General features: G+C 41.5%; 1 protein-coding gene across 4 annotated transcripts; it reads left to right on the top strand.

Moving 5' to 3' along the window:
* The first annotated feature begins 17,858 nt into the window (after nucleotides 1-17,858).
* OTUD4 (OTU deubiquitinase 4) lies at nucleotides 17,859-60,383 on the top strand. Of its 4 annotated transcripts, none has more exons than XM_061384085.1 (21): nucleotides 17,859-18,111; nucleotides 22,547-22,630; nucleotides 25,110-25,160; nucleotides 29,975-30,021; nucleotides 30,567-30,639; nucleotides 31,703-31,784; nucleotides 33,583-33,715; nucleotides 37,093-37,150; nucleotides 37,395-37,512; nucleotides 37,607-37,671; nucleotides 41,117-41,211; nucleotides 42,243-42,343; nucleotides 42,447-42,633; nucleotides 47,793-47,955; nucleotides 49,890-50,013; nucleotides 50,313-50,368; nucleotides 51,058-51,138; nucleotides 52,012-52,150; nucleotides 52,707-52,967; nucleotides 53,996-54,036; nucleotides 55,390-60,383. In XM_061384085.1, the coding sequence occupies exons 1-21, from the start codon at nucleotides 17,953-17,955 to the stop codon at nucleotides 56,599-56,601; spliced, it is 3,330 nt and encodes a 1,109-aa protein (XP_061240069.1). In that variant the 5' UTR covers nucleotides 17,859-17,952; the 3' UTR covers nucleotides 56,602-60,383. The 4 variants fall into 4 exon arrangements, with proteins under 4 accessions (XP_061240069.1, XP_061240070.1, XP_061240071.1 ...); XM_061384086.1 differs by lacking the exon at nucleotides 17,859-18,111 and adding an exon at nucleotides 18,146-18,333; XM_061384087.1 differs by lacking the exon at nucleotides 17,859-18,111 and adding an exon at nucleotides 19,541-19,637.
* The last annotated feature ends 2,209 nt before the right edge of the window (nucleotides 60,384-62,592 follow it).

The raw sequence follows: 62,592 nt of genomic DNA on the forward strand, positions 1-62,592 counted from the left end.
GGAATCGCATGGAAATATATTACTAAGTGACCTTTAGCTCTACAGATGCAATGGAAATGACGTACTGCTAAAATAAATTTTAGTTTTATAAAAATGTGTGACATACTCTAAGGAAAAGAAGCTCAAATGTTTATATGGGAATTCATTCACTAGCAGTGGAAGCTGTTTAGGTGGTATACATGTTGAAAAAACATATAGGGCATGTTCAAACTGAGATGAATTCAAAATTGAAGGAGGAAAATGATGTAGGTTGAGCTACTGAAGGAACGAAACTTGCCAGTTTTCCTTTTCTTTTTCAGTTCAGTCTTTCCATATCTCTGTAAAGGAAGAGTTGGGTGGCTCTTCATGTTACAGCTAGCAGCGCTTGGTATTGTATCAGTCGGAGTCCAGTTAGGGAAAGAAAGATAAAAGAAAAACACTAGGAAATTTCACAGATGGAGATACCCAGAGCTGACAGTAGAGGCAGCAATTGCCTATGGGTCAGAAGAGACAGAAGGGAGGCTATTGGGATTACCATTCACCTCCCAGGAGAAAGGGTCCCTCTAGAACTGGGGATCCAGCATCTGAGAAGTGCATGCTGCCTGGCTAGCTCTGTATATGTGTGTGTGTGTGCACGCACTCAGTCTCTCATGTGTCCAGCTCTCTGGGACCCCATGGACTGCAGCCCGCCAAGCTCCTCTGTCCATGGGATTCTCCAGGCAAGAACACTGGAGTAGGTTGCCATTTCCTTCTCTTCCCAACTCAGGGACTGAACCCACATCTCTTGTGTCTCCTGTGTTGGCAGGCAGCTTCTTTACCACTGAGCCATCTGGGAAGCCCGGCTACCTCTGAGGGGACCGGAAAGCTGAGGGTGCTGAAAGAAGCTAGGTTAGCACAGCCAAGAACAGGAAAAAAAGAAGTCAGGAAAGCAGTCTCCTTTTCTTTCTCCCACCTTCTAGTCTCATTCTAGCGCCTCCTACTGGCAGAATTTAGCAGCCGGCTGGCAAAGGAGTCTGGGAATTCACAAAGTTCTAGTTCTGGCATCATTACAGAAGCTATGAAAGGGTCACTTTGGGATTGAGAGACTATGGGTAAATAATCAATCCAGTAAGGTAGCTAAAATGCATCATTTAAGAATTTTTTTTTCTTCTTTTTTATTTTGTCTTTTCAGGTGTTGGGAAAGGAAAGGGTAGCCATCACTACATGTCAGAGTAGAGCACGGAATGTGGCTTTTTCTTAAGCTAGCACCCTCATTACTCTGGGTGGTGGCCAAAGGCCCTACTGGGACCTTGACAAAGCTTATGCCATGGAGTGAAACCTCTGCATTCAGTTCGTAGTCAGCTGTCAAGCTGGGGCACTGCCAGCATGCCCGCCAAGGGAATCTGTGTGTGTAGGGGCCTGAAGTTTACCTCTTTGAAGGCTTGGGGAGCTGGCTGGCCATAGGGCCTCCCAGTAATCCTTAGTCCATTTATCTGGCATTTTGTGGGCACGAGAATCCTACTTTCTATGACATTTTTTTCTATGTTTGTATCCCAAGAATCAGCCCCTATCTCACCTCTCCCCACATGTTTTCAGCTTTTATTTACATGTGCTTAGACACTCAGTCGTGTCTGATTCTTTTCAACCCTATAGACTGTAGCCCACCAGGCTCCTCTGTCCATGGGATTCTCCAGGTGAGTATACTAGAAAGGATTGTCATTTCCTACTCCAGGGGATCTTCCTGACCCAGGGATTGAACCCACATCTCCTGTGTCTCCTGCATTGGCAGGTGGGGTCTTTACCCGCTGAGCCATCCGGGAAGCCCACATATATTTATTTATATAGTCACACAAATCAAATGTCCTATTCTTAAATTTCTTTCAACATAGACCTTGATGCCCTGTTAAAACCCAAGCTTAAGGACTTCTCTGGTGGTCCAGCAGCTAGGATTCCTCACTGCCAAGGCAGGGTGCCAGGGTTCAACCCCTGGTCAAGGAACTAGATTAGATCCCATGTGCCACAACTAAGACTCTGCCTGCCACAGGATGGACCCGGCACAGCCATATAAATAAATAAAATATTTAACAACAACAACAAAAAGCCCCATGCTTAGATCAATAGCCCATGGGTCTCTAGTGAGTTTTTTCACAGATTAGGGAAATACCGTGTTCATTTGTTCTCAGCAGTGGCAGTGAAAGTACCTTCTTCCTGGAATGTGTTTGTTGCAAAGAAAGAAAAGATATTAAAACAAGTAGGAAGTTCATACACTGTTACATTTTTCTCATTCTATTAGCATTACGTTTTTAATTTTTCTTGGCACTCTATTTTCCTGTTCTGCGTCTTAGATTAACTGTGGATAAGATTTTCTTTAAAATGGCTAATTAGAAGACTGAACGTGTTATTAGTAAAGTTACAAATATTTTTCTGAGAGGAATAATATCCAATAAGCTTATTATATGACCCAACTTTTCAGTCTAAGTATTTCAACTGCTTTTGCTAATTGAGGAAAAGGAAACCGACACTAATTGAATTGACTGAACGCATAGTAGATTTTGGCCCAAGAAAATGTTCCTCCGTTTGTAGAATTGAACCTTGTAGCTGATGTGAAGGCAAAGAGTAAAATGCATTTGTTTTTATTTAAATAAAATGGAGTGCAATAGCTGAAATAAACTTAAAAACCCCCAAACAAATGCATTTTACTCTTTGCCTTCACATCAGCTACAAGGTTGAGTTGCATTGAAGTATAATTCACACGCCATAAAATTCACCCTTTTAAAGCGCACAATTTCATGATTTTTAGTATAGTCAGAGATCTCTGAAACCATTACCATGATCTAATTTTAGACACCTCCATCTCTCCTCAAGAACTGTACTATTTTTACTCCCATTTTTTCCCCACCACTGCAGCCTGTGGCACCAATAAATCTGCTCTCTGTCTCTATGGATTTGCTTATTCTGAACATTTCATATGAATGGAATTACACATGTGCATTTTGTGACAGACTCTTTTCATTTAGCGCGTTTTCAAGGTTCATTTATTTTGTAGTGTGTATCAGTATTTTTTTCATTTTTATTGCTGAATGATATTCCATTAAAGGACTCTACCATATTACTTACCCATTCATCATTTGAGTTATTTCCACCTTTTGTCTTGTTTTTGAACATTAGTTATACAAGATTTTGTGTGGGCATGTGTTTTTAATTTTCTTGAACATATACCTTTAGAGTAGAATTGAATTGCTAGATAATGTGGTAACTCTAAGCTTAACATTTTGAGAAACTGGCAAACTGTTTTTCTAAAGTGGCTGCACTATTTTACAGCCCCTTCAGCAGTGTGTGAGGGTCTCACTTTATTTATATCCTCACCAAAATTTGTTGTCTGTCTCTTTAATTGTAACCATCCCGTCCGGTTTGTATGGAACATCTCACTGTTCTTCTGATTTATATTGTGGTTCAGTCACCAAGTTGTGTCCAACTCTTTGTGACCCAAAGGACTGCAGCACGCCAGGCTTCCCTGTTCTCCACTATCTTTAGGAGTTTGCTCAAGTTCATGTCCATTGAGTCAGGACATGATTGCATGGGTATGATTTACATACCCATGATTAATAAAGAACATTTTTTTCATGTGCCTATTGGCCATTTGTATATCTTTTTGGAAAAACAAATAAGGTACGTTGAATGTGTAGATCAATTTGAGGAGAATTGCCATCTTAACAATATTAAGTTTTCTGATCCATAAATATGTGATGTTTTCCTGTGAATTTATGTATTTAATTTCTTTCAACAAACAATATAGTTTTGCACAAGTTCTTGAGCTTCTTTTGTTAATTTATTACTAAGATTTTACTTTTTGATGTAGTTTAAATAGAGTTGTTTACTTAATGTCATTTTTAGATTGTCCATTGCTAATGTGTAGAAATACAATTGATTTTTTTTTTATTGATCTTGTATCCTGCAAACTTGCTGAATTGTTTCTTAATTCTTAAAGTTTTCTGGTGGATCCTGTTGTATTTTTTCAGAGTGAAAATGTATCTCTGGTATGTGTCACATATATATATTTCCTTTACTTTTAGAAAAACTTTCTCTTCACTTACAATTATATTGTCAGCTTTTGTTTAAACTCTTGCTCCTCTGATAGTACTGCTGCATTTGTGTAGCCTGTAAATTCAGCCACTGCACAGATTTGCTGAACAAATCTTCAAATAAAAGTATATCCACACAAGCAGATTAACAAACATAGATCAGTATGTAAAAGTGATGAGATAAACAATTTCTTAAAGTTATGCTGTTTATGAAGAATGATCTTGGTGTATATCGGTTTGTGGTTGTCCTTTGCCGCATGGTGGGAAGAAGGCACAGGGCATCTTCTAAAAGATAGATCACAATTAGAACCAGACACGGAACAACAGACTTGTTCAAAATTGGGAAAGGAGTATGTCAAGGCTATATATTGTCACGCTGCTTATTTAATTTACATGCACGATACATCATGTGAAATGTTGGACTAGATGAATCACAAGCTGGAATCAAGATTGCCAGAAGAAACATCAACAACCTCAGATATGCAGATGATACCACTCTAATGACAGACAGCAAAGAGGAACTGAAGAGCCTCTTGATGAGAGTGAAAGAGGAGAGTGAAAAAGCTGGCTTAAAACTCAACATTCAAAAAAACCAATACTGTGGCATTCAGTCCTATCACTTCATGGCAAATAGAAGGGGAAAAAGTGGAAACAGTGAGAGACTATTTTCTTGGGCTCCAAAATCAGGCTGGATGGTGACTGCAGCCATGAAATTAAAAGATCTTGCTCCTTGGAAGAAAAGCTATGAAAAACGTAGAGTAGTGAAAAGCAGAGACATTACTACTTTGTTGACAAAGATCCATCTAGTCAAAGACAAAGATCCATCTAGTCAAAGCTATGGTTTTTCCAGTAGTCATGTATGGATGTGAGATTGGTCCATAAAGAAGGGTTAGCACTGTATAATTGATAATTTTGAATCGTGGTGCTGGAGAAGACTCTTGAGAGTCCCTTGGACAGCAAGGAGATCAAACCAGTCAATCCTAAAGGAAATTACCTTGAATATTCATTGGAAGGACTGATGCTGAAGCTGAAGCTCCAATACTTTGGCCATCTGATGGGAAGAGCCAAGTGATTGGAAAAGCCCCTGATGCTGGGAAAGATGGAGGGCAGGAGGAGAAGGGGGCAGCAGAGGATGAGATGAATGGATGACCTCACCGACCCAATGGACATGAGTTTGAGCAAACTCTGGGAGGTAGTGAAGGACAGGGAAGCCTGGTGTGCTGCAGCCCATGGGGTTGTAAAGAGTCGGACATGACTTAGCGACTGAGCAACAACATCTCAGTAAGACAGGAGAGATAAAGATACAGAGTTGACTGGATCAAAGAATCTTCAGTAGGAGTCAAGATAGTACAGCAGCCCTGGAGGCAAAATCAGAGAAATTCAGACTTATTTTGTGATCCCTAATTGAAAAAAACCTGTGAAAACAATCATTATGTTGTTCTGAATTTATTTTTAAAGCATTACTTCAGACTTCTGTTATTCCACTCAAGAGGGAATAACAGGGAGTTTATTTACCTTCTTTCCTGAAATAACCAAAAGTCCAGGCGAAATATATGAAACAATGGTTTTCAAGACAATGGATGTTAGCAAACAAAGGACAGTGATGACTGAAGGTGAGAAACAGATGTTGTGAGTTCTACGCTCATCCCAGCTTAATGTCTGGAGAGAGGCTTTAGGCCGTGATTGCTTCCCAGGTAACTCAGTGGTAAAGAATTCGCTTGCCAACATAGGAGACTCAGGTTTGATCCCTGGGTCAGGAAGATCCCCTGGAGGAAGAAATGGCAATCTGCTCCAGTATTCTTGCCTGGGGAATGCCATGGACAGAGGAGCCAGGTGGGATACAGTCCATGGGGTCACCAGGAGTCAGACGTGACTGAGTACGCTTGCATGCACAGAGAGAACCCAGGCAAAGTCTTGCAAAAGCCAAGATATGGGGAGTGGAGCATGGAGTTCCGACCTCCTCTGAGTGCTCCACTCTCCCTGAATCTCCCAGTGTTAATCAACCCAGAAGCTCTCCAGATCTTGTCCTTGTGGAATTTTATGGAGGCTTCAGGACATAGGCACAGTTGATTAAATCCCTGGCCATCTGTGATTGAACTCAACCTTTATCTCTTCTCTCCTCCCAGGAAGTTGGGGTAGGACTAAAAGTCCCAACCCTTTATTCATTATTGGTTCCCCAGGCAACCAGCCCATCCTTAGGTTACTTAGGGATTTTCCAAAAGCTGCCTATTAACAAAGACGCCTCTATCAATCTCTTCATTTAGGAAATTCCAAGAGTTTAGGAGCTCTGTTCAGCAACTGAGAGGAAGAAAGACCATATATATATTTCTTATTATAAGTCTCAATTTCACTGGCAGTTTCTTATGAGGTTATATGCATGCCTAACAAATGACCTAGCCATTACATTCCTAGGTAATTTGCCCAAGAGAAATAAAGAGTTCACAGCAGCTTTATTTTTAATAGCTTCAAATTGGAAATAACCCAAATGCCCATCAACAGGTGAATGGATAAACAATGTGTAGTGTGTCCAGAGAATGGAATATTACTCAATAATGAAAAGAAATGAACTACTGATACATGAATGGATCAATCTCATGATGAATTTGCCCCACAAATGAAGTCAGGCAAAAAGAGGGTTCATTTTGAAAGAGTTTAATTTGTGTAAAATTGTAGAAACTCCCCAAAACTTACGTGTTGAAGTTCTAACACTCAGTACCTCAGGATATAACTATTTAAGGAGATAGTATTTTGATTTTCCCTGGTGGCTCAGATAGTCTGCCTGCAATGCAGGAGACCCAGGTTTGATCCTTGGGTTGGGAAGATCCCCTGGAGAAGGAAATGGCAACTCACTCCAGTATTCTTGCCTGGAGAACCCCACAGACAGGGGAGCCTGCTGGGCTGCAGTCTGTGGGGTCACCATAGTCTGTGCAGTTGCAAAAAGTCAGACATGACTGAGAGACTAACACTTTCAGTACTTTAAAGGGGTTGTTGTTGTTCAGTCTCTCAGTCGAGTCAACTCTTTGCGACCCCAGTTAAAATGAGACCATTTGAATTAGTTCTAATCCAATCTACCTGGCATCCTTTTAAGAGGACATTTTTAGTCAGATGGATGCAAAGAAAAAAATCATGTGAAGTCTCGTGGAAAAAATTTCCATCTACAAGCTGAGGAAACAGTACTCAAATCAACTCTGAGAACACTTTGATCTCAAACTTCTACCCTTCAGAATTGTGCTAAAATAAATTTCTGTTAAGTCAGCTCTGTGTGTGCTAAGTTGCTTCAGTCATGTCTGACTCTGTGAGACCCTGTGGAGTGCAGCCTGCCAGGCTCCTCTGTGCATGGGATTCTCCAAGCAGGAATACTGGAATGGGTTGCCATGCCCCACCCAGGGATTGAACCTGCATCTCTTGTGTCTAACTTGTATTGGTAGGTGGATTCTTTACCACTAGCACCACCTGGGAAACCCTGTATTAAGTCACCCAGTCTGTGGTATTTTATTATACAGTCCTAGAAAATCTGCTTGCAAAGCAGGAAACTGGGGTCCAATCCCTGGGTTGGGAAGATCCCTTGGAGAAGGGAATGGCTACTCCAGCATTCTTGCCTGGAGAATTCCATGGACAGAGAAGCTTGGTGGGCTAATGGGATCGCCAAGAGTCTGAAAGGCCTGAGTGACTAACACTTTACTTTTCACTTTCAGCAAACTAAGGCAGTGACAGAAAACGGAGTATGGAGAGCTGAGGACGGGGAAGGCTGGGTCAAACCGATTCCATAGATGGACAGGAAACTCAGTGGGGTCATGGGTATGTTCATTATCTGGATTTTGGTGATGATTTCATAGACAGAGACATATATCAAGGCTTCTTAAATTGTATACTTTAAATATATATATATTTTATTGTGTGATCTGAATTCTCAAGAAAGCTATTAAAATGATTTGAGTTAACTTTTACACTGCTTTTTGCAGTAGTATGTTCCATATCTTTGTTAGTTTTAATTATGATGGTACACTTTTGTATTTTTATTAATAATTCCTTATTATAACTTTAATTTTAAAATATTGGTATTTTTATGTTGTAATAATCTTAAGCAATACAATTTTATTTTTCTGTGTCTTTGTCTCATGGTGTGATAGGCATACCTCATTTTATTGTATTTTCCTTTATTGCATTTTACAGATACTGTGTTTCTTACAAATCAAAAATTCATGGCAATCCTATGTTGAACAAGTTTTTTGGCATCATTTTTCCAAGAATGATTGCTTACTTCATGTCTCCAGGTCACATTTTCACAATTCTCACAATATTGCAAACATTTTTGAGACATGGCCCTCCAGCAAAAAAGATTACAACTGACCGAAGGCTCAGATGATGGTTAACAGTTTTTAGCAATAAAGTATTTTTAAACTAAGGTACATACATTGAATTTTTTTAGACATAATGCTATTGCACATGTGATAAACTACTGTATCGTATAAGCATAACTTTTATATGCCCTGCTGCTGCTGCTGCTAAGTCGCTTCAGTCGTGTCCGACTCTGTGTGACCCCATAGACGGCAGCCCACCAGGCTCCCCTGTCCCTGGGATTCTCCAGGCAAGAATACTGGAGTGGGTTGCCATTTCCTTCTCTAATGCATGAAAGTGGAAAATGAAAGTGAAGTCGCTCAGTCGCGATCCCATGGACTGCAGCCTACCAGCCTTCTCCATCCATGGGATTTTCCAGGCCAAAAAATTCATGTGACTTACTTTATGGTAAAGGTCTGGAAGCAAACCAGCAATATCTCTGAGGTGTACTTATCTACATAAATAGGCAGTACAACCTAAAGATTGGAATCTTTAAGAATTTTTTTGTGGTGATTTAGAACAGGGATTATGGGCTTGAATACAGGTCAGTTGTCTGTTTCCTCCTCTCTTGTTAATTTAAAGATCCATAATTTCCTTTTTCATGTGTAGTAGGCACTGCCATCCGAATTTTCAGATGTTCCCAGATATGCTGGATGATCTTCAGAATCACCTGGGGAAATTCATAAAACATAGATTCCTCTGTCCTATCTGTTGCTATTCTGATTCAAGAAACCTGGAGTAGGATTCACAAAATTAACCTTTTAAAAAATGTACTTATTTGGCTGGGCTAGTTCTAGTTGTGGCGTGCAGGATCTTCAATCTTCATTGTAGCACGTGGGATCTTGTTTCCCGACCAGGGATTGAACCCAGGCCCCCTGCACTGCGAGAGGGAGTCTTAGCTACTGGACCACTAGGAAAGTCCCTAACCATTTTTTATTATAGAACATTTCAAACACGTACAGAGTGGAAGGAATAGTATAATGAACACCCATACACACGTCTTAATTTCAACAATAATTATCTCCACAACCCAGTCTTTATCCCCATCTTCTCCCTTTAATAAAGTCTGACACTGTTTCCACTGTTTCCCCATCTATTTCCCATGAAGTGATGGAACCAGATGCCATGATCTTCATTTTCTGAATGTTGACTGCAGTCATGAAATTAAAAGACGCTTACTCCTTGGAAGGAAAGTTATGACCAACCTAGATAGCATATTCAAAGCAGAGACATTACTTTGCCAACAAAGGTCCGTCTAGTCAAGGCTATGGTTTTTCCAGTGGTCATGTATGGATGTGAGAGTTGGACTATAAAGAAAGCTGAGCGCCGAGGAATTGATGCTTTTGAACCGTGATGTTGGAGAAGACTCCTGAGAGTCCTTTGGACTGCAAGGAGATCCAACCAGTCCATTCTGAAGGAGATCAACCCTGGGATTTCTTTGGAAGGAATGATGTTGAAGCTGAAACTCCAGTACTTTGGGCACCTCATGCAAAGAGTTGACTCATTGGAAAAGACTCTGATGCTGGGAGGGATTGGGGGCAGGAGGAGAAGGGGACGACAGAGGATGAGATGGCTGGATGGCATCACTGACTCGATGGATGTGAGTCTGGGTGAACTCTGGGAGTTGGTGATGGATAGGGAGGCCTAGCGTGCTGCGATTCATGGGGTCGCAAAGAGTCGGACACGACTGAGCGACTGAACTAACTAACTCTCCCTTTAATACCATTGATCTGTTGTTTTTCAGAATTTCTCTGGGTGATTGTGATCAACACATAGACCCACACACATAGTTAAGAGGCTCGATAGTATTCTAATTGTGCATATTAAAATGTAGTCAGTTTTCTATTAACATTTAGATTATCTTCAATTCTTTGTTTATAAAGAAAAATATGTACAACTAGACACACAGTCTTGGCAAAATACTTAGGTCGACCAACCTAGATAGCATATTCAAAGCAGAGACATTACTTTGCCAACAAAGGTCCGTCTAGTCAAGGCTATGGTTTTTCCTGTGGTCATGTATGGATGTGAGAGTTGGACTGTGAAGAAGGCTGAGCGCTGAAGAATTGATGCTTTTGAACCATGATGTTGGAGAAGATTCTTGAGAGTCCCTTGGACTGCAAGGAGATCCAACCAGTCCATTCTGAAGGAGATCAGCCCTGGGATTTCTTTGGAAGGAATGATGCTAAAGCTGAAACTCCAGTACTTTGGCCACCTCTTGCGAAGAGTTGACTCATTGGAAAAGACTCTGATGCTGGGAGGGATTGGGGGCAGGAGGAGAAGGGGACGACAGAGGATGAGATGGCTGGATGGCATCACTGACTCGATGGACGTGAGTCTGGGTGAACTCCGGGAGTTGGTGATGGACAGGGAGGCCTGGCGTACTGCGATTCATGGGGTTGCAAAGAGTTGGACACAACTGAGCGACTGAACTAACTAACTAACTCTCCCTTTAATACCATTGATCTGTTGTTTTTCAGAATTTCTCTGGGTGATTGTGATCAACACATAGACCCACACACATAGTTAAGAGGCTCGATAGTATTCTAATTGTGCATATTAAAATGTAGTCAATTTTCTATTAACATTTAGATTATCTTCAATTCTTTGTTTATAAAGAAAAATATGTACAACTAGACACACAGTCTTGGCAAAATACTTAGGTCTCAACTACAGGTTCAAGAATTACACATTTTCTTTTCTTTAAAAAAATTTATTTATTTGGCTGTACCCACCTTAATTGAGGCACTCGGGATCTTTGATCTTTATTGCAGTATGTGTGATTTTTAGTTGTGGCATGTGAGATCTAGTTCCCTGACCAGGGATTGAACCCAAGCCCTCTGCATTGGGAGCATGGAACCACTGGACCACCAGAGAAATCCCTACACTTTCATTTGAAATGTTTTTCTCATTGAGAGATTTATTGGAAACACAGGAAAATATTTAATGACTATTCCTTAAACTGCTGATCTGAATATATAAAAGTGAATACACTCTTAGACACGTGGGAAATACAAAATAATCATAAATTCTGCAAGCCTACAAAGACTTTACAATCCCACACTGGGGAGATATCGTAAATTCCTTGTAAGCTGACTTTGTAAATTTGCTTGGGTCAGAGTGAGAATTGAGAAGTGGTAGTGAAAGGAGGGCCTTCCCAGGTGGTACAGTGGTGAAGAATCCACCTGCCAATTCAGGAGACACAAGAGACTCAAGTACGATCCCTGGGTGGGGAAGATCCCCTGGAGGAGGGCATGGCAACCCATTCCAGTATCCTTGCCTAGAGAATCCCATGGACAGAGGAGCCTGGCAGCTACTGTCCGTGGAGTCACAGAGAGTCAGACACGACTAATCGCGCACGCTATGAGATGAGTTAGAGGTAAAAGCCTGAAAATAGGTGGGGTTTATTTACAGAGATGATGGATTCTGACTAGCTGTTTATACAAGAGCCTCAGTCTATTGTGAGGTGTTTTTGTCTTTCCAACTTGAGCATAGCAATGTGCTGACCTCATAAGGAAGTGACAGCTGCTGAGAGAAACTAAACCATAGTTTGACTCCTCCAATCACACTGGGAATAGGGTGTCAGGACTACAGTCTGAGCTCTGGGGTTTAGAACTGACTCAGTTCATTCTGTTTCACAATGAGGAGGTAGCCAACAGTGGCAACGCGGCAGCTGAAGGCGAATGTGGGTTGGTGATGAAGAAATAACATCAGAAAACCTTTTTGGAAGTCCTTTAACATTTGGGATTCCCAAATTTTCAGAAAAAGAAAAAATTTTGAGCTTTCTAGGAAAAAAAAAATGTTCTGTGCAACTAAGGAAGTAACTCTTGTAAATTAAATTCTATTTGGCCCCAAATAGCTCAGCTGGTAAAGAATCTGCCTGCAATGCAGGAGACCTTGGGTTCAATTCCTGGGTCAGGAAGATTCACTGGAGAAGGGATAGGCTACCCACTCCAGTATTCTTGGGCTTCCCTGGTGGTTCAGCTGGTAAAGAATCGCCTGCAATATGGGAAACCTGGGTTTGATCCCTGGGTTGGGAAGATCCCCTGGAGAAGAAAAGGCTACCCACTCCCGTATTCTGGCCTGGAGAATTCCATGAACTGTATAGTCCATGGGGTCACAAAAAGTTGGACACGACTAAGCAACTTTCACTCACCATTATTTAATATTGAAAGAAAAATATGCCAGGATACATAGACTAAGTAGTTGTAACAAGAACAACAACAAAAAATGCTTGGTTAAGTAAGTTTATTTTTCTCTCATAAAACAGTCCACGCCTTCTGGCCTTGAAGCATTGAGGGACTCTGTTTTCTTTCAACTTCTTCATCTGTTCTCTTAAGAGTATTGTCTTTGTAGTTAGTATTGGCTTTGTTTCAACCATGTTTTCAAATGAGCAGAAGGAAAGCAGGAAAGACTGTCGAGGGCAGGAGGCTTCATCTTTAAGGAAATGAACTAGAAGTTAAGGGCTTCGCTGGTGGCTCAGATGATAAAGAATCTGCCTGCAATGCAGAAGACCAGAGTTCGGTCCCTGGGTCAGGAAGATAACCCCGGAGAAGCGAATGGCTACCCACTCTGGTATTCTTGTCTAGAAAATCCCATGGACAGAGGAGCCTGGCAGGCTACAAATACATGGGGTCACAAACATGCTCAGACATGACTGAGCAACTAACACAAATAGACTGAAAGTTAAACTCATCTATTCTGTTCGCATCTCACTGGCCTACATTAGTGACATGGTCACATTTAATTCCAAGATAGGAAATATGTGCATGACCATGCAGGTAATATTCAGGAGCAATAAAGTATAAACTGGAAGACAGTTAGTAGTCTAGCATATAGAGTCTGAGAGAAATAGTTCTTTCTTTGAAAACAGGTTTTTTGTAGGATTTAATTACTTGATTTTTTATAGAAAACAAACCAAAATGTTATGTGGCAATAAAGCTCAGATGTTCTTAGGATTTTGTAATTTTGTAAAGGATTTTATGAATTAGGAAAAAAAAATCTGTTTACTGGCAACTTTGCTTAGCACAAAAGATATTAAATTAGTGATTATTTTCATGAATTATTGACATATATTCTATGTCTACCTAGTAAAGGGGCTTCCCAAGGTGGCTCAGTGGGTAAAGAATCTACCTGCAATGTGTTTGACCCCTGGGTTGGGAAGATCTCCTGGAGAAGGGAATGGCAACCCATTCCAGGATTCTTGCTGGGAAGTCCAATGAACAGAGGAGCCCGGCGAGCTACAGTCCATGGGGTCACAACTGAAGTGACATACACACCTAGGAAAGAGAAACAGTGGAGTGTTATGTTTGTCTTATTTACTTTTGGAACCTTATTCCAACCTTTAGGAGCTTAACACAAGAAAAAAGCATCAACTCACATAGCTTGTGAGATCAAGAATCTTAGAATTAAGCAGCTTAGCCCTGGGGAATTCCCCGGTTGCCCAGTGGTTAGGGCTCTGTGCCTTTCACTGGCAGGGCTTGGGTTGCATCCTTGGTAGGGGTTGGGGGGGTGGGGCGCGGGGGTTGAATTCAAAGAAAAAAATAATCTCAGACCTTGGCTGGATGAGGGGTTTCTCATGGAGTTGCAGTCATCTGAAAGCTTGATTTGGTTGGAGGACTCACTTCAAAGCTGACTTATGTGGCTGTTGGCTGAGGCTCCATTTCCCCACCAGGAGACGTCTAAGTTTTCCCCATAGCAACCAGCTTTCGCTAGAGTGAGTCACCCACAAAAGAGGAAATATAAGAGAACAACCAAAAACATCTCTTATAACCTGATCTCAGCAGCAATATATTAAATTTGTACAATTTGCTCTATTCTATTGATCACAGAGACCAATCCTGCTATAAAGTGGAGGCAACTACACAGGAGAGTGAATACAGGAGGCAGGGATCACTGGGGGCCATCTTTGAGAATGCCTACGGTAAATGAATACTGGAGAATGCCTACTTGGAGAAGGAGACGTCAACCCACTGAAGCATTCTTACCTGGGAAATACCATGGACAAAGGAGCCTGGTGGGCTATAGTCTATGGGGTCACAGAATTGGACACAACTGAGTGACCAAACACCACCACCATAACACCTAACTTTTTATTGGAAAAAAAGCTGCAGAAAATCTATCATTTTTAAAACAAAAATGATTATTAGCTCCAAAGTTTGTCAGAGCAAGCAGACTTGAGGTATTTAACTGTGTACAAGAAAAACAGTTGACACATTTGCCTGGGATGACTAATTTCGTTAACTTCTCAGGAGCGTTGAATCCTTCAGATTATATTTGATTAAAATGTCTGCTCTTCACTTTTGCTGATCAGAAACGGCTTCCTCAGAGCGAACATGGTCAGTCAGATGTAGTTTTTGGAAAACTTTCAGAGGTTAAGGTTAGCAAGTGAATTTCTATAAGCATTGGTTCAGTTTAAAGTCACAGGATCCTTTAATGTTGTCTAAACAGGGAGCTATATTTGGGGATTTGGCATACAGAGGGTCTGTCTTGGATCAGGTCTCAAAATACCTAAAGGATTTCCTTAAACAGGCCCCTGGTCAGATACAACAGGTGTTTTACTTCTAATTTTGGAAGCAGAAGCAGGCAGTTTAGAGTGAGGCTGATCTGCACTCATTTAGCAGGAATGAGGATAATAAGTAATTTTGTCAGGACATCAAGTGTAGAGATGACTGGAAATGTGTTATTCTTCTAGTACTCTGATAACAAACCACATTTTTATAAGATTACATAGAATGGTGATGAATTCTGATTAGAGCCTCTGTTTTCTTAGTATTTAATGATTCGTTTAAAAAATACTCTAAGTCAACTGTAGTGTCAACTAGAGTACTTATTTAAATGATTGTATTCATTTATTTGTATAATTGTGAGTGAATTACATTTTTGTAAATGGAAAATAAAGACATGGTAGTGTTTTAATGATGTATTTGGTTTCCTTTTCAAAGTGTTTCAAAGGAATCTGGAGGCTTTAAAAAATAGTGATATTCCATTAAAAAAATGTATGTATGTAAGCACATTCAAATAAGATTAAAATATAGATAAAGCTTAAGATAGAAAATATGCTTGAAACAGTATTAGCCACTCAAAATGGAATTATTGCACATATAAAAGGTGAGCAAAGCTTTTTAATGACTTCTAAAAATTAATGTAATCACGAACAATGTAGTCATAAACATTTCAATTACAAAATAAGGCTTGATAAATTTTCAAACGTGAGGCCCCTGGAAATATGTTTCTAATATGTTCTCAAGATAATTAGCAATGCAGTTGTCTAGCATGCTAGACACAGTAGATTTTCCAAATACCTATTGATTTGGAGATTAGCTTCAGAACTCTTAATTCTAAATTACATAAATGTTAGGAAAGGCATGGTTTTCTTTTGGCATATATGAAAGTCTGTTGCTTATTAATACTACAGAATCTACTCATTTTAAGAATTCGATATTTAAGCTATTGTTTAGATATTACTTTACTTTCCATTCCTCTGTGGGTTTAAAAGGCAAGTCATATTTATAAAAAGAAAATGCCATATTGTAAGTAGTGGCAAAACTGGGCAGTTCTTTTTGAGTGGAATGAGTGCAATCATATATTTTAAATTATATATTTTTGAAGAAGGAAAAGCAACAGGTTTGATTTGAAACTAGATTTTTCTAAAAGGGATTCTGAAGTGTATTTCTCTACAAAATGTACAAAATTCAATAGTGGGACAAGAAAATTCATTTAGGTCAGAATCCTTTTTTTGCTTTCTCTAAAAACAGCACCATTGGATATTTGAATCTTTAAACCTTAAGAAATCAAATCTAAACGTTCCAAGGAGAGTGAACACACGAGTCATTGTTTGCACCAAGTACTGAAAACAGATTTCTCAAATAGAATTTTCAGTACTTTGCACTGGACTCTCACCATCTGGCCTGCCTTGCCCCTCTATTCCAAAGAGTCTGTTTGACCACATGTCTAAATCTACAGTAACTAACTCGTCAGTCTCCCCAGCCCCACCCTGCTGCACCATGGCTTCAAGAGTAGATTTTATGATTAACCGTGTATTTAAAAGACTGGGATACCAGATGCTGTTGTACTTGAATAAAAATAAAATTCTGGTGTCACAAAAACAAGCTGGATAAATTCTAGGTTGTAAAGGCATACAATGTCATTCAACTTCGCAGGGTGGGAAGTTGAACAGGAATCCTCCAGCAAACACCGCTGGAACCCAGGGCACGTCCAGCACGCTATCAAACAATCACAAGATGGTTTTTTAAAAAGGGAAAAAAAAAATCTTAAGTTTTTCCGACTAGTGACACCCCTTTGTGCTGGGGTGGGCAGCTATAGTGGCAGGGTGAACCAAAATGTCTGTGGCAAAGACATCATCTTGCTATATACCGCCAGAGCTGTACTTCTAGTCTTGAATAGGAATCAGCAGTCCACGGCTGATTTATGGACAGCCTGTATCGCCCCGCACGATGCGAGTTCCAGGAGCCTTCGCCAATTAGGTCTATTTTCTGCTTAAGCCGTTAAAGCCACCTCCATGGAAACGTCAGGGGAAGAGGCCGGGGAGGGGGTGGGGGTGTGGGGGTGTGGGGGAGGGGAGCAGACAGGTGCGCCCTCTGTTTGGAAATACACAAAGGGCCGACCCAGCGGCCTCCGTGTCCCTGGCAACTCCACGCATGCAGGGCGCGCGCACATCCCGCAGGCCCGCGGCGCAGAGGGCGGGCGGGCGGCCGGCCGGGCGGGGCGGCGCGCGCAGGTCTCCGCGCGTCTGCAGGCGGAGACCCTCGGCCTGCTGGAGGACGCGCGGTGCCCGGGAAGCCTGAAGCCGGCTCCGGGTGGCGGCGGCGGCGGCCGCGCTGTAGGGACTTGTAGTCCGCGCGCCTCCCGGGCGCCTCCCCCTACCGCGTAGGCCGGCCGCGCGTCCCCGCCCGCCGCAGGCCGACTTCCTGCCGCTGCCCAAACTACACCTCCCGCCGTCCTCTCCGCGGTCGGGGCCGAAAGCGAAAACACATTCTGGGCAGCGAGGGTGCTGCCCTCCCGCCGGGCGCCCCCGCCCACTCCCCGCCCCTCCGGCGCCCTCCTGCGAGGTGGGGAGACGATCAGGCCGCGCCTTTCTCTCTCGGCTTCTTCGGCTCCCGGTGTGGGGCCCGCAGGCCTCGCTTTCACCAAGAGTCTCGGCCGGCGCGTTCGGGTTGCGGGGGTTTCCTCGCTTCCGCCGGGTCTGGCGAGGAAACTTGTGTGTGTGTGGGGGGCGGGACCCCGGGGCCCCAGTGGCTGAGCCGGGTGGCGAGGCCCGCGTCAAGTGACTGCTCGCTTGCGGGTTTTGGTGAATTCCCCGCCTCGTTTCCCCCGGGCGCGTGGCCCCGCGGGAGGCGGCCGCGTGCGCCCGGCCATGCACTAGGCAGGGCTCCCTATGCTCGCGGACCGCCGCCTCGGGCCGCCGCCGCCTGCCGCCGCCCGCCCAGCGCGAGCCCGAGCCCGAGCCCGAGCCCCAGCCGCTGCCCGCCCCCGGCCGGGGCGTCCAGGAGCCGGCGGCGCGGCCATGTGGGGCTAGCCCGCTCCGCGCCGGGCCTGCTGCGCGACCGGCAACATGGAGGCGGCCGTCGGCGTCCCCGACGGCGGTGACCGGGGCGGCACGGCGCCCCGCGAGGACGCGACGCCCATGGACGCCTATCTGCGGACCTTGGGCTTGTATCGGAAACTGGTCGCCAAGGACGGGTCGTGCTTGTTCCGAGCCGTGGCGGAGCAGGTAACGGGGCGGGGGCCGGAGGGGACGATCGGCGGGGGCCCGGGTGGGAAGCGGCGGGCAGGCTGTCCCTCTTCCCCCCCCAACCCGGGCTGCGCGTGGCCCCGCAGGCGTCACAGCGGCCCATTGTCGCCCCGGAACCGGACGCTGCCCTGGGACTGGGAGCTCCGAATCGAAACTTAAAAACCTGTAAATGATCTGGGTGTCGTCCTTCCTGGCGAAGAGGTAATGAGTTGAAGCTAGCCCGTGAGGCCTGCCGGAGAGTCTGCACCCTTGCTGGAGGGGTGGGAACTTGGCGAAATGCTGTTTTTCGCCTCCCCTTTTGGCTTTACAAGCACAGCGTTCACACCAGTACGCAGAATGTTGACTAGAGGAGGTGGTGCACCAGACTCGACTCGTGGGATCATGATTTTTTTTTTTCCCCCCTGTTACTGGACTTTGGAGCGTGGGGAAGCCAAGCCCGCGGATGTCCGTCTGAGTCAGGAGTGGGGGAAATGTGCAGTTTGGGAAAACCAGACTTTAGAAAATGTAGAATGTTTGCACAGAATTGTCTTTGAGTAGATTTCACCTTATTTTAATGCCCTGCAAGGCACTGTAGGTGAGCTAAAAAAATATAATTGACTTAGAGAAAGTGTTTTAAAGTTGGTAGTGGGAAGGAAGACTGTATCTGGGGTCCTTTAGGTCCTTGGCCGAATTCTTCCCCCTTACTGATTAAAAGCACTTTGTAATACAGTTCTTGGGAGGATGTTTCTGATTTATTTTTTTGGTAAGAGAGCTTATTCCCTATTATGTAACACTGTAGTCGGTAGGTGTGCAGCCACCCAGATCCATCCTGTATTGAAAAATAGCCGTTGAATTAGTTGGACATACGTTTCACATTACCGTCCTGGTGGGTATTTCCTACCGTTCCCAGTCTGCTTCCCTTTGGCCTAAGATCTACCCCTTCACTCTCCTGCCCGCCTTTGGAGTTTTTCTGTTTGTCTTTCTCTCACCTTTTTTAATGCTAAGTAGCTTTTGAAATTTCTTATTGTGAGTAAATGTTTTCCTAAACACCTATAGACCAGTCTACTCTTGTTTTTTTTCAAAGTCCAAAGACCAGCCACTTATTTTCCAAAGGCCCTAGTTTTCACATCAGCAGCATAAGATCTTTTTTTTTTTTTTTGGAAACAAGAAATTGGTGTAGCTGATCCAAACCTTTGCATTATGTGGCTGGCATTGTCATTCAAACATTCTTCGCAAAGCTCTCAAAACTGAGCTGTGTCTTTTCCAGTTCAATCGATTTCTCTTATTTTTAGAATTTTTAAAGATGTTCTAATGTTGCTTTGGGAGATGTTCATACAAACAGATCCCAGTCTTTACTATTAGTAGGTAAACAGTCTATCCCATTCGTGAGTTTTCCGGATCACCATCTGTCCTGCTTCGTCCGCCTCAGCCTCCTGAGTCTCCTCATCACCTCCAGAAACAGAGGGAAGATGTGGAAGTGAATTCAATCCCTATTGAAACATACTATTGGCTCTAGCAAGAGTTTGGTAAGGAAAGAGGTGGAAGCAAATAGAAATACGAGAAGTGTAGTGCTTGTTTGGAATTGGATTATCCACATCATAGTTTATATTGAAGCAGAAAGGTGTGGCTGGTTTCAGAACTACATACCATAGATAATTGGCAAACTTGATTGTATAGACTCTCTTTTTAAGTAGAAATGAACAATAATAGCTAGCTGGTTACACTAAGAGCTCATTGCTAACAGTAGTTCATGCATTTTATTATATCTCACTTTGATGGGATTTAAATTAGGCATGAGGGAATGTCCTTTCGGGAGGCTGACTTTTAGTATACTGAGCTTAGAGAAAGTTTGCCACGGTGACTCTTGGGGCGAACTCTGTTCTTCGGTAGGCATGGACCACAGGTGTAGTCTTCATGGCCAAAGGTGGCGTGTGTGTTGGTGGTGCGGAGGGAAGTAACGGCATCCTCAGGCTACTCTTTAACGGTGTGCACAAAGGATTTACTTTTTGCCAACAATTTCTCCAGTAATATTAGAATAACTACTATTTCTACCAGGGAGTCGCAGTAAGTGATCTAAATGGCAGCCTTTGGCGGGAGAAATGTAGGGAGAAAGACTTGATTTAGCCAGAGTCTTCCCCTCCAAATTACCTGATTTAAATAACCCCTTCCCTTTTTACGCTTCTGGCCTAGGGCCTGCAGGAGGCCTGACCTGAATCAGCTCAGTGGCCCTGGAGCTAAAAATAGGGCCCTCTTAGAAGGCTTGGTGAAGCAGAGTGTCTCAGCCTTTCTCTGTGTTTATTATCTCTGTCTGCCCTAAGATTGGAAAGCCTCCTATTTCTAGGTTATTTTCATGTATATAATAATTTCCAAAGATATTTGTCATACCATTTGAATTCTTCCTGAGTGCCCTTGAACTTGCTTTTCAACAGTTGTGATTTAGCCTCCTTTCTCTTGACATTGCTTTGCTCTATAAAGCCCCAGCACCCTGGGCACCTCGCACTGAGAATTTTGCTTCTGAGTAACGGGTTCAGATTTCATGTGCTAATGAAATGTTTGTTAAAAGAGAAAAAACATGCCTGTCATTGTGTTTGATGGAAAGTCATAAGCTTTATTCACTAATGTCTGCCACCTGTTGCTAGGTAAATGGCTATAAGACTAGCTTCACTCTGCAAATGGCAGAAATGCCCTATCGGATGACACTGGTTTACTCAGACTAATATGTTGATTAATAATAGCATCTAGCGTAGCTTCTGTGAAGGAAATGTTACTAAATGTCATTTGTTGAATGGGCAAAAAAATTGTGTGGTGGTGATTTTTGCATTTGGGTGGATAGTCCTTCCAGTACTGGAGGCTTAGAGTATATAAGGATGGATGCTTTTTTGTAGTTCCTAAAGACATCAGTGTTCGCATACTTGTTAAGCTGAAAGCCAGCTAGTATGCTGAAAACCAATGCACTGCTAACCTAAGTTAGTGCATTGTCAGAGTATCTGAATTGAATGTAAAGGGACCTGCTAGCTCTCCAGGCAGTTGCGCCTCTTGGTTCCGTGGATATAAATGAGCCTTGGCTGTTATCCAGAGAGACCTGTAACAGGTGCAACCGGAGCTTCCCTTTTCCTGAATTCTGTGCTCACCGTGAACATAAGGGACACTCACTCAGTTGAAACTGTAACTCTTAAAGCTACTTTATAATAATAGAAATTCTCAAGAGCCCTGGATAGTAGTTTTGAAATGTTATTTTAAATGTCAGTTTTTTTCCCTCCTACTTTGACCTTGTAGGGTAGCAGGAACACCTTCGTTTGGGACACCTAGTAGTAGAAAACAATCTTAATCTCCTTTTTTTAGCATGGAAAAGTATTAGAGACTGGCCAAAGACTTCCCTGGGGGCTCAGATGGTAAAGTGTCTGTCTACAATGCAGTAGACCCGGGTTCGATCCCTGGGTTGGGAAGATCCCCTGGAGAAAGAAATGGCAATCCACTCCAGGACTATTGCCTGGAAAATCCCATGGACAGAGGAGCCTGGTAGGCTACAGTCTGTGGGGTCGCAGAGTCGGACACGACTGAGAGACTTCACTCACTCACTCACTCACTTAAAGGGTTTCAAACCAAAGCTTTAGACTTTTATTAAGAGGCAAAATGCCAGTAAGTTATTCTTTGGTTGAACTAGTTGTTTAACAGAAGACAACAGAGGCTGCAAAGTGAGAGGGTGTGGTTCATCTTCGTAGTATGGCTTATTTCCGTTGGTGCTTTAAGATTTGGGGCAGAAGAGTACGTTTAAAAGCCATTGAGATGATAACACACAGAAACACGATTGCATCCTCTGTGCTGCTCCCTGGATGTTCTTTCCAGAATTGTGTAAGCCTGACAGCTGAGGATTTAAGAATGAGTGCCTTAATTTTTCTCAAACCACGGTGGACTTACATTTATACATAAGGCAAGTAATTTAAAGTTACTGGGAAAAAGTAATTTCCCTATTACGGGCAGAAAGCCTCAAAGACTTATTTTTTTTGTTGAAGTCACCTCTTCATTCTCTTTTCCAACAAGCCGAGGATGAAGCGGAGCACTGTGTAGCGGGGATTCTGTCAGCTCTGCTTTGTGACGAGCAAAGTAATAGTAGAGGGGTGGCCAGGAGAGGAAAGTGTAAGTTTACAAAAATTTCCCCAAAGGCATGGTCTCAGTGACCTAAAGGAGAAATGGTAACAAGCTCTCCATTGAGTGACCTCTGGCTTAAGAAGTACTGTAGTTGGTATGTGGTATGTCAGCTCTCAGGTTAGTGGAAGAGGTGAGAGTGAATGCAGAGTTAGAAATGACAGAAAGGGAAATGGAGACTGACGTGTTGGTGGTGAGGTCACGTTGGGTGTGAAGGAAGGTGCTGGGTCATAGCTTCATAGCGTCTTCTAACGGAGGGCTTGAGAACGTGCTGCTCTTTGCTCCACAGGTGCTGCACTCCCAGTCTCGCCACGTTGAAGTCAGGATGGCCTGCATTCATTACCTTCGGGAGAACCGGGAGAAATTTGAAGAGGTGATTTATAATTTTAAACGTGTAATGGTGCCTTGACTTATAGGTACATGATAGCCGTTCTAGTGGTCTAGTGGGAATTTCACAGGTTGGATCTGATTGTAGGTTATGAAGATAAACCTTATAAAAACGAATTGCTTTTTTGAATTCAAATTCAAATCCATAGTCAGCTGTGATTCTTTTTTTTTTAAAGGCCATCTTGTGGTGTTCATTTATTCAGACATTTAGAAAGCTTCTGTGACAGATGGATCACAGAGCTGTGGAGGCTGGAAGGGTGACTTGGGCGGGACCTGAGCGTATTACTAGTGAGCCTTGTCTGACATGATCAGGGAGGCTAACAGGTTTCCATGATTGGTGACCCCCTGTGAACTGTAAAAAATTGCAGACCTTGGAGTATAAGAAATATACTGAGCATAGCTAATGTTGAGGCTCTGATTTTATCAGGAGGTATTTATAGATTTTTAATTTACAGGGTTCATCATTATGAACCACATATCAGAACATTGTAATTATATAAATAATGATTAGTAGTTAATAGAATGTAGTATAGTTAATTAGTACTTAACAGAATATCTTATCAACTGACTGTGATTTTCTTAGTAGTATGTAGTAGGCTGTGTTTTAAATAGATGCCACGGTGACCTATTTTCACTTTACATTGAAAGCCTTGTAAGATTTACTGGTTATTGATTTTATGACGTAGAATTATCATCTGACAATCTTTAGTGGTATTTTCTCCCCGTTGACTGCCAAAAGAACATTGACACTTGGCACGTAACTCAATTCTAAGACTTAATAGATAAATAGTGTTTAAAGGTGCTCTTGGGTTGGAATTCCTATTTGTAAGCAAAATTTTATTACTGGTGACATTTTTCTGGATGCCGTGTTGTAAGATGAACGGTAATATATTCCAGGAAGGAGAGTTACCTGCTTGATCAGAAGATTTGAAAACTTGTCTTATTTTAAAAGGCTGGTGATGTGGAGGCTAGATAAGACAGTATTGATAGATACGGTGGAGAGGAATAGGGTAGAGAGGTGGTCTTCAACTATTTGAAGAAACTACAAGTGAATTAGTTAACATTGGCTCCAGAGGGGAAAGCTCTGTTGACAGTAGTGGAAATGGCCAGCATTTGTGTCAGCAGGCATTGAGTGCTTTGCATATATTTATTGAGCTCTTACAGTCTTAGGCGGTATGATCAGAGGGGGAAAGTTCTGAGGGGGAAAGTTTCACTTTCTTTACAGTGAATGCCTCTACCAGTTTCTATTGACCAGAAGTGGAAAAGACTGTCTAGGGTCGAGGGGTGTGCCTTTTTGTTGAAAATGTTTAGTCAGGGCCTAGGTAAGTACTTTCTGATTATTAAGAAGAATCAGTTGGATGCAGGCTTGTGTCAGACCACAGCTTACTTCAGTCTCTTGCAGCTTTAAATGGTTCTGTGGGGTTGTTTTATTTTTTTAAAATTCTATAAATAATAAACTAATAGAGAACAGTAGCCTCTGATTGGTGGAAAATTTCAAATATGTGGCTGTTTTAGTGCAAGTATGTATTTAAACTTAGGATACTTTTGGAAATTAGAGTATATCATCTATAAAAGAATTAATCTCTGTCTTAAAAAAAGGGCATTTAAAAGATTTTTATAGACCAAGCAGTATATTTTAATGTTTTTAAGTATATCACTTTGCTAAATTAACCAAGACTTTAATTGAAATAAAACTGAAATTGGTGTTTCAGATGAATGTCTTTTAGAGCTTTCTCAATTAAATTAGTGCAACTGCTATGAGAAAAGCAAAAAATGTAATCATATAGCTTGAATCAAATCAGATTTTTTTTGTGTGTTTTTGTTAAAATAACAATGAGACAAGCTGGATTAGAAAAATATTGTTGATTCCTCAAAGTATCTTTAGCATTATTAGTTCTTATCTTTGTTTTTAGTATAATTGATCTAAGAGACAATGATTATTCACATCTGTTAGGAAACTAATATTTCTTAGCTCCTGCATCTGTCTTTAGCTCTCTTCTAAGCATTGGCCATTGCCCAGTTAGTCTTTGAGTGCTGCTGTGATCATGTAAGTTCTCTGTTGATGTCACGGGCGTGACCTTGCACCCCCCTCCCTCCGTCTGAGGGGCCTGCCTCTGCTCTGGCACAGGCAGGAGTGCTCCCCCCACGGCGCGGCCCGCTCTTGCTGTGCAGGCGATTCCTCCCCACTGCCGCCGCCTCCCAGGGTGCCGCCCACCCTCCAGACCCTGTCCAGGAAGTGGTTCCCGGCAGTGTTTCCTCCTTTAAATTCTGCTGTATCTTTATGATGTTTTCTTAATATTTTGTACATATTTTCATATTTAGATTTTTTTCTGTGTGTTTGTGTGTGTGTGTATATATATATTATTATTCCTGTTGTAGCCAAGGTTTTTGTAAAAATTCAGTAATTCACAGTGAAGAAATTAACTTTTGGTGGATTTCTAATAGGCCTTTTTCCCTTTTTGCAGTTTATAGAAGGGTCATTTGAAGAATATTTAAAACGTTTGGAAAATCCACAGGTATGTAGTAATCTTGTAATATATTTCTGTTTTTTTTTAATATATTAAATAATGTATTCCAAATTCATTACAGTGTGAGATTAGCATTACAGTGTATGGAGGAGTTCCTGCTTTAGGTGCCTGTGTAATTGGAAGACAGCGGGTGCTGTGCACCTTGTCGGGAGCGTTGCCTCAGTCGGCACAGTCATGCTTTCTTGATCTTGATCTTTCTTTCGTGATGGCCCGCGAATGTAGTATAAAAGACCTGAAATGACACTGCCGAGGATTTCCAGAGTGTGGTGCTGGTGTGTGTGTCGGGCTTGGTGGACAGGGCGGTGTTCGATTGTTTCCTTATTAGGCAGCTGACGAGACAGGTTGCATCCATTCCCCTTAACGTGGTCACATGAGACGTAGGAAGAGGCTGTTGAGGGTTGAAGGACAGCGCCCCCCACCGACTCCCCCGGCCAGCACTTTCTCAGTCACTTGGAAATTAAGAGAATTTTTCTGTTTGCTATTTTCTCCTCATGCTCTTTGTGTAAAAATCCAAATGTTAACAGAAGGCCATGTAGAATGTTCCCTCATCCCCAGCGATAATCACTGTTAGATTTAAAATGACAACAAAGAAGAGGCCAAGAGGAGTCAAATAGGGAGGAAAGGGTATACTAACAGGGGTAGGTGTTTGATCATTGTGTGGGGTCTCTCCCATTCCCCGACTCTAATTTGAGTGCTTGTTGTGGGCTAGGAAGGGCCAGGCCCCGGGGATGCAGAAGTCACTGGGCTTTGGGTGCTGTTCTCAGGCGTGTCCCTGCAGTAGGGAAGGGTGTCTAGTACCAGTGAGAAGGCGCGTGTGTCCTGAGAAGTATAGGCATGATGCTGCAGTTGATGCTGTTCCGTCACTTCAGTCATCATCTGGCTTTGTGTGACCCTGTGGACTGTAAGCCCGCTAGTCTCCTCTGTCCGTGGGATTTCCCAGTCGGGAACACTGGAGTGGGGTGCCATTCTCCTCTCCACGGGATCTTCTTGACCCAGGGATTGAACCTGAGTCTCCTGCATTGGCAGGTGGATTCTTTACCACTCTGCCACCTGGGAAGCCTGTGTCACAGATAGAAAAGATTAAACACTGGAATGTTAACAGTTCTCGCCGGCTGTACCTGGTGATTTTTATTTCCTTTGTAGAAGATGAAGGGAAGGACAAAGACCATTTATTAATTTTTAGTCAGAAAAAAGCCCACAGTATCATTTTACGGTGATCTTTGTGAGCAGTTCTGGCTCTTGGGCTGAGAAAGGGTAGAAGAGACATCCCAGAGAGAAGGGGACAGGGAGGGGAGTGAGGCGGTGGAAGGGGACTGGAGACTGATTCGGGGCCCTGCAGGGGAGGGGGTGGCAGGTGCTGCGTGTTGAGGAGCGCCTGGGAACAGCTGTCTCCTTCCCAGGGTGCTGGCCGGCCAGGTGTGTCACTCCCAGGACACTCCCCTCCCCACGCTGGGCAGGCCTTCTCCAGATGTTGCAGGTATCTTCCAAACAGAACAAGTGTTTGTTCTTATTAGTGATAAATATTTCTGTCCGTTTCTCTTTCTCCCCGATACATGGAATGTATGAAAGGAAAAGAGAAACGTAGTCAACTGATAAGCTCCATTGCCTCACCCAGTTCTCAGAGAAAGAGAACGTCCTCCTTTTTTCTTAAAAGTATCAATGGAGCATTTTGAAAAATGCCTCAAAAAGAATATATTTTTGTCAGCTTTACAGAGGTAAAATGGACATGTAATAGGTGTTTTAAGTTTATGATTTGATGAACTCTGACAGATGCATACAGCTATGTGATCTCCACCACAGACACCGCACAGGGCGGTTCCGTCACTCCAGAAGTCTCTCATACCTTTTGGAGTAGAGACCCCTTACACTCACCCATGTGCGAAGTTTTGCCTTTTCGAGCCTCGAACAAATAGAATGGTATAGTTTGTAGTCTTAGGTGTCTGGCTTCTTTGACTGACGTAATGGACGCATTTTGAGATTCATCTGTGTTGTACTTTGTGTGATAGTTCATTTTTATTGCTGAGTGGCCATTCATTGGATGGATGTACTGCAACTTGTTTTAGCAATTTACAAGTTGATGGATACATGATTTCTTCCCAGTTTGCTGCTGTTATTAAAGCTGCTAAGACTATTTGGTTGCAAGTCTTTCTATGGGCATATGTTTTCTTTTCTCTTAATTAATATTGTTAATATCATTGAGAGTGGAATCTCTGGGTCATATGGTAAATGCATGTTTAACTTAATGAGAAATTGCTAATCTGTTTTCCAAAGTGGCTGTGCCGCTTTGCTTTGTCATTAGCAATAAGTGAGAATTCCAGCTGCTCTGCATCTTCATCAACACTCAGTATCGTCAGCCTTTTAAAATTGAGCTGTGGCTACGCAGTTAGTGGCTGTGTGGTGGTATCTCGTGATCTTAACTTGCACTTCTCTAGTAATGTTGAGAAACTTTTCATGTGCTTATTTGCCATCCGTATGTCTTTGTTGGTGAAATGTCTTGCTCATAGATTCTGTCCTTTATTATTTTGTTTTTGTTGAATTATAAGAGTATTTTATACCGAGTATAATAAATTCTGTACTGGATATATATTTTCCAGTACTTTCTTCCTATTTGTATCTTGTCTTTAGTGTTCTTAATAGTGTCTTTTGAGGAACAAAAGTTTGCTTTTGATGACTATCTAAGAACATTTAATTAGTGTTTTTGATACAGTATGGTTCTTTACAACATTAAAAATAGATTTTGTAGAAATGCTGTGCTCTTACCCACAATGACAAAGTAGACTAACCATAGAGTGTTGTGTAAGTAAAATTATAGCGTTCAGGTAGAAGACAGAACATAAATTTTAAAAAAAAATCAAAATTGTTAGAGAAGGCAAGCTATAATGGCCATTGTCTACTTAACCAGACTACAACAGAATTTATTCTGAAGATTAAGTAGTTACAAAATTGTGCCTTATTTGAGATGTAGTGTCTTGTTGACACCAGAAGTGATGCAATGCATTCCGCACAGAATGGAACAGCTTGGGTTTATGATCTCAGCAGATGGTTTCAGGGAAGGATCTCCTCTGTACCAGAAGGTATTGCTTGTGGAGTTTATGAGAGGCTGTGATTGTTAGGCAGAGGCTATTTTAATAAATCTGTTGTAATGTATGGCACCTATTTCATTTTGAAAAACAAAGCCAACTTTAAAGATTTATTGAAGTGCAAAGTCTGTGGGGAAAGATGATCCTCTTCTGAGAGGATTTCAAACCATCATCCCAAATCCTTTTCTTATCTCAAATCTCTCTTCTTTGAAGGTGAAAGTGCCAGTGTTCACTTACTATAGTTCTTATTTTTAGTAACTCTTGATATTAAGTCTTTACTAATTTCACAGGTGGTTTAGGAATACGTTCTCATGGTCAAAGATTTACTACAGAATGAAGAGTGAAAATCCTTACTTTTCCTGTCATCTTTAAATTCCTGTCTCCACTGTCTCTAGTTCTCTTTCTGTGTGTATGTGTCTATATATATTTATTTTGTTGTACACAATAGGATTATTTTACTGACTTACTTTTTCCACTTAATAGCCTGGAGTGATCTTTTGAGGTCATTTCATAGGAATATAGCTCATTCTTTTTGGTGATTGCATGGTATTTCCATACATAGTTTGGGTGAATGATAAATTATTTAATTCTTCCTTATCAGTGGAATCTTGGGGCTATCTTAAAAAAATTTTTTTTTAAATTATTACAGATAACTGTAGTGGCCACCTTTGTTTATATACATTTTTGTGGACATATGAAATATTTCTTTAGGATAGTTTTATAGAAGTTGAATTGCTAGGTTAAATCTGAAAAGCTTAAGGACTTAAAGTGACTCCTTTAGTACTAAAGCTCCTGCCACACGTTAAAATGATTCCTGGCACACTGCTTTCTTTGTGCCTTCGATTATTCTGGAGAGAGCAGACCTGCCCTTTTTCACCCTTTCTGACCCTTGAGCTCTGCTTCTGGGCAGTGTCCTGTCTCCTGGGCACACACTCTGTGCTGGGCTCTGTCCTGAGTGCTCAGCTGCAGTCTTTGCCTTCTGCAGGTTCTCAACTTAGAGACACTACTCTGTCGTCCTGCCACATCAATAGGAATTCTCACTCCAGCCCTGTTACTAAGGATATTTGTTACCAAGACTTGGGCTGCTTTTTAGTGTATATTATAGCCCGTTTTATGAAAATATTTTTATAGTATTCTCAGTACTACTACTAATGAGCTCTTCGGGCCATTAAAGAGAATGCATTTGAGTCAGTTCCAGGATGAACCTAGAGCCAAGTAAGTTAGAGAGAAACAAACAGCATATATGAACACATATATGTGCAGTCCAGAAAAATGGTACAGGTGAACCTGTTTGCAGGGCAGCAGTGGAGATGCAGACAGACGCAAGATTTGTGGACACAGTGGGGAAAGGAGGGGTGGGGAGAGTTGAGAGTAGACTGGAAGGATATATTTATTACTGTATGTAAAATAGATAGCCAGTGGGAATTTGCTGTGTGATGCAGGGAGCTCACACTGGTGCTCTGTGACAACTTAGAAGGGTGGGCTGAGGTGTGAGGTGGGAGGGAGTTTCAAGAGGGAGGGGACATAAATACACCTGTGATTGAGTCATGTTGACACACGGCAGAAAGCAACACAATATTGTAAAGCAATTATCCTGAAATTAAATAAATTAAAAAAATATGAATGAGCTCCTCTAGCTAATTAGGTGTATCATATAAAGATGTGTATTAAGGTGCTATAAAAAGTAGACACTTATGGGCCAATGTTTTTTCTTCAATACAGGAATGGGTTGGACAAGTGGAAATAAGTGCCCTTTCTCTTATGTACAGGTAAGCCCTGTAATCACATAGGTAAACAAAAATAAAGCCAGTGGGAAATTAACATGTTCCATTGTAATGGAGTTGTTAAATAGCAGAATCACTTAACAGACCTTCTAGAGAAATGATTTCCTGCTTTCTCAAGGCTGGTAGCACTGAATGGCAAAGCAAATTGAATGGCAAAGGCAGAGCACCGTATTGTCAGTTTTACAGCTTTTTGTCTGTTAGCAGATCAGGTGAATGCTGTATTTTTTCTTTTCAAAATGTCTTTATAAATTTCATCTCCACGCTTTCTGTGGTTTTGAGGTCTACTTTTAGAATTATATCTGAAGTTATATATAAAATTATATTTAAAATTTTACTTGTTTAAAAGGATACTTTTTGCTTAAGTATGTTGCAGCTTGGTTACCCATTACTGCCTTTTGTTTACTGCTGTTTCTAGGTGCCTAGAATGTTGCTTGGTGCACTTGACTCTTGAGTGAGTGAATGAATGAATGACTGAATCTCAATTTATGAAGTGTATTTCATCAGAAATAATTTCTAAATGTTTTTTTCAGGAAAGATTTTATAATTTACCAGAAACCAAATGTTTCTCCTTCACAAGTAACTGAAAATAATTTTCCTGAAAAGGTAAGAATTGTTCCAAGTTTTTCTAAAGGATTTAAGTAAAGGAACCACTCACTTGCCATCTTGACTGCCTGAGCTATAATTTTTAAGTGACTTTTTTTTTTTAAGTTCTTATTAATCATTCACAAGTTTTGTTATTTTGTATTTGTTTTTCTGTACAAATGTTGAACTCTATTGTGACATTTTATTAGAGAAAAATAATTGAGATGCCAATGTATGTGATTAACTAGACTGTACTGTTTTACATCAGTATATACATTAGATAGAAAAATAACTTGTGAAAATAGGTTCTACTGCATCCAGAAACACTTAACTGTGATATATTTCCCATTACAGAGATAGTTCACTGGCTACAGTGTTGTTATCTAGTCACAAAGCAGAAACAACTGAAAAATGATGTGAAGCCTAGAAAGGGGTGGCGGGGGGAACACCATGATTCATTACTAGAGAATTTTGTTTTCATGATCTGCATTGGGTTATCCAGCCCAAGTTGAAGTGTCTCGTCACCATGTTTATGGTGGCAGGGGGCAGGGAGCCGAGGTAAATACGCCTTTGTAAGGACTCGTGGGTGTCCAAGGTGCCTGGCTCTGGATTTGGCCTTTACAGTGTAATTTTTGGAACATGACGTAGTCTAAGCAAAGTCAATGTGTGTTGCTCTTTGCGTAAGTGATCGATTATTTAGAAGGTACATAAAGCTGTAAAGCAGGAAAAAAATGTACTTTTGATTCTGCTTCTTAGAGGTAAGCATCATTAAAGTTTTAGAATATTTTCTTACAGTCTTCTAACCCTTCTCTTGCAATAGTTGAAATCATTTGTTCTTACAGATTGTGTGTGATTTTTGTGATGCAGTAAGCGTTTCCCCAAGTCATTAGGAATTTCTGATTCCTTGGCTTTGTAACATTTCAACATACGGATGTACCATGACCACATTACAGCTTTAGGTTACTTCTAAAACATTCTACCTGGAAATTTGTTTACTAGTAACTCAGAGATATTAGAGATGGAAGTAGCTGTGTAAGTGTTGTATGTGAAGGGCTGAAAGGTGTATTCTGTTTTTCCCTTTCAGGTATTACTGTGTTTTTCAAATGGAAATCATTATGATATTGTCTATCCCATAAAGTATAAAGAGAGCTCGGCTATGTGTCAGTGTAAGTATCACCCTTGCGTTGGTATAGAAATTTTCTTCCTAAGCTTTATTGTCTTACGCAAACAACTCAGGGTAGATACACTGTTTTGTTGTGTAAAAATATATTTCTGAGAACTTTAGGTTACCAAAAATTTTAATACTCTAGTAAAAACTTGTTTCAATAGGAAAAAGGTGCTAACAGATTAGAGTTTGGTTGTAAATGTGAAGTTATATTTTCCTGTGGTAATTAATATCATTAATAAAGATTTGAATGTTTTTAAAGCTTTTAGTGCATAGCTTGAAAATCTCAATGATTCAGGAAATCAGTATTTGATTGTATTTGTCACTTGACCAGGGTTTCTTGACCTTTTACTATTAAAATACAGGGCACATAATTTTTTGTTTTGGGGGTTGTTGTGTGCCTTGTAGAATGTTTAGCATCTATTATGCCAATAGTGGGGCTTCCCTGGTGGCTCAGATGGTAAAGAATCTGCCTGCGATGCCAGAGACCCGAGTTTGGTCCCTGGGTCAGGAAGATCCCCTAGAGAAGGGAATGGCAACGCACTCCGTAGTCTTCCTGGAGAATTCTGTGGAAGGGGAGTCTGCGAAGTCGCAGAGTTGGACACAGCTAAGTGACTGACCTTCTGACATGCCAGTAGAGCGCTCTCTCCTGTGTGACAACCACAGATGTCTCCAGACTTTGCCAGGTGTTTCCTGGGAGGATAAAAGCCTCTCCACCTCTCGCAGTTGAGAATTACTGCTGTGGCAGTGCCTTCCTCCCCTCTTTATTTCCTTTATCATCTGTTCTGACAAGGTGCACATGACCCATACGAAGCACTGTGCCGGGCATATGACAGCCTCTTCTCCCCTGTTCTTTAGCTAAGGAGGACCAGTAAAGACAGCACATGACGCCTGCCTTTTCAAAGCTGGAATGTCCAGCTTTTGATTGACTGGGAGAGGCAGAGAACATAGCCCAGGATCTCAAAACAGATCAATTTACAATTTTATATTACTTGTATTTAATGTATTGATGTATTTAAAGCTAACAGTAATACAAAAAGGTATCACAGCTGTGAGCCAGGGGTGATGAAATTCAACACGCCCAGTGAGCAGTGACTTAAGTGTGGTTGTACACACTGTGCTAAGCCTCTGCATCTGCTTTCATAGTTAATCCTAGCACGGTGAAGTGCTCTCATTCCAGCTGTTCACATCAAGAAACTGAGAACCAGAGAGACCGCACAGCCTACCCAACCTGAAGAAGCTCAGATGGAAAACTTAAGGAACACCAAGTTTGCTAGAAAGAAGATACCTTTTCATAATGGACTAAAAAGAAACCATTGTAAAATGTATTCTCAGCAACCACTGAAGCATATTGAGACAATGTTTCTGCTTTACAGAAAGAGGAAAACAAAAACAAACCCACACTCCAGAAAACAGAAATATCTTACCAAATGCTCAAAACCTCTGCATGGAGTTCAGGACTCTCATTTGCTTTAATTACAGCAAACCTTACCAAAACAAGTACACCAAGAATCCATCACAGTGGTGTCTACCCCTCAAACGAGTCCCCAAGAGACCCCCTTTCTCACCATCTTGTATCTGCCTCAGTATCATCCAGACAACAGGCAGTGATAATTTTGAACTAACTAACTGCAAAGACGGGAGTCTAGTTGGTCTCTAGGTAATTTTCTGATTGAATTGTGTTACTGGTCATAAGGTGTTAGAAGGTATTCAGTTAAGGTTTTAGGAGCCTGGGCGCCTCCGTTTTATGTTAGACGTAAAATTCATGCTGTGTAACATCTCTTTCTTGTTAACTTCAGCTCTGCTTTATGAATTGCTGTATGAGAAGGTATTTAAAACTGACGTCAGTAAAATCTTGATGGGCCTAGATAGCTCTGAAGTAGCGGATGAAGACAACAGTGAAATATCAGATTCAGAGGATGACAGTTGCAAGTAAGAGTGGCTTTGTCCTAAAGTACCTTTGTAGTGCCATACGAGGAAACAGTTCCGTAAACGTTTTTGTACGGCGTTGCCTCACTTAGTGAGGTATTATGGTATTTCTAAAGTACAGCAACGTGCAGCAGAAGTTTCTTTTTTCCTGCCACTGCTATTACTTCATTTCTATTATGGGACTGTTTCTTTCGGAATTTGGTTTTTTGTTTGTTTTTGTTAAGCATCTATTTTTATTTCTATGTAATCATGCATATATCTCTGAAATAGATTTGGTTCTACCTGTGTGTGTGTGTGGAGGGCGGGGGGCTTCTCTCATAGCTCAGTTGATAAAGAATCCACCTGCAATGTGGGAGACCTGGGTTCGATCCCTGGAGAAGGGAAAGGCTACCCACTCCAGTATTCTGGCCTGGAGATTTCCATGGTCGCAAAGAGTTGGAAACGACTGAGCGACTTTCACTTCATATGTGTGTATATCCTAAAGTTTTCAGGTTAGGCTGTCAATTGCTTACATAACCAGTGATGAAAAATGGCCATTTTGATTTCCTTGACTTTCTTTTATTGTTCTCTTTCTTAGATAATGCCTCCCCTTTTTATATAATACAAATCCAAAGTTGGAATATAAGTATATGTAAACAGCTCTGGATAATAATGTTATTTATTTATGTTTGTTTATGGTGTGATTACGGAGAAGGCAATGGCAACCCACTCCAGTACTCTTGCCTGGAAAATCCCATGGACGGAGGAGCCTGGTAGGCTGTAGTCCATGGGGTCGAGAAGAGTGAGACACTTGCTGAGAGACTTCACTTTCACTTTCATGCATTGGAGAAGAAAATGGCAACCCACTCCAGTGTTCTTGCCTGGAGAATCCCAGGGACGTCGGAGCCTGGTGGGCTGCCGTCTGTGGGGTCGCACAGAGTCGGACACGACTGAAGCGACTTAGCAGTAGCAGCAGCATGATGTGAATAAACACCTTTTAACTTAGAGTCTGAAACTTATTTTTCTTTTCCACTTAAGACATTCAGGGTAGTGGCTAAGAGCTTGGGCTGTGGACATTCTGACCTGGTTTCATTCCTGGGTTCCTGCCAACTAACTGAACTTAGGGCAAGTTGCTTAAAGCCTCAGTCCTATAGATATAAATGAGGATATGTCAGTATTTCTTTAAAGTAGATAATTTATAAGAATGAAATGAGATGTACATGTGCAATGCACAGCCCAGTTCTAGGTATAGTGTCCAATGTGTATGAATTTTTATCAATGATACTAAGAAATGTACTTTGTATGTTCTAAGAACCAATCGGTTTCATCCTCAGTGAAGCTAAAAGTATATTATTCCTTTTGTATGAGAGTATGAAAGTATCCTATGATACGTACTGTGAAACTAGAGGAAGATGAAATTAAAGCCTCAGGATATCTAATTCTTTATTAAAGACTTATAAAATATATCCCCTTGTATCTGTAATTCCAGGCATTTCTTGAATTAAATGGTTGATCCTGATTGAAAGTTTGATTGACCACTGTTTCTACATAAGAAAGAAATGAGTCAGATTAAAATCTGGGTCTCCCATTGTAAATTAATTCTAGAATTGATTAAGGGGCTTTGCACAGATGGGAATTGTGCTACATGGTTTTCTCCAGGTGCCCAGTGTGATTAAGGCATGTTATGGAGCATACAAGAAGTTGGGATGGAGAATGATGATTCGCTTGTTTAACTTATCACCATGAGTTGATGTGGGGGGACTTGAGCACATACCCTGTGGTTGGTGCTGCTGATGGCTTTAGCAAAACTGGATCTGGGATGGCAGCTGGCAGGTGAAGTAGGTGAAGTATGGCGTAGAGGCTAGTAAGCTTGTAGAAGTTTGCCAGGGATGGTGTGTACATTGTCGTGATCAGTTTTCATTTTTATACTGCATTACTATAGCCCTGGGAGCATGGAAGCCTTTCTGATGAATTTTTTTGTTGCATTATTAGGGTTTCCTTTACTAGTGTCATGTCTGGCTTAGGGAAGACAAAGCTTCATTTAGGGGAGACTGCTCCATAATCATGGCAAGACAGATAGGCACGGTATGGTAATGAGGAGAAAGCAAGGATGCCGCTGTACTTCTGTGCCTGGATTCTTTTCACATTCGTATTGATGAATCTGGAAGCATCAGCAATTAGGGTGCTTTTTTAATCCAGACTCTAGATAGTTGGAGTCTCTTAAATATTGCTGCATTTAGGGGTGTGACACCTAAAGACTAGAGATTGGTTTATGAAGGAGGAGGAATTATATGCCAGAAGAATACAGGTACCTTCTCACCCAGTCACCTGCCATCACTGTCCAGCCTCACCAACCTCTTGGCTGCCCCAGGGTCTTTGCACTTGCTTCCCATCTGCTTGCAGTACTAAACAGCCATATGGTTTGCTCTCTTGTCACCTTTAATTCTTTATTCAAAAACATATCATTCTTTATCCCATTTTTTATTATTTGAGCTAGGCCTCAACACTGTAGTTTTTCTACTTTTTTCCCCCCAAAGCACTTAGCAGCATTAATGATGACTGATAACTTATTTAGCTTGTATCTACTTTCACCGGATTGTATATCTTGTAGTGGAGTATTTTGTTTGATGGAGCCTCATCTATTGATGGACTTTGCTGGTGGCTCATTAGGTAAAGAACCCACCTGCCAATGCAGGGGACACAAGAGATGCAGGTTTGATCCCCGGGTCTGAAAGATCCTCTGGAGAAGGAAATGGCAACCCACCCCTGTATTCTTACCTGGAAAATCCCATGGACAGAGAGTAGTCTGGCGGGCTACAGTCCCTGGGATCACAAAGAGTCGGACACGGCTGAGTGCACACACATACATACACACATATCTACCGATGTATTTCTGAAAGGAAGTTTTTACATTAAGTGTTTTTATAAACTCAGTTACTGTATCATCCCACATTTCATAGTTTATTTCTGTTCCTCTCTTCTTGTTGATTAAGTCAGTACAAATTAACGATAAAAATGTTTGACTGGAGAAGGAAATGGCAACCCACTCCAGTCTTTCTGCCTGGAAAAGTCCATGGGCAGAGGAGTCTGGTGGGCTGCAGTCCTTGGGGTTATATGACTGAGCACGCATGCATGAGGAGGGTGGAGGAGATGGGTTGGTAGCAATAAACTGGTAAACTTAAAGGAAAAAACTTCGCCTTATATGCATATACACATACTCACATGTATACTCTGTATGTGCTTACATATACATATCCACACTTCCGTTTGTTTGAGCTCCTTGGGATACAGTTTTGACTTTGGACTGTAACTCTGAGATTTTTCTCTGAAGTTAGAGTAAGTGAAAAATGTGTGTGAACATTTTTGTACTCCTAATGATACCTGTATTTCTTCCTTTGTAGGAGTAAACCTACCACTATTAATGATGTGAATGGATTTAAAACTTTGTCAAGTGACCAGGTATTTTTATTTAATGGTTTTTAACTATCTCTTCAATATAAGAAAGCATACAAGTTTATAGCCTTAATTTTTCTTCTCTTTTCTGGCACATTTTCAATAGAGTCAGGATCATCTCGTAAGACATTTTTTCGGTGACTTCCTATTTTTTAAAGCTTTATTCTTTTGATTTTTCTCTTATACGTATCTCAAACACATTTTAAAAGCGTTTCTTTGTTGATTGGGCTTCTTGACTTTGTTTACTTAGCATCCGAAAAGCAATGGAAACTCTCCTAGCCTTCCTTTGTCTAGAAAGGTTCTTAAGTCACTCAGTCCAGCAGTCTATAGAAATGTGGAATATGAAATTTGGCTAAAGTCTAAACAAGGTGAGTTAAAAAAAATCTGTATTTTCCAGAAATTTGCTTTGAGGTCCTTGAAAATGATTACATCAACTTGATATTATGCTGATATTCTTTACAGCTCAACAAAAACATGATTATTCCATTGCTGCTGGCTTACAGTATGAAGTTGGAGATAAATGCCAGGTAAGTGATTATGTAGAGGAAGAAAAGATTTTACTTGAAATCTTATTTATTCTAATAGGAACTAAAAAACAGCTTAAGTTTGGATGTGTTGTTAATTTGTGATTTCAGAATATATTTTATCATGTATACATTTTAACAGTTAAAAATATTTAGCTTTTGAATACATTACCAAAATCATGTATATCTAAAACTGTGTGACCCTTCACATGATCTTTAAAGCAGTTCAGTTTTTGATAGTACTTGCTTCAAAGATGTAGCAGTAACCTTTTAGATTTTTAGATATTTTCATTATAGCTGGCAGGTAATGTACTGACATTGATTCAGACTTGACACTACAGGTCAGTTTGGTTTATGAAAGTCATCCTGGAAAATTTTGATATAACACGTAGTTCTTTTGTTGGATTGAGTAAAAGAAAGGGAACAGTTGGAGAAGTTTTGCCTTTTACCTTGAATAAGCTGCTGCTCTGGGCTTACTCAGCTGACCGGTAAAGGGGAAAATTGAGTTATGTCAGCGTTTCTTACATGGAGTGATCTGCACCCCTGCCTCCCCTCTAGCAATGTCTGCAGACATTTTTGGTCATTACACCTGGGAAGGTACTACTGATACCTAGTGGGTAGAGGCCAGGCATGGTGCCAGACATACTATAATGCACAGGACACCTCCCACCCCCACCCCCCCACCCCACCCCCCCCAACACACACACAGCAAGGAGTCGTCTGGTCCAAAGTATTACTAATGCCAAGACTGGAGAAACTTCTATGAAAAAATATGACTCTTTCTAAAACAAAAGCAACCCCCATACACCAAAAATATTGTTATTTGGAAGATAATTGTCATCAAGAATGGTTCTCATCAAAAAGTGTTACCTTTTAAAAACTATTTTGAAATAGCCATTGACAGACATTTCTTCTTGACTTGTGGAGGAAATAGTCATTCCTTCATGATAAAGTGGTTTGTGAAAAGTGTCTGGGGGACCAGGATTGTTTCTGGGTATCAGTGACAGACTTTACCTTAAGAACTTTGAGTAGTGTTGTGATTCGAGGGTATTTTGAAAGTAGAGGAAGAAGAGGATGTGATTCTTTGAGTGTTGTCAGAAATGTGCTCTAAGCATAGAACCGAATCTGGGAATCTTTTACTGTAGTGATTTGGGGAACTTGGCAGAGAACAAAACAGAAGAGGGCCCTCCTTCCCCACCCTTCTTAGTAGAGAAAAGAAAGTACTTTTTATACTGTATCGCTAAAATTGTTTTATTCATTGTTGTAAACTGAGCATATTTCATTTGAGCTTTCAGTTCTTGATAAAGCAGAAGGTAAAGCAGGTACTTGTTTTAATTTTTTCTTTTTTAGAGTATTTTCCTTTTCTTCTACTTTATTTCACTTGGATAAAATTTTTTTTTTTTTTTCACTTGGATAAAATTTAATTGAAATTTTATTATGGAAAGTGTGAAGGTGAAAGTGTTAGTCATTCAGTTATGTCTGACTCTTTGCAACCCCATGGACTGACTGTAGCCTGCCAGGCTCCTCTATCCATGGGATTCCCCAGGCAATAGTACTGGAGTGGGTTGCCATTTCCTCCTCCAGGGGATCTTTCCGACCCAGGGATCAAACCCAGGTCTCCTGCATTGGCAGGTAGACTCTCTACCGTCTTTATTCTATCCTGTCTACAGAGTCTCTGACTCAAAGATGACTTTTATTTACTCAGTTCAGTTCAGTCTCTCAGTTGTGTCCAGCTCTTTGCGACCCCATGAATCACAGCACGCCAGGCCTCCATGTCCATCACCAACTCCTGGAGTTCACCCAAACCCATGTCCACTGAGTCGATGATACCATCCAGCCATCTCATCCTCTGTTGTCCCCTTCTGCTCTTGCCCTCAATCTTTCCCAGCATCAGGGTCTTTTCAGATGAGTCAGCTCTTCTCATCAGGTGGCCAAAGTATTGGAGTTTCAGCTTCAACATTAGTCCTTCCAATGAACACCCAGGACTGACTTCCTTTAGGATGGACTGGTTGGATCTCCTTGCAGTCCATGGGACTCTAAAGTCTTTTCCAACACCACAGTACAAAAACATCAATTCTAAAGCACTCAGCTTGCTTCACAGTCCAACTCTCACATCCATACATGACCACTGGAAAAACCAGAGCCTTGAGTAGAAAAACCTTTCTTGACAAAGTAATGTCTCTGCTTTTGAATATACTATCTAGGTTGATCATAACTTTCCTTCCAAGGAGTAAGCATCTGTAATTTCATGGCTACAGTCACCATTGCAGTGATTTTGGAGCCCCCAAAATAGTCTGTCACTGTTTCCCCATCTATTTCCCATGAAGTGATGGGACCAGATGCCATGACCGTAGTTTTCTGAATGTTGAGCTTTAAGCCAACTTTTTCACTCTCGTTGTTCATTTTCATCAAGAGGCTCTTTAGTTCTTCTTCACTTTCTGCCATAAGGGTGGTGTCTTGTGTGTATCTGAGTAAGCATGTAAATGCAGTTTCAATTTTAAATAAACATTAGCTTCAGAAAATCTTTTTTATTGTTCAGCTCTTGAGGAGAGGGAAGCAGTATCCTGCTGTGACCAAAGAATGGAATCTCAGCTTGAGGGCTTGGAATGGGCGGTGCATCCCTCCGCCTCTGGCTGGTGAGGGTGACTGCTGGTGCCATATTAGTAGCCGTCCCGGAGTTCTGGTGTTCTCAAGTTCTGGACCCAGTCCCCCTGTGGATGCTGAGGGCTGGCGGTACTGATAACGGGAGATGGCTTTGAGCAAGGCTGTGTCCATCTGGCTGCTAGAGCAGGGTTAGGGGTGCCCTTTGCCAGAAGGAAAGCAAAAGGCTGACTCTCCTGTCCTGATGTGCCGTTGTGTAATAACCAGCTGTGTGTTAGAGAGGAGACGATGCATCTATTTTTAGGGAGCAGAAAGGTCACATTTACATATTACGATGTTTGAAATATTGGAAAAGTGAGAAGATAATATAATCTTCATAGCAGGTGCTCGCCTTTGTTGAGCGGCTGCTGTGTGCAGGCTGGTGTCCTCTGTATGCCTCATGTGTGCCTTATCGTGCCTCTGGTGCCCGTGATGTAGAGACTCTAATCAGCCCCGTCTTGCGTATGAGCTCAGTGAAGCACCGGATAAGTTACTGGCCCGAGGTCATATTGCTGCTTGAGTAGAAAAGCGGGACCTGGAAGCCTGGTGTGTGGTGCCACAGCCCTGCCTTCAGAACCCAGACAGTTTAGAAAAAACATGGAAAAGTAAGCAAAGGAAAGTATTTTGGAAAGAGATACACAGGTCTGGAAGATCAGAGGCATTATGGTGTACTCTTTTGAACTTAGTTTTGTTTTTAACTACATATGTTCCTCTACACTTTAGTTGAAAATGAAATGGCAGTTTAAAAACGAATCATTGATGCTAAAGCATCGGGTGACTGATTTTTCTTTGCGAATTTGTTCAACAGGTTAGGTTGGATCACGATGGAAAATTTTCTAATGCAGACTTTCAAGGGGTTCACGCTGAGAATGGGCCAGTTTTGGTCACAGAACTTGGAAAGAAGTACGTACTGTTTGCAGCTAAGGTGTTAATTCACCTTCTCTTCCACTTAGCCTGATGTAATCACGAGCATTTTTAAATGTCCCTGTGTATTTGTGAATTCAGTTAAATGTGTTGTGGGTGTATACAGAAATATACTTTTTTAGATCTCTGAAAAATAGTTTGAGTTCAAATTTAGTGTTTATGTGTTAAGGTATTTTAAATAAAAGGTACTTACTTCATTGCTTACTGTTTAAAATGTGCCATTCTTCACTAAGGCAGTTTAGAAAATTAACCTATTGTAACTGATGCTTTGGAGGACAGGGGCAGTATTCATTTCTGATTCCATTCATTGCTGCCTTGCATGTAGTTTTCAGTAAATGATTATCTGGTGGAGTGAAATACTTGCCATGATACAGTGTTACTTTAGAGCAGCTTTTGTTTCAGCTGCTGCAGCCTTTATTTGAGGGAAAGGTAGTAAGATCCACCTAGACTTTACCATGGAGAATTTCAAACATGCGCAACTGAGGGGGGTAGTCAAGATAACGTCACCCTAGTTTCATAGCTGACAGCAGGTTTGCCATCTTTTATAATCTCTTCTCCCTAACCCCTTAAAGCAGAAGAAAGGAGCAGAATTGGAATATTTGAAAGTAAATCCCAGATGTCACACCATTTCTCATAGATGTTGTGCGTCTGTGTGTGTCTCTAACACAGTAAGGGCTTCTCCATTCCCCATCCTTAGCTACAGTACTGTCATCACACCTCACAGAATAGTTTTCTTTCCTTCCTTATCTAACCTTTTGCTTAGATTGTGATTAAGACCTCTCAATCTTCTGTTCTTTTAGGTTAGAAAATAGGTTTTTGACCTTTGTCATTTGATTATAATTACATGTGGATTGCTGAATGCTTTGTATTTGATAGTGTGTTTTTACTATAAGAACTAAGACTGGAAATTCTTAGGTAAATTGAACATAAAAGATTTATGTAGAATACTTAAGTGCACAGTCTCAGTAGAGTACTTTAGGTTACTTCAAGTCTTTTTCTTCTTTTTAAAGATACTCACCGAAGAACCTCAAACCGCCTGCCTCAGAAAGCTGGAACACAGTGTCAGGAAAGAAGATGAAAAAACCCCCTTCGGGACAGAACTTCCATTCTGGTAGGAGCTCATCAACTTAGTCTTCCTTTGGGGGAGGGGATGGTACTTGGAGTTGTTGACAATAGGAGGAGAGTTATGAAGTATTTTTGGCTTCGTGTCATAGACGTGGATTACAGAGGGCCAAAGAACTCAAGCAAGCCAATAAAAGCCCCGTCAGCTCTACCTCCTCGCCTGCAGCACCCTTCAGGAGCGAGACAGCATGCATCCTCCGGTCATTCTGCTGCGCCACAGTCTCAGAAAACCTCCAGCGAGCACAAAAATCTTAGCAGAACACCCTCACAGATCATAAGGTAACCTTACTGAATGCAAGAGAGCTGGAAGTTAAGTGAGCCAGCATTTCTTATTTGCTGTGTTACATGCATTTAGAAAGTTACAATTTTTTGTTCATATACTTGTCTAAAGCCTTAATAGTAAGAGTATTGTTGATAAAATAATGTGAGGATTTCAGTTCTTCATAGTATACTCTCATCACACAAATCAAAGTAATTTTATAGTTTAAGACATTTTGATTTTTTTATTTTTCACACAACAGCAGGATACAAATTGTATTTGAGTTACCATAGATTCTAAACCAGGAGACACTGGAACATACCTAGGGACATACAGTGAGGTACAGAAATTTCATGGCCTAAAGGTATTGAAATCAATCATACAGAGTCTGTTCGCTTATCATGGTGGAATTCTACTGAAAATCAATATCAAAAGATGTTTGAAAATAACCCACATATTTTTAGAGAATGAGATGGTTGGATAGCATCATTGACACAGTGGACGTGAATTTGAGCAAGCTCTGGGAGACCATGAAGAACAGGGAAGCCTGGTGTGCTGCAGTCCATGGGGTTGCAAAGTCGGACACGACTTAGTGACTGAACAACAGCACATACTTTCAAGTGCAGTGTGACATTTACTAAGATCTTTGACTTAGCCATTGGAAGCCTCAGTAAAAGCTAAAAGACTGAAAAACAGAGGGTGATTGCAGAGAAGAAAGCATTTTAAATGAAAAATTAATATCAAAATGAGAAATTAATTTCAATGATACTTTTATTTATTTATTTATTTTTTCAATGATACTTTTAAAACCCCATGTATTCGGAAACTAAATGTCCACTTTGAAGTGATGGGTGTGTCTAAGAAGCCAAAAGAAGGAAAATTAGAAAATATTTGTAGCAGAAAAAAAATGAAAAGAATTTATCAGAATTTTTTGCATGCAGCTGAAGCTGCTCAGTGCAGCTAAACACAGTGTGGAATCAAGTATGAAAACAAAATAATGGACACTAGCATAAAACTTTGTGAAATTTGAACAAAATCTGTAGTATAGTTAATAATACTGTATCACGTTAACTTTTTTTTTTAACAACATAGTATTTCTTTATATTCTCAGGATTGGATTACTAATTAGACATCTTTATTTTTGAATGGCTTTTTTCAGTGATTTAGATCTTACCCGAGACAGATCTTTTTCCGGCACCGTGTGGTTTTCGGGTAGTCTGTAATGTGTTAAATATTGAATTCCAGCTTGCACTGCTAGTTCCCTGCAGGGTAAGGTTAGTTTTCTTTCATATGTGAACTTAAATCAGCCAAAACGGCCAGCTTGCTTTGTTCTTGTAGGTTACGACTGTTTGCGGTCACGTGTCTAATACTGAACAGGTTGTTGTGATCATGATCCGCATTCTGACTGAATGTGCAGAGGCTTGTGCTCCTGAATGTGCTTCCGGGTCATGGTTTCCTGTGTTGTTGATTTTGAGTTTTCCCTAATCTGCTTTTCTTCCAAGTGGCTTATGGAGCTGTAGAGTGATTCATGTCCTTCAGAGGGACTTTGCTTGAGAAAGTGTGTCTGAAGCAGAGGCCGTCCTCTTCCTGCAGCCTTGTCCGTGTCTCCTGTGGGTGCTTGTGGCCGATACCTTCCCCATCCAAAGTCGACTTCCCCGGTTACCTGAACCGCTGTAGCACTGGCTTATGTTCTTGCCAAGCTCTGGTCTTCAGCTTCTTTATTTTTTGGCTTTTGGGCATTCCCCTTTCTTGGGAAAGTCTTTACACTTTGTCATTGAAGATGGTTCATGTACCATCTCCAGGACAGAGTTGTGGGTTTTAGGCTGGCATGATGCCCAGTACTGTGTAGTTTTCTGGGGCTGTGGCAGCCTGCTACCCCAGACAGGCTTAAAACAACAGAAGTGAGTTACAGTTCTGGGGGCTGGAAGTCTGAAGTCACGGTGTGGTAGAGCCCTGCCTGCCCTCTCTGAAGGTTCTAGGGGAGAATCTGTCCCAGGGGTCTCCTGCTTTTGGTGTTGTCCACAGTCCTTGGCAATCCTTGGCTTGTGGGTGTAAGTCTCTGCCGCCATCATCACATGTTCTCCCTGGGTGTCTCTTCTAGTGAGGAACCACTTACAGTGGGTTTAGGGCCTACCCTACTCCATAGTGACTTCATTTTGATGTGATTACTCTTGCTTGCAGAGACCCTGTTTATAAAGTCACATGCACAGACCCCAAGGGGCAGGACTTGAACATACCTTTTTGGGAGACACAGTTCCAATTCATAACTCAAACCAATACCTCACATCCATTACATTTTTCTTTTTACTTGAACAAACTATTTAGGATAGAAAATTGATATCGTTCAAAATCCAAAACACTCAGAAATTTGTTCTGAGTATTCTCCTTGCCATCCCTGTTAATCCAAACTGTCTACCTTCCTTCTGCAGTTGTTGTTCAGTCACTAAGTTGTGTCCAACTCTTTGTGACCTCATGGACTGAGACACAAGGCTTGCCTGTCCTTCACCAGCTCCCAGAGTTTGCTCAAACTCATGTCAGTTGAGTCGGTGATGCCATCCAACCATCTCATCCTCTGTCGTCCCCTGCTCCTCCTGTCCTCACTCTTGCCCAGCATCAGGGTCTTTGTCAGTGAGTCAGTTCTTCGAATCAGCTGGCGATAGTATTGGAGTTTCAGCTTCAACATCAGTCCTTCCAATAAATATTCAGGGTTGATTTCCTTTAGGATTGACTGGTTTGATCTTCTTGCTGTCCTAGGGACTCTCATGGAGAAGGCAATGGCAACCCACTCTAGTACTCTTGCCTGGAAAATCCCATGGATGGAGGAGCCTGGTAGGCTGCACTCCATGGGGTCGCAAAGAGTCGGACACGACTGAGCGACTTCACTTTGTCTTTTCACTTTCATGCATTGGAGAAGGGAATGGCAACCCACTCCAGGGTTCTTGCCTGGAGAATCCCAGGGATGGCGGAGCCTGGTGGGCTGCCATCTATGGGGTCGCAGAGTCGGACACGATGAAGTGACTTAGCAGCAGCAGCAGGGACTCTGAAGAGTCTTCTCCTTCTCTTTCTGCAGAGGCAGTGTTAACAGATTCTTGTGCATCCCAAGGGCAGGGATATTTTAACATGTGTAAAAAGTATGTATGTATTCATAAGCTAATTGTCCAGAAATTCTAATGAGAACAAATGATTAAAAATCAATCATAAAGAATTACCTCATGTCTCAAGGGTGGTCAGTACATACACAGCCCTGAGAAATGACCTGATTACAGAGTAATCAGGGCCTTGCATTCTTGGCATATCCAGTGATGCTGGGAAGGAGCAATGGGGGCCCGTGGTGGGTTACCCCCCCCCAAAAGATGAAACTGATGCCCTTAATTGCCTAGTTGTGGCTTAGGTCTGACATGTGGACACTGACCAGACTCCACTAGCATCTGAAGTCTTCCTCACTACAGGCAGAATACCTAAGAGGAGTAAATACAGAGACTACCGAATGGCTGGCTTAAATGCACTTTTGTTTACCACAAACTGGATTTTTATCCAGTGTGTTTTCTAGTGGTTTATCCAGTCTGGTAGGACTTTGAGTGATCCTACAGGTGTTGTCCTTTTCTTGTTTATGTCAGGCATACATTACTTGGTGTATAAAAACACTTGATGGCAGCAGGCAGTGGATAGTGCGTAGATATGAAACGGGAGAATTTTTGACATTGTGATTGATGGTGTAGGAACCCACTTGTATTTGCAGTGAGTAAGCCTTCACGGATGTAGGTGTGAGAATGAATTTTGCTAATGTATTAAATTTAGAGACTGCAGACGATTGAATAAAGTAAGATTTTAAAAATTACAGTCAAAATTTAGAATTTTATAGCTAAATACTCGATTTAATGTTCATTAGAATTCATCTTGACGTTATTTCTAATATTTAACAGTAATTTGGAATTCTCATTATAGAATAAAAGACGAGTGACGTTGGACATGAGACCTTGTGACCTCTCACTCTTTTAAAATTTCTTTCTCATTGATATTCTCTCTTTCTTTTGAGAAGAAAACAGAGTCTAACAGAAACCAGTGGGATTGCTCTGTGGGCTTTCAGTACGCAGGTGCTGAGCGTGATCGACACGCGGGCTGGGCGTTCCCCTCCAGCTCGGCCCTGGGGCGGGCTGGTGCTGTGGGCTGGTGGGCGGGGCGGCTGGCGCCTCGCTGAGGAGGCGCGCACAGCGGTTAGCACGTGTTGATTGTGCGGAAGCTCCCGGCCGTCGCTGAGCCGTCTGCGGAGTCTTTCACCACGGGGGTTTGAGAAGGACCGGTCTAAGATGCTCCTGTTTTTTCCCCTAGGACCCTGGGGTTAACATCCGCTCCGTTGGAGTTAGGATGTGGTTTTAAGTGGGACTGAGGACATGAAATGGCCTTTCTTTCTTTCAGAGGAAAAGAATCAGATGCTATCAGCTGTATCCTTCCCACTCTTTTTAGGGAGATGGTATCTCTTCACAGATTTTTCTTGTAGGCTTTGGATTTTCATTTCCCACTGTTGTGAAACCGTTAGACGTAGAAGAAATAGTACTCATATTGCCTGTAATAGTGAAATGTTAGAGTCATGTTATGGGCTACTCGACTCTATTCATGAACTTTTGTCATCTCCTCCTTTGACCAAAGTTATGTTGAAATGACAGCAGTACAATTAGTATCTCGCCTCGTGCGTTTTTCCCCCAGCTTTCATCTTCTCTGGATAGTGTCATTAAGAAGCAGGAAGGTGGTCCTGGTGTTTCTTTTAATATTGTCCTTTACTTAGAATAGAAAATGAGAATGCTTTTGAGGTCTAAACTAGTAACTTTCCCTTTCCTTTGAAAGAGAAGTCTTATGAAAATATTGGAATATGGCATAAAGAAAAGATACAATGCTTATATTTATGTTCCATTGAGAAGAAAAATCTGTGATAATGTGTATCATTTGGAAGTGAGTTATATTTTTCTTTTCCTGCATTGTAAGTTTGTCATCTTGACTCTGAAATCCGAATAATTCAGGTGCTTCCTCTTGCTAAACATTTTAAATCAGGCAGCTAAGAGTTCTGTAATGTCACAGTGTAGCTAAGATAGCAAATATTTGTATTGCTAAAAATGTTATTTTAGATTATTTTAGGTACACAATACATTGTCTTTTTTTCATCCAAGAATGTCTTATTTGACAGAAAACCTGATCGTGAGAGAGCTGAGGATTTTGATGCCACGACTCGAGAACCTAACTATTTCGGCCTCTCTCCAGAAGAGCGCAGAGAGAAGCAAGCTATAGAAGAGTCTCGCTTACTCTATGAGATTCAGAACAGAGATGAACAGGCTTTCCCAGCCCTTTCTGTATGTATATAAAAAGGAATTGGAAAAGTTACCCTTCAGAAGTCTCTCCTCAGTCCAGTTTTTGTACTCAGCCATAGTTTCTAATGGTAGATGAATCATTTTTACACTGACGGTTACCTTGGAGATGACGTAGCCTCCCTTCCTCATGAGGCAAATGAGGTCTAAAGATATTTCTAGTTGGTGGCAGAGTTGAGATGAGTTGATTGTTTATCTGACTTCAAGTTGAGTATTTTGTTTTGAACTGAAGCTTGTTTGTTTTTGCTAGCCAAAGCCAGTGACTTACCCTAAGCCGTGGAGGTGTATGATTTAGTCAACAGGATACTTCTGTAAATTTGGGACATTCTTTTCAGTGTTCCTTATTAAACATACCCAGGACCTATTAAGAAAAACCTGGTACATACAGATGAGAGCTGTGGTTCAGAGCAGTCAGTGCTAGAGATGGTGGTGGGTGCAACCCTGTGGCTTCGCCGTTGCTTCCTGTGTCAGATGCTGAGCTGTGACGGGTGCTTCTTGATGAGACAAGAGGCAAACGTTCTCTGCCTTTAAGTGTCTTAATTCTTTTGAGGGAGTCAGAAGGGGAAACAGTAAATGCTGTGTGAGGAAGGTCATTGGCACACGGGGGCAGGGTAGCTGCTTGAGTGTGGGGGCACCGGGCTCCCTGAGCCTGTGGTCTGACATAGTGATGAGTGGCACTAAGTGACTTGTGACGCAGCTGTGAGCACCTGGGAGGCACATGAGCTGTGGTTGGAACACTTCTTAACAGTGGAATAAACAAGCAAAATGGAATGTTATAGAAGCTACCTTATAGGATATATATGTATGTGTATATGTGTATGTATATTATCTCTTGGTATGTATATTTATAGCAATATAAAACAGTAAAGCGCCACACATTGTTTTCTGGCCTCTGGAATTCTTAAAGAGGTGGAGAGGCTGAGCTGAGACCAGCTCACCTGGAGTAGAATAGTTCAGGCTGGCACAGGGATTGGAGTTTAGGAATCGTTGGAAGACGTGCCCAAATTCACATTTGAATTAGGCATCATCTCTATTCTGTGTAGTTTATCTCTGTGATATGTTATTTTCCATAATATTTAGATAATACAAAACTACCGATCTTTTAAGCTTCTACTCACAGCTTTTTGTCTTTCAGTTAGTGAATGGTGAGAACTACTATAATGTGGGAATAGATGGTGAAATGTTTTGATTGTTAAAATGAGGTCTTTATACTTACTGTGTTTAAACAGTCTTTTGATCCTGTCTTGGACTTGATAGTGACTCAGGTTTTCTTCTAGAAAATGCCTGCCACTGAAGGCTGAGATCTCTTCTTAGCTGTGTGTGGTATTTCCTCAGAGATCCTAGGGGAGCAGAGGCCTTCAGTGGTAACTGAGCTGAAAAGCCAGACTTACTCCAGTCCCTGTGCTTCACCAGTTAGAAGCTGGAGCTCATGCAGGGCTTGGAGGGGTTTGCTGACAGTCAGTGGCATTTTAGTGAGAAGAGTCCTAGTGACTGTATCTGCCCCTTGCCCTTGGGGTGCCCCCCTCCAACTTCCCCAAAGGACTGTGGCTCTGCAGTGCTGCTTTTGAAGGTTGGTGTGAAGGGTGCTATTCTTTGTGCAGAGAATGGAAATGTAAGTTGCATAGTAAAGGTTCGGTCCCAGTGGCTTCTTGAAATGTGGGCATGTGAAGAAGTCTTAACTACTAGGCCAAGCGTCTGACTGCCTCAGCCTTTGGCTTATTAATAAGCCAGTTACTGTAGAGTATTTAATATGAACCCTAGGTTGTATTTTTTTTTTGTGGGCTGGGAAGTTTACAGATATAAGGTGATGAATTTTGAGATTTTTAGTCAGATGTGTGAACAGTAAGATTAATTACAAGACTTCTGTTTGTATACTTGTGAGTAAATCTTTTAACACAAAGTGTTGGGTTTTGTTTAAGAGTTCATCAGTCAGCCAGTCAGCTTCTCAGAGTAGCAACCCAGGCGTCCAGAGAAAATCGTCCCATGGAAGCGATCGAAAAGGAAGCAGGCGGAGAATGGACACCGAAGAACGGAAAGATAAAGGCATGTTATTTCATCATTGGAAAGCAGATGCTGGAGATCTGTTTCTGGCCTAAAGTCAGGCATGGGGAAAAGAACTCTTAGTTTTTAATGATTGAGCAATGTACTGTCGCATCTCACTGTTGCAGAGAAGCCTTGACTCAAGCTAGGTAAAGCATGGTGTATAATTGTGGAGACTATTACTCGCTGACTGATCATGGTTAACCTGGCACTTCCAGCTTTCTCTGTCTCCATGTTTTGTTGTTCTGTCTTCACACCTGACTAGTGGCTGATGCTGTCTCTTTTATCTTGATCTGTTATAGACTCTGTCCATGGACATATTTCCTTGGATAAAAAACCTGAGCCAGGCACATTGGAGGTAAATGTTTTAAATACTGATTGCATCTTTTTCTTCTTCCTTAACACTGTGGTAGTGCAGAAAAAGATGGAGATGTTTTCATCATTTTATAACAAGTGGTGTTTAGTCACTAAGTCGTGTCCAGCTCTTTTGCGACCCCAAGGACTGTAGCCCATCAGGCTCCTCCGTCCATGGGATTTCCCAGGCAAGAATACTGGAGTGGGTTGCCATTTCCTTCTCTGGGGGATCTTCCAAATCCAGGGGGTTCGACATCAACAAGCAGATTGTCTACTACTGAGCCATCAGGGAAGCTGTAACAAAGTATTACGGAAGTAGAAAAAAAATTGGGAGAAAGTTACAATGCTTGAGGAAAATTGATACACTCACAAATTATAACCATTTCTTCTATGGTACATTATGATGACCTTTACTTTCCATTACTCCATAGTATTACAGATTTTTGAGGGGAAAATGCTGTTTTGGAACCATGCCCAAGGTAAAAACTGCCATATAGTTTGATGTAATAAAGACATTCAGGCAAAATTAGCTACCTGTTGAAGACCAGATACAATTGAAAAAAATACTCAGTTGTTAGAGGATTCAGTCAGGTGCACGTAGGTGAGCTATAAAGGTAGCACAGTTATCCCAGAATGTGGGTGTTTGAAATAGATAATGATCCCCCTCACCCCCTTTTTTTTTTGCTTCCAAAGAATATTAGCAATGATAAGTGTGCAAGAATTTCATCACCATCAAAATCAAAGAAATTAGAGTGCCCACCTCCTACAGAGCAAGTAAGTACATTGTTGCATTTGACATTGAATGCTATTTAAAAATAGAAAATAATAGGAAATGGGAGAATTTATTAATAGATCATAATTGGAATCCAATTACAATTTTTCTCTAATTCTGTTCTTGGTTAGTCTGGAGTGGTCTCAATGGAAAGTTTTCTGGACATAGAAACCATTCTTCTGAATTGAATTTGAATAAGTTTTTATCTGGTACTTTATGTTGTGATGAGCCTTTGTGATGAGTTGGCTTGAAAATAAGATTTTTGAAGGGAAATTTGTTTTCTTTCAGAACTTAAAGAGACATTTCTGCATGCTTACCAATTATGTCATAGAAGGGAAGGAATGTAATGATTGAAGAGATTAGAAAGGACATGTCTAAAGGGCAGTACTGCCAGCTTACAGATTTAATGGTGAAAGAACCTGAGTTCTAACAGATTGTTTTGGTTCTTGGTCTAATACAGGAGTAGAGAAAGTTCTTATTCTGTGTCTTTCAGTTAACATCCTTCATGTTGTGTAGAAAGCGTATGATTTTATGTTAGCTCTTTGTGTGAGGAGCTGTTCTAGACTCATGAATTGCAGGGTGATTTCAATGACTTTGCGTCTTTGCCTTAAAGCATTTGGTTCAAGTTGCTTTATAGTTTGTTTCTAACCCCACTGGTGACTTCTGTGACTTTTGGTGGGCAGTCACTGGATCAAATTTGTTAGTATGGGATTTTTAGCACCTGTGTTTTTCCTTTCATTTCGAAGACCAGAAGAAAGACCATTTATGTAGAAACTGCAGCTGTGTAAGAGGCAGGCAACTCATGATGCATTCGGTGGATGAATTAGTGTTAAGCACAATGAACTCTTGTCTTTTTGCACCCCTTCTTCTTGAAGAAGCCAGCAGAACATGTGTCTCTGTCAAATCCAGCTCCCCTTCTAGTTTCTCCAGAGGTACATCTAACTCCTGCGGTGCCTTCCTTACCAGCCACTGTGCCCGCCTGGCCGAGCGAACCTACAACGTTTGGACCAACAGGTTAGATAACATTTTTAAAAGTTGATGGAACCAACCAGCAAAAGTCCTCCAAGTCTTGACATTCTTGTGTGTGAGCTTGACCTCAGAGCAGGGTCAGGTGCACGGAGCCTCAGAACTTTCTGTGGTCCTCCGTGCTGCTCTGCTTCCCGTGGTGGAGGGCGGGGTTCATGTGGTGCTCATTGAAGACCCGCCCTCACGGTCTCGGGAGCAAGGCCTGTGAGCTGTGGTTGCTGGTGCTGGCAGTGCAGTTCTCAGTCCCCTCCAACCCCCTCAGCTCCTTATGGCCCCACGAGACACAGGCTGTGTGTCTTACGTGTGTGTGTAAGAGCTGTTACTGGCCCAGAGCCGGTTTTTTGTCCTCATTTCCTCCTGCATGGCCAGGAGGGTGCTTGGTTGACATAAGTACTTCTTTAGATTGCTTAAGCGCATGCTGTTTTCCCAGCTGTGTAATGAGACGGCATTCCTTACCTTTTAGCCTAACGTTACCTTTTATTTGCAGAGGAGAATTATCTTTTACCTCTTCATAGCTTTTGATTCCTTTCCCTTTCTTTCGTAGGTGTCCCTGCCCAAATTCCTGTCTTGTCAGTGACACAGACTCTGACTACCGGACCTGATTCTGCTGTGTCCCAAGCTCATTTGACACCGTCTCCAGTTCCTGTGTCAATACAGGCCGTGAACCAGCCCTTGATGCCTTTGCCTCAGACATTGAGCCTTTACCAGGACCCACTGTATCCTGGGTTTCCTTGTAACGAAAAGGGAGATCGAGCCATCGCACCACCTTATTCACTGTGTCACACAGGGGAGGACCTGCCTAAAGGTGAGCACCTCCTCCCAGGTTCAGGTTAATTTTATTTATCAAGTACTACTGTGAGTTCAGTGAGAATTCTGAGGACAGAGGTCAGGTTGCCGAGTAAGCTGGAGGATTTGGCTTGGGGAGGACAGCAGAGGTGCGGCTGTCTGTCCGTCACTCATTCTTGTTTCAGCTTCTCTATGATGGGATATGTTTTTATACATTTAGTAACTGCAGCATCCCCCATCATGTTTGCAAAAAGCCTGAATCCGTTTTGAATTAAGCCTTAATAGTGTTACTAACTAGACAACTAAACATTACTGAGTTTTTCATATCAGTGGTTTGGTGTTTGGAACTATTCTTTTTATGTCCATGAAACAATTATAAGAAATGAGTATAACACATAATAGCTGTCATTATAGTACTGCATGCAATCATGTATATATATATATGTGTATATATTTTACAGGAATTCTTTTTAAATTTGTTCTGTTTTCTACAGAGATTAGTTTGTGAACTTTCCTAACTGCAAAACTGAGAGAGTAATGCAGTGACTGCTCTTTGCCTGGATAGTTGTAGATAATTTTATTAGTCAACGGTTTGATGTTTGACTCTGTGGGTAACTGGCTAATGTTAAATGAATACCCGAGCTAGTGTTATCCTACTAATCTTGTTAATGAGTTTTATGTTGATTTTTACTCTTATCCCCCAACATTTTTATTTCATGATGTTTTAAATCCCACAGAGAAGTTGAAAAAAAATGCAGTGAACATGTGGGTTTTCTTTGTACAGATTTGTTTTTAGTCATAAAAATCTCAGTTTAAGCCATTTTGGGACTTGCATGTTAGAGTAGAAAAAGTGTGTTGAACCTGGAATCACCCTACAGTAATGGAGCCTGGTTTTGGTTATAATTTTTAATTCATGTTTTGTATTACAGGTGAGAGAAAACAGTTCAAGTAGGCACCATTGTCCTTAGAACTGTGTATCATTTGAGGATAATGAGAAAAAGCTTTTTGTGAATGTATAATTTTAGTGTTGATGTTGCTTATTTTCAGATAAGAACATTCTTCGATTCTTCTTCAATCTTGGTGTAAAGGTATTTACATTTTATCATTTTAAAGTTATTTTAAGTTAATACTGTCTTTTTTTTTTTTAATACTGTTTTAAATTACTAATTCTAACCTGTTGGTCAATAACCTAAGGCTTCCTTAATCTTATTATTTTAAGAACTGGCATTTTCAGTGCCTTACAGTTTGTTTTTGGTGGTGATTGAGGCTCCGCCATTTGCCCGCTTTTCCTTTTGATTGACAGTGATTTAACCCTGAGAGTGTGTTTGGGAACCAGCCTAGCGGAAGCGCTTCTTGAGTTAGGTGAGAGATCTGCACTTCGGCCCTGGGCGAGTTCTGGAGTGCGTCGGAGCCTGCCTGTTTGCATTTGTGGAATGGGGTGGTGCTCTTTTTCCCTGCCTCAGTCGTTGAAAGGCTGAGAGGAAGCCAGCCGTGGAAGGCAGGGCTCCCTGGCAGAGCAGAGGTTCCTGCAGGAGGTGGTCAGCCTGGAGATGGCTCGTCTTAGAAAGAGCTGGAGGGCTCTGTTCTTGTCAGTGTAGTGTTATCTCCTGTCCGGATTCGTTTCTGTGGGTTCTGGATGGTTAAAACATGAAGTGCTATCATGGCCTACAGACCAGTTCATAAAAACAGGCTTGATTAATTTCTCCATCTACTACATTCATTGCCTAGTTTATATTTCTCTAGTTAATGTTGGCTGTACAGCTAATTGATTAATTAGCCAGTAATCTGGTAAGTTTTTCTTTGTTTTGTTGTTTAGGCTGAACCTTTTGCCGGGCAACAATTTGGAGTATTTCATTTCATTATTTAGCCTTACCTGACTAGAGGTCTAAATTTAGTCCTTGCAGTTGGATTGCTCTGGGGGCTTCTATAACCATGGAGTCCAAATGTTGGGGATCACCTACTTCTGTACCAGCATTTTTAATGATAGAACCTGTCCAGTCTAGGTAGCTAGTTGGCTAATGGGGTCACATACTGAGTTAGTGGTAGGGCCAGAACATGAGTGGAGGTCGTTCCAAAGATGTTGGAAATTGGAGGCTTGATTGCTGCTGGTGGTTTTTGAGATCTCTGTCACCCCAGATTCCTTCTGTGCAGTTAGGTCTACAGGGTGGAATTATTGATCACAGTAGTCTGTGGGTAGGCTCATTACTGTCTCCGGTCAAACCTCTGTATCAGGGCTGTGAGTTGATTTCAGGCCAGGAACAAGGAATGCAGTCTTTTGGCAGTGACTTATTTTGGTGATTCCTCTGCATGCTGTGTGTCAGAGGGCTCTCGTCTTTGGTCTTTGCAGACGTGAGAAACTTATCTTGAGCCCACTCAAACTTCTCCCCCTGCAAACCCCCTGCCATGTAGTTTATCTTACTGTTTTTTTTTGTCTCTTTCAGGCATATAGTTGTCCTATGTGGGCCCCACATTCTTACCTGTACCCTCTGCACCAGGCTTACCTGGCGGCCTGCAGGATGTACCCAAAGGTCCCTGTCCCTATGTATCCTCAAAACCCCTGGTTCCAAGAAGCTCCTTCTGCTCAGAACGAGAGTGACTGTACGTGTCCAGATGCACACTTCCCCATGGAGCCCGAAGGCAGCGTGAACGGCCAGATGCCACAGGCAGAGATGGGGCCGCCCGCGTTTTCCTCTCCCCTGGTCATGCCTCCGTCTCAGGTGTCTGACAGTCACGGACAGCTGTCCTACCCGGCGGACCTAGAATCGGAGAATGCGGGGCAGCTCCTTCACGCCGACTATGAGGAGTCGCTGAGCGGCAAGAACATGTTCCCGCAGCCGTCCTTTGGCCCGAACCCATTCTTAGGCCCGGTCCCCATCGCACCGCCTTTCTTTCCTCATGTTTGGTATGGGTACCCTTTTCAGGGATTCATCGAGAATCCAGTCATGAGGCAGAATATCGTTCTGCCCTCCGATGAGAAAGGAGAATTGGATCTGCCCCTGGAAAACCTGGATCTCTCTAAAGAGTGTGCTTCCGTGTCAGCAGCAGAGGAGTTTCCCGAGGCCGGGGGCGAGGACCCCCATGCTCCCCCTGAAGCCGGCGCGAGCAAGTCAGACGGCCGGGCTGAGCGCTCCTCGCAGACGCCGAAGGCGGAGCCGGCCGCGGCTCCCGGCCCTCCTGCCGCCGAGGGCGAGGCGCACGCTCCTGCTCAGCTTCTAAACAGAGAGAGGGAAGCTGGGCCCGCGGGACTTGAGCCCAAAAGGACCATTCCAAGCCTGAAAGAAAAACCAGAAAAAGGGAAAGAGCCCAAGACTGCTGCTGATGTGGTCAGCGGGGCCAACTCTGTGGACAGCAGGGTGCAGAGACCAAAAGAAGAGAGCTCAGAGGATGAAAACGAGGTGTCTCACATTCTGAGGAGCGGTCGCTCCAAGCAGTTCTATAACCAGACTTTCGGGGGTAGGAAGTACAAGAGCGACTGGGGCTTTTCGGGCCGCGGCGGGTACCCGCACGCTCGAGGCGAGGAGTCCTGGAAGGGGCAGCCGAGCAGGAGCCGCGACGAGGGTTACCAGTACCACCGGAACGCCCGCGGCCGGCCCTACCGCGGGGACAGGAGGAGGTCGGGGATGGGGGACGGCCATCGGGGGCAGCACACCTGACGCCGCTGCTGCCGTTTTAGAGCGGAAGCCCTTGCTTGGGCGGGATGTCTCTGAAGGCTTTAAAACAAAACCAATAAAAACCCAAATTGGAACTCTCTCCACCCCTCCCCCTTTACCTTCACTCTCATTCTGGACAGGAGATTTTGGATATGTGTTCACGGGGGCAGGTGAATTCCTGGTGTTGCCATTTTTCTGCGTACAAAACCTGTCTATTTATCGGGTGACTGCCCCTATAAAAAGTAGGAAATAAGTTTGTTAAAGTATTTTTTATAAACAGCTTAATATGAACCATTATAGATTTAGTGTTTGGTTTTTGTTTTTCCTTATATAAGTTTAATTTCAGATGTTGGAAATGTGTGCTTTGTAGTGTTTACTAAAGTGACAAAATACACCATTCGACACACTATAGAGTCCAAAACATAACATCGCACCAAATAGAAACGTATATTTTATTATGCAATGCCTTAGTCATAAACTGGGCTCAAACAGGTCTTAGCCTAAAACACTGTTGTCTTTTGAAACGCTTCCAACCCAAAGGCCTTTCATCTCAATATCTGTCAAACTTGAATGATGTCTTCTCTTTAATATTACACATAAGGCAGCCTATTAACCTGTGTCTTAGAAATGTTGTATATAGTTCTTTTAATATTCATAGGGTATATTTTTGAATTTTGGTGAGTATTTGTTGAACTTGAGATTGCATACAAGAATAGATGTTTAAGAAATCATAGGAAATCTAATGAAATGGCTGTTCCCACCAAGAATTCTTAGCACTGGTGTAAATATCATGGTGCCTACTCGAAAGAAATGTAGATGCTATGCATTTTGAAAATAATCTGCATCTGTTAAAACTGCAGAAGTTTTTTAATGCCACTTTAACACTAATGCACTGACAGATTTAAATATTTTGTGAGAAGAAATGTTAAATTTTTAGCCTGATAGGTTTCTATAGAGTTACTGTGTTTCGTTTTCCTTTTTTGCACCATCAGTTTATGTGTACCACTTGACACTTGCATGTTCGATTTGTCTCGGCTGGAACTATTGTACAAAAAAGGATGATTGTGACTTTGAGTTCTTTTTCTGGAGGATGCTGCTAGACTATGGATTTGCTTTGCATCGTGTAGCTTGTTGCCCTTTTGGTAATGTGTCTCTGATCCTGCTTCCTTCTGGTCTCTGCAGTATTCATTTAGAAGTTCCCTCTGCATGTTGCACTCTGTTCCCATTTCGAGGAGATTCCATTCTCTGAATTAACACAGTATTCATTCATCTATGTTACTGTGGAAGAAAATTGCTGTAGCTTGTATTTCTTATTTGTACATATCAATGTGAAATCTATGCTTTTTTATGTTCTCCTTTGATCAGGAAGTTTGAGTGCTATGCAAATAATGTAGTAATTTCTCTCTGCATGCCATGTGTAGTACACTTAGCCAAAAGTAGATTTTTTTTTTTTTAGCAAATTACTTTAAAAGCAAATACAATTCACTTGAATTTGACAGACTGAAGCAGATGAGTTTTCTGGGTTCTCTGCTAACCTACGGGAATGTTTGGATGCCAGCTCGGCTCAGTGAATCTCCACTGTACTGTAATAATGGTTATTTACCTCTTTGTTTTAATTACCTGATGTCTGTGTAACTGCTGATTTGAGTAGTGATTAGTGTGTAGATGTTTTGTAACATAGGATTTTAGAGAGCACTTTGAAAGATAACATTTTATTATGATGGTGCTAGGTAGAAATTTGTAGACTGGGATTGTTGTGTGGAAAAGAAAAAGATTCTTGAGAGAACCTGTTGAAAGGAATTTCTGTTGTCACCTAAGCCAGATAACTGGGGAAGGTACTGCTTAAGAATTTTTTTTCTTAGTCACCATCAACAGTTGTTATAGAATGAGAAGATGAGAGGGTCCTCCACTTTCAGCTCATGATTTTAAGATTAGCTTACCTGATCATTTTAAGGAAAATTACATTAGTTATAGTGACAAGATTGAAAAGTTCAGCAGTGTATGTTTGATCTCAGGAGTCCAAAAAAAAAACAAAAAAAATTCATTCTTTTCCTGTGTCCTTTGTTTTCTTGACTGGGATTTGATCTCTGTTTCTTCTGGAAATGTTTTAAAATTGGATAGGAAAGAATACTGTTTTGTCTCTTCACTGTCCCTCTGTCTTACCTCAGTTGAGTAACAGAATACTCTATAGTTCCCGAAGGAAATGCCGAGTTGCTTCCTGTTTCCCATACTTACCTCCAGGACATGGTGGAAACTGCTGAAGGAGAACTCGAGCAGTTGGTACTTTAGTCAGTGACCTCTGGAATAAGAAGAAAGAACTCTGACTTTTGATTATTAGGTTTTAAAATTATCAGTCTTTGCAGGAAGGTCTGTTTTGTTTTTCCTTTAGGTTTTCAGTGTATCAGTCCAGGGGTTTTGCCTTATGCTGAGGTCAAACTAGGGCCAAGAAAGTTTTGTCCTCCATTTTAACTGAGTTATATAGTATGTTGACATGAGATAAAAATGTTTCAGAGAAAAGCAAAAGCTTAGAAGTGAGAATCATTTGTATTTTGAGTTGGAAATTATGAAACTTACTCTCTTAACGATCATATACATTTTGAAGAACAAACGTTTAGCATGACCAAAGCTCACTTCTTCTCATTTTTGTTGGCTTTTGCTAAACTTGATTCCAGCCCCTTTCCTTTTAGTATTGTGTATATTTCATTTCCTCTCATATAGATTCAGTTCTTGTTCCACATACCCACTGGCGGCAGGATGCTAGCATCTGGGTAGTCCTCATCCTGTTGTTCCCTGTTAACCTGTGTGTGCGTTTTCATGGCTGACCTAAGCTCAGACCCTGCTGGGGCCTGGCCGGAGTAGGTTTTCCCTACTGGTATGTCATCATATTTGATGCCAACTCTATATTCTTGCAGTGTGTTTCCTTTGTGACTCAAGGTTGAATAATGCCTGTGAACTGCAAACTTGCTTATAATTGACTTGGTGCAATAAAGTTCCTTTCTAACCATTTCTGGTTTAGAAAACTTTCAGCCATCCTAGAACTAGCAATATTTATTTATGCCTCATTTATTTTACCTTAGTCTTTCACTTATGGGTACTAAGCAAGGTCCATTTTAGTGTAGCTGAAAAGAATGCATATTTGGCTACACTATTTCTGTTTACTGTATTTTGCTTCCTATTTAACGTCTAAATGCTATTGTGTTGTTTCACATCTTAATAATGGCTCAGTTCCAGTATGTCAGTTTCAGAGAACTAAGGTTTTGCTGTTAGTGTAAGCCACTTATTCTCCCACTGACTGGGAATTCCCACTAATTTAGGTTTTTTCTCCCCTGAAATACAAATTTTAGAAAATGCTACAAGAGGGGTGGGTGCATGTCTTAATGCTGGGAAACAGCAACTTTGGGGTTGAATTTACTTGAATGGATAAAAAATTGCATTGTTACAGAGCTAGAAAAAAATTTATGTATGAAAAATGATAATAGCCTTACACTGAGTACAAATAATACTTAAAGCATGTGAAGATGTGATTATTTGTGATGTTACTTGTAAAAAAAAAGTATATATACATCTTTTGAAGTGTTGAAAGGAAAATAGTACTTTATATTCTTTATCATATCACTTTTTGTAAGTGTTGAATATATTCCTGTTTATTTTTCTATGTTCTGTTTTGTAGCCTTAAGAAGTGTTTCAAACATATCTGAATGTATAAAATAAGAGTAAATGCCCTACATGGTGTGATGCTGCATTATATATAAAACCGTGTGCATATATTAAATTTTGTCTCTCGATTCTGCTTGTGATTCTTTGGCTCTAGGGTTTTAACCAGTAATATATAATATATAAATCTTTGGAGGAATTTAAGTGAAATTCTGAAGTTAAGAGTTTCCATGGCTTTTATCCAGTCAGGAAATAGTATGTGCATTTAAACACCACGTGGGATTTATGATCTGTGGGGGTACATTACATATATAATAAAGCTGGGATCATGTGACTAGTAAGTGGTAGAATTTAGGTTTGAACCTAGCCCCAAGTGGTTTGAGAGCTAGTCCTATTCTCTTTCTCAGCAGTCATTAAATGAAATGGGAATGTATAGAATATTTGCAAATAATTGATAGATTAAATGAATTTTTAAGTTAGATAAAGCATTGTTTGAAAGTTTTATTTGAAAATGTAGCCAGTATACTGAAATACTTTTAAGCCCAAGTTTCTACCTTTCTCTTAACTGAATTAAGTGCAGCTCTAGGGAATGATACAAGAATGTGAATAAACTGCAGAAGAGGAAGTACAATTTTCCTTCACAGACCCTATAAGCTCTACCAAGTGAATCATGCACTCCTCAGAAGCATCCAGCTACAGATGTTGGTATGAATGTCCGTTTTTTTAGATTGATCCTTTGAGTTCATTAGAGAAACTGGAGCTTAAAAATCAACTTTTATTTTTAAAAAAATCAACTTTTAGAATACATGTCATTACTATGATCATGTTTTATTTTTCACATTTAGAAAGTCTTAGGGATGTTAAGTATAGTAAACTGTGGGAAGAGGCCTTGTATCTCTTTGAATGTTATATAAATACTGAACTAGGAGATTATTAACTGGTTTCAATAACAAAAATCTTTGTAGTAAGCTAGTTTTTTTAAAAATGAAAACTTTGGATTAAATGCCTTCAGCTAGACTAAGAAAGTAATGCTGTTTTTAGTACCTACCTAGGATATGCCTCTTACTAGTAGTGTAACTTAGTCCTTTATATTTTTATATGTTCAGAAATCGGGGGCCAAAAATGGAGACTAGAAACCAGAGGTACAGACATGAAATGACACAAGGCTGTTCTCCACGAGGAGATAGATGTACATGGTTACCAGTCTCATTAGGGAGGCAGACTCAAGTATGTGCAGTTGGGAGCTGAACTCCTATATTAGCATTCACATCAGGAGCACCCCTGGAGAAGGAAATGGCCACTCACTCCAGTATTCCTGCCTGCAGAATCCCATGGACAGAAGAGCCTGGCAGGTTACTACAATCCACGGGGTCGCGGGAGTCAGACACGACTAAGCGACTACACCACCGCCACCAGGAGCACCCCAGTCAAAGGGACAATAGTGGTAACTAAACATTTCCTACAGACAAGCCTCTCCTTGCCTGGGTTCCAGATTCTTAAGGAAAAAACAACAATCCACTGATTGTAGTCGTACTTGTTTAGTTAGGTTTGATGTCCAGGAATCTGCAAGCTAAGATGAAAAGTGGTTCTGAGCTGGTCATCCAGTCCCCTGGCACTAGTAAATGGGAAGCCTTTGAAGAGATGTCAGAGCCAAGGTTCTTACCTCAAGAGAAATCCGTGAGTTTATCAGCTTAAACAAGGATTTGTTTTCCTAAGAAATCTGGAAGGAATGTGGCTGCTGGCATTGTGTGGTGTCTAATGGCAGGGCTAGCATCCTTGTGACTTTCTCAGCATTTCCCTTTTTGTCACCTTGTGGGCACAACACCGCCTCAAAAAAGTGTACCAGATACATATCTCTTTTTATTAGGAAAGCAAAAGGGCTTCCAGAAACTCCCAAGAGGCTTCCTTCAGCTTACTGGCTATAACTGCTCAACATGCCATGCTGAGCTGCAACCAACTAGGATATTATGAAGAGGACTGTCATGATGGCCTTAGCCCAATTATGATCCACCAGCTGCAGCTGAGCACACGGCTTATCCTACCAATTAGGCAAGAAGGAGGTACTGGTGAGTAATAATAAAATGAAAATTAAAGAATTATAAGCTGCTGAACCGATTATTTGACAATTCTGTTTCTCTAGCTGGTTTTGTTTCCTCATTCCTACTCAAACCATGTAAAAACTTCACGTTAAATCTTTGAGGCACTTGAAAGTTCACCACACTCTTGCCTGCATCCTTTCCTCTCACCAAGCTCTTGGGTACCCACGCTGATATATCTGACCTGACCTGTCTTCTGGTTCACATGGATTATTATACCATCTTTACAGGTTCTTTTTCCGTG

This window comes from Bos javanicus, chromosome 17 (assembly GCF_032452875.1).
Source record: "Bos javanicus breed banteng chromosome 17, ARS-OSU_banteng_1.0, whole genome shotgun sequence".
In the NCBI taxonomy this organism is placed as follows: Eukaryota; Metazoa; Chordata; class Mammalia; order Artiodactyla; family Bovidae; genus Bos; species Bos javanicus.

Coding starts and splice junctions, on each gene's coding strand:
- OTUD4 (XM_061384085.1), top strand. CDS start 17,953: ATGGAGGCGGCCGTCGGCGTCCCCGACGGCGGTGACCGGGGCGGCACG. Junction 30,022..30,566: donor GCCCTTTCTCTTATGTACAG/GTAAGCCCTGTA, acceptor TGTTTTTTTCAG/GAAAGATTTTATAATTTACC. Junction 52,968..53,995: donor AGGGGAGGACCTGCCTAAAG/GTGAGCACCTCC, acceptor GCTTATTTTCAG/ATAAGAACATTCTTCGATTC.